Raw genomic sequence first — 68,317 nt, forward strand, 5'->3', positions numbered from 1 at the left:
GTCTCTTAGGAGCTATAGGCAGCTAATGGTTACCTGGAGCGGGGGAACCAGTCCTCAGTGGTAGAGCTACTGGTTAGCTGCCCCTGCTCAGGTAAATAAGCCTTCCAATGCGCGTTTATACATGCAACCCTCACTAAACCTCTGGGTCACCAAGAAAATAAAAGGCAGGAAAGTAAGACTGGCTTGTTGGCAAGAAAGGGCTCAGCTCAGGAGAGGGAGAGGGGTAAGAGCATAGTGGAGGTTGTGTATACAACCAAAGTGTGTGTGTGTGTGTGTGTGTGTATGCACATACAGATACAGATATGTGTCAAACTGAGAAGACAAAATTGGGGCTGAAGTAATAGCTCAGCAGTTAAGAGCACTAACTGGTCTTCCAAAAGATTGTTGTTTGATTCCCAACACCCACATGGTAGCTCACACCAACCTGTGGCTCTAGATTGAGGATGCAATGCCCTCTTCTGGCTTCCATGGGCACCAGGCACCAAGTGGTGCACAAACATACACGCAGGCTAAACACCCATATACCGAATCTCTTTACATGTTTTTAAAAATCTAGATTTTAAAAAAAGTTCAAGATTAGCCAGCTATGGTTGTGCACACCTTTAATCTCAGCACCAGAGAGGCAGAGAGGCAGGTGGATTTCTGTAAATTCAAGACCAGCCTAGTCCACAGAGAATTCCTGGAGAGCCAAGGGTTACATAGACAGACCATGTCTCAAAAATGGGGAAAAGTCAAGCCTATCTTTACCTACAAAGCAAGTCCATAGCTAGCCTAGACTACATGAGACCATCTCCAGTTAAGTCTGCAGACTGTGTTAAGTTCCTCAGGTATGCTCTCCCAGCCTACTGGAGTGTGAATGTCATGTCCGATCAATTCATCAGTCTCCCTAGCGCCCAGGTCAGGGCTTGGCAGACAGAAGGCTTCCGGTGTTTCCATGGTGGCTGAGAGCATCATGGAAGGGAGTCTCGGGGTCTCAAATCAGTTCCTGAGAGGGCGACTTCCCTGTTTCACTCAGGCTAATGCCTGGGACATGGCAAATCCTCACTCAACCTAGGTGAAAAGAGAGTGATGTGAGGTGATGTGTCCAGCCAGTCAGTGGAACCCCCTAGGAACAGCAAGGACAGACCCCAGCGGCCCTGTTGATACCATTTATTGTTCTCTGCTCTGTACAAGCCGCGTCTGTCCCCTCCCCACCCCACCCCCAATCCAAGAGCACCCAGACCCCCACCTGTGCCCTCCCAACCCTTCATAGTCCACTGTCCAGCCAGATCCCAGAGGATGTGGAGAGGGTGAGTAGTTCAAACCCATCTCCACCACAGAGTTCACTGGAGCCAGGATGCTGCTGGGTGGCAGATGAGGTTTACAAAAGAGGATCCTACTGGACAGAGGATCAAGTCCAGTGTCTGACAGATGAAGAAGGAAGGGCCAGAATGGCCTGGGATTGGAGCAATTTAATCTTCAGTTTGTAGGGCATGGGGCTGGAAGGAAGCTAGACCACCTGGGATTCTTTAGAATGAGTGACAGTAAGAAGGGGTGGGGAGAGTCTGACCAGCAGCCCCAGAAGGGAAGAGTCCAGAAGGGAGTATCTGATTGGAGTGGCACACTGAAACACCCTGGTCAGGGATCCTTTCCGGCCAAGGCGCTTCCCCCTGTTCCGGGCATCCCAAGACCCTCAGCCTTGTGTATCAGGCGGTGTTTCTTCAGACCATAGGTGTTGGCGAAGCCCTCACCGCAGGAGGAGCAGCGGAAGGGCCTGCCGCCCTGATGGGCAGCCAGGTGCTTCCGGAAGTAGCCAGGATCCTTGAAGGCTTTGAGACAGGCAGGACAGCGCAGCTCGGGCCGCGGGGGCTCGTGGGCACGCTGATGGCGTAACACGGAGCTCAGGTAGAAGAAGCCCTTGCCGCAGTGCTCACAGCGGTAGGCGCGCTCGCCCAGGTGCAGCCGCTGATGCTCCAGCAGGTTGGAGCGGTAGCGGAAGGTCTTGCCGCAGGCACCGCAGCGCTGAGGCCGAGCCACAGCGTGCAGTCGCCGGTGCTCCGCTAGGCTAGAAGACTGAGCGAAGTGCTTGGCGCACACGCCGCACTTGAAGGCGCGCTCGCCCGTGTGCACCACGCGGTGCTGCCGCAGGTACCAGGAGCGCAGGAAGCCTCTACCGCACACGCCGCACCGGTAGGGCCGCTGCTCTGTGTGACAGCGCTGGTGGCGCATCAGTAGGGCCGCCTCCCAGAAGCGCTTCCCACACACTGGGCAGCGGAAACCCCGTTTCTGCCGGTGGCTTCGGCGGTGCAGGAGCAGATCGTACGCGCCCGCAAAGCTCTGACCGCAGAGGCCGCAACCAAGGGTCCGGCGCACCAGGTGCACATACTTATGAGTCACCAGGCCCAGGAAATGCTTGAAGCTTTGGCCGCATGTGGCACAGCTGAAGCGCTCAGCGCCTGAACTGGTCCCGCCACCCGATCCGGCCACCGTCGCCCCACCCGCATCCTCGCTGCCCCCAGACACCCCAGCCAGCGCTGCCACAGCCGTCCCCACCTCTCCGGCCAGTCCGTTGTCCAGCACGCTGGATGCATCGGTGCCGCCGCCGCTGCTGCCGCCATCAGAAGACTGGGGGCCACTGGATGTTGGCGCTAGAAGGCGCTCCGGGGCAGCCTGGTGAACCAGCTTGTGCCACATGAGGTTCTCGATGAAACCGAACGTCTTGCCGCAGGCGTCACAGCCATACGGCTTCTCTGACATGTGAGCTTCCTTGTGACTCATGACGTGGAAGAGATCCGGGAAGTGCTCCCCGCAGTCTGAGCAGGCATAGCTCAGGTCGGCCGGCCCACCTGAAGTGCCTGCAGCTCCCGGTCCACAGGCCCCGGCGGTCCCCTGGCCGGTGGCGAGGCCTGTGGCTCCGGCCAGGGCGCAGGGCAATTGGAGCCGATGCACCTGGCGGTGGCGTGTGAGGCTCTGCGGGTAGCCGAAGACCTTGCCGCACAACTCACACTTGTAGGGCCGCTCTCGGGTGTGCACCACGTGGTGCTTGCTCAGGTGGAAGGACTCCCGGAAACGCTTCCCGCACACCGGGCATTGGTGGGGCTTCTCGCCGGTGTGGATGCGCTCGTGGCGCTTCAGGGTCTCGCGGCGCCCAAACGCGCGCCCACAGATGCCACAGCAGAACGTCTTGCTGGGGCCGCCCGCGCCCGGGCCTCCAGCACCACCATTCCCCGCACCGCCGAGCAGCAGCGGATGCGCGCTGAGAAGTGGGACAGGCACCGCACCATACACCACAGCCGCTGCGGCCGCAGTGGCTTTCTCGTCGGTAGTGGATGGGTCCGCGGGCAGGAGGTAAGGACCTGGGGGGAAGGGAGGTGGTGGCTGTGGGACCGAGGCGGCCCCGTCCTTGGCCGGTTCCGTGGCCACAGGTGGTGCGTGGGCAGCCTTGTGGCGCAGCAGGCTCTGTGGCGCGGAGTATGTTTTCCCGCACAGGTCGCAGGGGTACACCGGCCGCGGGGTCCCGGCCGCTGCGTGGGCTGCCTGGTGCTTGAGGAGGTAGGAAGCATCGCGGAAGACCTTGCCACAGATGCCACAGGGCAGGCGCAGCAGGTCGGCCGAGTGCGTTTTCACGTGACGTTTGAGGCTCTCCCTCCGGTTGAAGCTTTTGCTGCACACGGAGCAGGAGAAGGGTTTCTCACCCGTGTGGATGATCTGGTGCTGGTGGAGGTGGCTAGGCTTCTTGAAGACCTTCCAGCAGAGGGAGCAGGCAAATGGGCCATCACCGCCAGTAGTGGCAGAGGGAGGCATGGCCACCCCGGGTGGGGCAGCAGGGGTGGTGTTCCCATCAGTGGAGGTGGCAGGCGTTGCAGGGGTGGCTGAGGGGCCAGAGGACACTGCGGCGGGGTCAGAGCTGGATGTGGCATTGGCTGTGGATACCGGGAGGCCCAGTGATGGAAGTGCGGGCCCAGGCTGTGGAGTACCTCCAGTTGGTGTTGGTGGCACATCCTTGTGGCAGCGTCGGTGGCGAATGAGACTGGAGACATGGTTGTAGGTGCGGCCACAGATGCCGCATTCGTATGGTCGTTCCCCGGAGTGCACTAACATGTGCTGGACCAGATGTGAGGACTGTTTGAAGGACTTCTGGCAAACACCACACGGGAAGCGTCTCTCCATCAGGTACTTCAGCCTTCGGAAATAGCCCTTGTCGTCCTTGGTTGGGTCGCAGGCTGCCCCTACTGCGGGCCCAGGCGGGGTCTGCGAGGGTGTGGTAAGTGGCCCTGGGGTCCCAGTGGGAGTGCCCAGTCCTGATGCTACTCCAGGCCCAGGGGTGGGCCCACCACGTTTCAGGTTCCCGAACAGGTGCTGGTGTCCAGAGAGGTCGACTATTCCCCATTGCGGAGCAGGGAAGGCAGCATCAAAGAGTGGAGGGGGAGGTGCCCCGAAGGTGGGTGGCAAAGGCGGATCCATCTTCTTGGCTTGGGAAGAGGATGAGGAAGACGAAGATGAGGAAGATGAGGATGAAGATGATGATGAAGATGAGGAAGGAGCCTCCGCCTTGGGTTTGAAACTGGACTGGGGTGGGTAGTCATATTGGGGTGGAGGAGGCTGGGGCGGGGGCTGGGGCGGGGGCCCCGGGGTACAGGGCAGGGCTGCCACTGCCTTGGCGTGTTCCCCGTATAGCTCCATGGGCTCAAAGCGCTGGTGGTTGAGGAATTCCAGGAAGTCAAATGGGTAACTCTGGAAGTGGACCCCGTCCTCGCCCCCGATGCCGCTGCTCCCGCCACCCCCGGCACCGCTGCCTGCCTGGTTTGCCTCCATCTCTGGCCGGTGGAAAGAAGGGAGACCCTGTGAAGAAGAGGATGGGGACTGAGCAAAGAGAGCCCGTGAGTAGCAAGCAAAGGGAACTAGATCCATGCCTCTGCACCAACTGCATTCTCTTAGCTCGCCTATCATTCCCATACATCTGCTTTCCTCTAGCCTGTAATGACTCAGGGTCATTGCTAGCCTCCTCCCAACCTTACCTCCATCTTTTCTGGATCCTCACACACCTCCCTATTCATCCTCAGACTGTCTTTATGCACCTGCTTTCTCTTCCAGGACTAATTCCCCAAGGACCTGGAAGGTGGGGTGGTGCTCAAACTCTCCTATAAATTGATTCCCTCTACTCCACTCCCCATACCTTCCTCTGGTCTCAGTCCTCTGGTTTTGCCACTGCAAAATGAGGATAAGAACAGCTCCCATCTGAGTGGTTTAGACAGCAGCTTCAGGAACCAAAACGCCAGCTTGAAACCTAAGCCTCCACCCCCAGCCCCCTTTTTTCTTCTTTGTTTTTAGACAGTGTTTCTCTGTGTAGCCCAGGCTATCCTAGAATTCACTCTGTAGACCAAGCTGGCCTTGAACTCACAGAGATCCACTTGCCTCTGCCTCCTGAGTACTGGGATTCAAGGTGTGTGCCACCATCAACCAGTGTGTGTGTTGTGTGTGTGTGTATGCGCTTGCAGTCGTTTTCTAGCTGTGTGACCATGGGTAAATGACTGAACCTCTGTGCCACACAACCATTGTAAGTGAGGGCAATCCAAGCACTCAGGAGGCTGAGATTGCTCCAAGTTTGAGGCAACCTTATGGTAGTTGGGGCAGAAGGAACAAGGGCTAAGACAATCAGGATCTACCAAGCATAGGGCTGTTGTGAAGATTCAACACTTTAACATTAACAGGTGGAAGGCTCCTCCTGGCACCCTGTAAACACCCATGGTAATATATGGTAATACCTTCTATTAATTGTTAGTATCATTTCCAGGATCAAAAATAGGAAAGCCAATACTGTGGGGAGAGGGAATATTCCTTGAATGCAAAGTTGGAAGGGAAATCTACTTGCCTAGGACAAGCTGATTACAGCAAGAGTGCCTGCATTCGTAGAAGACAGCTCAAAGACGTGCCATACACAAATAGGCCTGGGTTCTGAACTGATCTCTGCATGGGCATTTGAGGGAGAAATGCAGAATTCATCAACAGTGTGCATTCCATCCCGTGCTGTGTGTGCTATTAGTGATTACATCATATGCCTGGGCTGACCTGAATTCCTGTCCTTGGATGAGGAGGGCTTCCCTGAACACCCCCGGCAGGCAGGCAGGCAGGCAGGCAGGCACTTTCTTGTACCATCTTTATGGTGCATTTTCCATCCCTGCCGTGTGTCTGTCCTTCCCTCTGTACTAGAAGCTAACTCCTGGAGTTCATTCCTGTATTCTCAGACCCAGTAGTCCCAATGAGTCTTTGAAGAGTCAATATGAGAAAGAGTCCACTTTTTGCCCATCATTCCTCGCTCCTGCAGTCCTGTCTCTGTGTATAGCTCTCATCTTCCTTACATACTATACTAAAAAGCTAAGAAGCCATGGGGGAGAGGATGTCTTCCCCTCACCCCTCAAAGCCCAGGATCTTTTATTTTATTCAGTCTGTCTGGATGGCTCTATGCACCCACAGGTGAAAGGTGTTTCCACCCTACCACTACTCAGAATTAGATATTTTCTTTCTTTCTTTTTCTTTTCTTTCTTTCTTTTTTTTTTTTTTTTTTCTCGAGACAGGGTTTCTCTGTATAGCCCTGGCTGTCCTGGAACTCACTTTTGTAGACCAGGCTGGCCTTGAACTCAGAAATCCGCCTGCCTCTGCCTCCCAAGTGCTGGGGTTAAAGGCGTGCATGCGCCACCACGCGAGGCGAGCATTAGCTATTTTCCGTATCCAGTTCTGAGTGTTCTGGGACCAGATTCAGCATCCCATGCTCTTCACACGCCCTCTGATCTCATCTCCAGAAGAACCAAAGGTGCAGCAACCAGGAGATTGCATACAGAACCTAAGTGAGGGACTCAGCTGCCAAGGAGGAAAAGATGTAGTGTAAGGATGCAGGAAGTGCTGTGGAAGAGGCAGGGACAAAGGTACCAGTTTTGCTTGCTTCCATTAGCACCTTTCCAATGTGTTTCCACTTCTCATCAGGTCCCCTTTACAACTCTAAAAGACATTTATTCTCTCCACTGGACAGATGAGAACACTGAAGCTCAGAGAGATCTGGTAAATTCTTCAAAGTCCCCATAGCAAGGCTGCAGTAGAGCAATTGGCTTGATAGCCAGGAGAGAATCCCAACCTGTAAGGAAGCGCTATCCCTCACCCCCAAACGGAGGGAGTATAGGTTAGAATTATAGAAGAATTAGGGGTGCTCTCTGGGCTATGTATATGAGGGATCGAGTGGGAGGTGTGAGAGTTACTAGTCAAGAGATTCTGCCAGACATGGTGAGGCACATCTATAATCCCACCATTTGGGAACCTGAGGCAGGATTCAAGGCTAGCTTCATCTACATAGTGAGTTTGAGGCTAGGTTGGGATACATGAGACTCTAACTCATAAAACAACAAACTCTGTGGACTCCTTGTCTGCCCTGGGACATCGTTCCCCAGAAGTCAAAGATACCTCCCTGAGTCCCATCTAGGTTTCTGTCCTCTTGCTGTCACATGTAGCCTACAATCCAGTTACTTTTACCACGGTTTGTGCCACCAACATACTTTTGCCATGTGTTTACTAAGGCGGCAAGGACTAAAGTAGCCTGTTCAGTTTGCCATTATGCCCCAGCACCTACCACAGTGCATATGTGGACAGGGTGTGGGTACTTGACAATATTTATTGACATGTTGAGCTTAAGCAACATCTAGCTTGCTCCCTCTCCTCCAGGAGATCTATGAAGAGACCATGAGGGAAACTAGAGAATGTTTTGCATGAATGAAAATGAAAACACAGCAGGGTGTGGTGGTACAGGCTTGTAATCCCAGCATTTACAAGAAAAGCAGTAGGAAGACCAGGAGTTCAAGAGTAGCCTCAGCTACACAGAGAATTTCAAGGCCAGCCTGAGCTATAGAGGACTCAGTCTCATAAATAAGTAAAAAATAAATAAGAAAATGAAAACACAACATACCAACATAGAAGAGACACAGCTAAAGCAGTGCTCAAAGGGAAATTTATTGCTGTAGATGTCTATATTGATAAATATTTGCTGAATAATAAATGAGGCCAGCAGGTTGAGTTCAATCCCCTGAATGTGCATTTAAAGTGGGGAAGAATATAGTGGTGCACATTTGCAATCCTAACACCTGCACAGCAAGATGGCAGGCAGAGGCAGAAGAAATGCTTAGAACCAATTAGCCCAGTGTGCCCCTCAGCAAGCAGGAAGGTGAGAGCTGACTACTAAAAGTTGTCCTCTGACTTCCAATACACATACTGGCAAGGACACATCCGTGCTGACACGCAAAGTCAAACAGATGAGACCAAACTGTCTACAGCCTCCCTAGAGAGGGGGGTATTTAACACAATGGAGTTCGTATGTCTCCCAGAGAAGGAATTCTATGGTCAGCAGTATTCCACAAGCAGTAGGAGTTGCCACAAGGAAACTACACACTAATGAACAGAACTTATTAGGTTCAGGATAATCCCAACTGGGTAATAAGACATTTTCTCCTTTAGTGGACTTTAAAAAAATATATATGTATGTGTATGAGTACACTGTAGCTGTTTTCAGACGCCAGAAGAAGGCATTGTATCCCATTACAGATGGCTGTGAGCCACTATGTGACTGCTGGAACTTGAACTCAGGACCTCTGGAAGAGCACCTAAGTGCTCTTAACCACTAAGCCATCTCTCAAATCTGACTGAAGTCTTCTAAACCATTTACTACGGATGTGACGTGTGTGAGGGAGGGCACATGCGAAGTCAGAGGACAGCTCTGAAGCTGCTTCTCTCCTACCATTAATTGGGTTCCAGGGATTGAACTTGGGTCACCAGTCTTGCATGGCAAGCACTTTACCTACTGAGCCATCTTGACAGTCCAGTACCCAAGTCTTAAATTGCTCCTTTTAGAAATATTTATTTTGTGTGTGTTCTCCCTGCATGCCTGTCTATGCACTGCCTGCAAGCCTGGGTGGAAGCCAGAAGAGGCTGTTGGATCCCCAGAATTTGAGTTACAGGTGGTTGTGAGCCAGCATGTGGATGGATTCTGGGTCCTCTGCAAGAGCCACAAGTGCTTAATTTCAGACCAGTCTCTCTTCAGCTCCAAATGCCTATTTTCTGAGGTCGCATGTGTCAGGGAAGGGTTTATGAAATTATAATGGATGAGACTCCCTTACCACATATACCAAAGCAAAGTTCCACCTAAACAAAGCAAGTTTTAACAGGACTGAGGGAATGGCCCAGCAGGTAGCGCATATGCCATACAAGCCAGAAAGAAGATCAGAGTTTGCATCCCTAGACCCCATGTAAATGTTAGGCAGGCAGAGCTGCTCTCTGCAATCCAGCACTTACGGCAAAGGTCCAGTTAGTTAGCTACACTAGCCCAACCTGTGTGCTTCAGATTCAATGAGAACCCTTGCTTCAATAAAGTGGAGAGGAATCAGGGGAGACATTCATGGTCCTCCTCTGGCACCTACACAAGTATGCACACATGCGCATGCCACGCACAGGGGGGGAGAAAAGAGTTTTAACGGGTCATATCTATTGTTTGGACTCTTCTAAATCCCCCTCCCAACAATGAGAAAGGATGGGTAGAATTACTGACTCAGAAACACCAACTTCAGCCAGGCAGAGGCGGCACATGCCTTTAATCCCTGCACTTGGGAGGCAGAGGCAGGCAGAGATCTGTCAGTTCAAGGCCAGCCTAGTCTATAAAGCAAGTTCCAGGACAGCTGGGGATACACAGAGAAAACTGCCTCAAAATAAGTAAATAACAACAAAAGCCACTGAGGAAGAGACTGGAGGTCACTGAACTAAATGGAGGTGAAGGGAGATGGTAAAATTCCAGATGCTGCACTCTTTTCTTGTGATGTGTTGCCTTTCAGTATTTCACTTTCCAAAGTAGAAGGAAGGAGGATCCTCAAAGCACTGTGTGGCGGAGACAAGACCTGTCTCATCCTCTCCTGCCTCCTCCTCACATCTGAGTTTGGCCCAAGTCCAGCACCAGCCACTGGCATTCACTGAATTCTAGAGTATGGAGCTTGGTGCATTATATAGTATGTCCCATTCAAAACTTCCAACACTGTCAATAGTGTATCTATCACGCTTAGCTATACCGGACCCTGATGCTCCTGTTGAAAGCCTAGTGACCCCATCTCACTCAGTAAAACCCAAAGTCTTTCCAATGACCTACACAGGCCCCCACAAGCTTGCAGCTGTTCCTCCAATATGCTGGCTCCATTTCTGTTCCGTGGCCTGTGTTTCAGAATTATAGCTTCTGCTGGCAAACTTAACACCCCCATACTCTCCTCCTCTTATCTCCTTCCTGTCTCTGTTTGATTGTTGCCTTCTCACTGGGGCTCTGAGCAACCGCTGCCACCTGTCACCCAGACCTATAATCCCTAGCTAGTTTCCCACTAGATCCCTTGCTGTCATAGAGTGTACCTGTATATATCCTGCCTTTCTGATCATATTTTTACTGGCCTCCCTCTCTGATGCCACGATATTTTTCCCCCTTTTCATTTCTCACATGTATACGCACATGTATGCATGTTGCAGACTCAACGCTGACGCTAGGAATGATCCTCACTCTCTCTTCCACAGTATGCATTGAGCGGGGTCTCTCAATCAAACTCAGAGCTCACAGATATGGCTAGTCTCGTTAGCCAGAGTGTTCTGGGGATCCTGTGTCTGCCCTCAGAGACTAGAACAACAGGTGGACCTCCTAACTGGCTGGCACTCAGCTGGGTTCTGGGAATCTGAACTCTGATCCCATATTTTCATAGCAGATGCTTTTAGTCACTAAGCCATCTCCACAGCCCCGGCCGGGGGTTACTCTGAACTGTCCTCAGGACCTAGGACAGTACCTAGCTTGCTAATCACTATCTTTTCTTTTTCCAAAATAAAAATTACATTTATTTATTGTGTACATATTTATTGTGTGTGTACATATGTAGAGGTGAGAGGACAACTTACAAGAGTGAGTTCTCTCCTTCCACCACCATGGGTTTTGGAGACTGAGCTCAGGTCATCAGGCTTGAGAGTGTTTTACCTGCTCAGCCATCTCACTGGCTGCTTGGTAATTATTCCTGAATAAGTAAAGCAATGAGGCTGGGCAAGCGGGGTGAAAAAAGGCATGAGGCTAGTAAAGTCCACAGCTCCTATTCTTCTTCACTCCACCCGCAAGGCGAGGAAGCTGTCAGAGCAGCTCCCATGGTGGGCCACAGCAGTCTAAGACCAAACTTTCTGCTCTGTGCTTTACCTGAGGAACAAGATGGCATGAGACAGTCCACACGTGGTATTTTCGATATCCTAGCCCCTATAACTGTCCTCAGGTGTTCTGATTTTGTGTGTGGTGTATGATTGCATGTGAGGGTGTGAAGGACAGAGGCAGTGTCATGTGGCCTCAACTGTTTTCTCCTTTCCTCCTTTCTTTGAGACAGTCTTTCACTGAATCTGGAGCTAGGCAGTGAGCTCCAGGAATCCTCCTGTCTGTCTTCCCAGTGCTGGCATTACAGGCTTACAGACATGTGCCAGCATGCCCAGGGTTGTTTGTTTGTTTGTTTGTTTAAGTGCTGAGAATATGAATTCAAGACAACACTTTCTTGACTGAACTATGTCCCCCACCCCCACATTGCTTCATTTCTAATGTCTGCCTCTTCAACATAGCACTCGATGTGAATTTTTGCCCATTTTATTCTCTGTATGAAGTAGATGCTTATTAAACAGGTGTTGAAAGTGTGAACAAGGAACAAGTGAATGCGGGAAGAATCTTATGAGTTTGGTAGCTCTGACCAAAAGCCAGGCAATTTATGCCAAGGCTTTTTTGGATCAAGCCTTCTCCGATTCTGCTCCAAACTCACTGCTACTCTCCCACACCACATCACCATGACCTCTGCACCTCTGTCTCAGTTGTTCCCCAGATCTGCGAATGGCAAGAGTAAATCTTGTGTTTAAGCATTCACCTCTTAGCTCGCCAGACTCTCAGAAAACCCACAGAGCAGCACTGTTTCTGATCTGCCTCTCAACTACGCTGTAAGCACCCTGTAAAATGAGGGCTCGTTACATCTCTCTCCTCTCTGAAACTGCAAGGCTTGGGTATAGAATGGCGGTGTTCATTCAGCGAAGAATAAAACCTATGGGAAAAGATGTAAGCAGAGCCAGGTCTTTCCTAGGAAGTTTGGGGACAATGTCAAGAGACTTGGCCAAAGATGGGGTCAAGAGCCGCTGATACTCCGGGTAGGAACATTCTCTGCTAACTTGCACTGTCCTGGGATTGCAGAGGCCAGGATGAGGGGAGGGGGGAAGTGGGCCAGGAGTGTTTCACGAGAACCTGATGCTAACCAGGCATTTGTTTCTCCCTAAACAAATACCATGGTAAAAGGCCATGGCATTAAAAAACTCTGGAGGGAGCTGTCCCCTGGGTGGGTGGGTTGGGGGGGGGCGGTGAATTTAAAGAGGTCTTTTTGGGGCAGTTGCAGGAAGGGGTCCTTAAAATGCACTTTTAGCATGGGCCAGAATAGAAAATATTTTTGCACCCACAAAGAGGGCATGGGGAGTGGGTTGTGTGTGGTCAGACATAGTAGGGGGCAACTCTAGTCACAAAGTACTAATGCTACACCCCCTGGAAGCAATCCTACAGTAGATAGGAACAGAGGGTTCAGAAGCAGCCACCCTGTAAGCACAGAAAAGCCGGTGGCAAGCGGAGGATCTCGTGGAGGAAGCTGATGAGGCGGTAGGGAAAAGATTCGTGGGGGGCCCTGGCACTTGAGAGGTTCTTTACTAATGAACTGGTAGCCATCCCACGATATTAGGGGGCATCTATGGGTAAGATATCTGGAGTGATCTTGTAGGGGACTAGTGGTTGGGGATCCCCTGCCTCAGGCCCGGCAGTGAAGCACTGACATCCTTGGGGGGGGGGTTGCGTTCTGGGGACTGCGGCAGGGCAGGGCGAGGCCCCCCGCCCCCGAGGAACCCGGGTCCCCGGGCCGCACACCCAGTCACTCACCGGCGCTGGGGTCTCCGCCGGGAGGAGGCTGAGGAGGCGGAGGAGGTGCCGCCGCTCCGGGGAGACCCGAGGGCCCAACCGGAAGTGCCGCCCCTTCCCCCCCAACTCCCCACCAGCCCCGCGCCTCCTGCCCGGAAGCGGAAGTCGCGCCCGTTCCCCCAAGCGCCGGCGTGGAGGATGGTGGCGGAGGAACGGGGAAGGGAAATTACGCCGGCACTAGACACGGGAGGGGAACAGCCAAGGCTGCTTCCGGTGGGCGAACGGGGCCAAGTGCGCATGCGCCCATTGCGCCCGCTTCTTCTTAGGCACCACCCACAGGCTCCAGGCTTCCGGTTAGGACGCACCCAAGACTCGGGTCTCAAGCCTTAGCTTCGCCTCCTAGGCTGGACCACGCCCATCTCTGAACGTCCCGTTATAGGCCGGTCGGATACCTTTTTCTGCACCTCCCGATTAGTTTGTTCTATTCTTCCTTAGCTCCAAATCTCTACTTTTGGAACTCCATCCTCTCAGATGGGTCACACCTACAAGCCACGCCCCCTTCTAAATCCTGCCCCTTACACACACACACAAAAAAAGCTTTGTACAGCCTGTTGCATATAAGGGACATCGGTTTTCTTTTTTGTTGTTCTTGTTTTAAACCTTTTGATTTCTTCTTTTGAGACATAGCCCTACACAGTGGTCAGGGTGGCCTTGAACTCTTTTTGTTGTTGTTTTTTCGAGACAGGTTCTCTGTATAGCCCTGGCTATCCTGGAACTCACTTTGTAGGCAAGGCTGTCCTTGAACTCAGAAATCCGCCTGCCTCTACCTACCAAGTGCTGGGATTAAAGGCATGCGCCACCACGCCCGGCTTCAGGGTGGCCTTGAACTCTTGTATAGGCCATAATGGCTTCAAATTTGCAGCAATACTACCAGAGCCTTCAGGAATTCTGGGATTATAGTGATGACTCTTTAATAACTTGTATGTAGTCCTGCCTCGCACCTTGAAAGCATTCCTTTAAAGTTAGTTGTTAGCAACCATTGGCATCAATTAGCTCGATGCTCTTTAACTCTTAACCCAGATTTACTGAATAGAAAGCGTTGGGATGGATCTTAGGAATCCATTTGAATTGAAACACTTCTGATGCACTCTTAGATGAGAACCACAGCTTTGGCACACTTTACACTTAGCCACTCAGAGCTCTATAAATCTTTCTTAGCTCAGCCCCATTACACTACAGACAGCTAAGCCTAATTCTAGGCATCCAAGCTCTCCCTTGTTGGTACCTTTTTCTTCCCTCTCCATGGCCTGAATGACAGTCACGTCTAACAGTTAAGCCTTAGCCTCTATTTTGTTTTGTTTTGTTTTGTTTTGTTTTTTTGAGACAGGGTTTCTCTGTGTAGCCCTGGCTGTCCTGGAACTCACTTTGGGAACCAGGCTGGCCTCGAACTCAGAAATCTGCCTATCTCTGCCTCCCAAGTGCTAGGATTGAAGGCATGCGCCACCACGCCCGGCTTCGCAAGCCTCTATTAAAAGATCTCTTAACAACAATCTTGAGCTCTGCTTCATTTTGAAAGTACTTCCTTTAAGCCCCACTCTTCAGTCAAATACCATTCATTCCCTCTAAATTGCTTTCTGCCAGCCAAGCCTAAACTTCTTTAATCCTCAGCCAAATTTTCAGCCTCCTCTTAGGTTGGGCAGCTCCAACCTAAGTTTTTACTGCACAAGTTTTGAACCCCATCTCAGCCCTGCCTTCTCAAGCTCACACCCTTCTCTCTAAATGCTATTGAGATGGTCGGTGCTGTTCACACTCCTCAAATCACACCCTCCAGCTGGCCATTGACCCATACATCAAGCCCTGAACTTAGTTTTTCCTTCCAAATAAGAAGTTCTCTGGAAAAGAAATGGGAGCCAAAAGTGTCTATATAGAATTTGGAGGAATTTAACTAGGATGGAGCCTTGAGTCACGTTTGCATAGCAGGTCAGATTTTTTATAGTACTTGTCTGGTGGAGGTCAGGTTGGGCAAAGGCTTGTGCCAAGTCATTGGTTCTTTGGCACCAAGCTAGGGAGATGTGTGAGATGGGGTTCTCTCCAATCACGCACACATACCACTGTCAGGCAAGGTAATGGAGGAGCACTGAAAGGGACAGGCACCATGACTGAACACACAGTGGAAGTCAGTAGGCAGGGATTTATTTCCACAGCCCATGCCTCCCAGAGCTTCTCAGTCCACAGGAGGGTGCCCGATGGCACCAGGACCCAGAGGTTTAGGTCCCTGCTTTTGATCCCCTTCCATGGTGGGAATACCACCAGAAACAAGGGTGTCTTGGCCTTCTTGCCCGTGCCCAGCACCAGCTGAACCCCCCGCTGTAAACCCAGACAGGGGAGAAGTGGTGGAGGATATGGGCCAAGTAGGCTCCTTTCCTTCAGGACACTCCTCCTGTACCCCTTCTTGAACAGGGATGCCCTCGTCGTCGTCCCACAGCAGTTGGGTTCTTGGGTTTGGGGGGCACAGGCGCACAGGCATCCCCACAAGCTCTGGGTGTTTGCGTTTGTAATGGCGCCGGAGAGTATTGGCCTCGGTGAAGCGCACCCTACATGAGGGACATTGGTAAGGTCGCTCACCAGAGTGGATGCGGTGGTGATGTGCAAGCTCCCCTGCCTCTCGGAAGCGGCGAGGGCAGAGCACACAACGGAAGGGCCGAAGGCCAGCATGGATGTTACAATGGCGCCGCAAGTGGCTGGACCGTTTGAAGGTCTTGCCGCAATCTTTGCACACGTGTGGCTTCAATTCTGAGTGTGAGATGCTGTGGCGCTCCAGGTCAGAGAGGTAGGGGAAGGCTCTCAGACACACGGGACAGAAGTGCGGAGCCCTCTTGGAACCAGAGCCCTGGGGCCCATCTGCTGCTGACCCTTCAGGAACTGTATAAGGAACACCCTGATCATCGATCAACAGAAGATCGCTGCTGCCACCGCTGTCCACTGGTGCTGTCAACGGGGTTTCCTGCTCTGATCTGGGGGGACGGCCCCTCTTTCGAGGGAGGGAGGACTTGAGAGTCCGATTGGAGGTGGTGGCTCCCCCTGGAGGTCGGCCTCGGCGCCCCCGGGGAACAGGAGGCAATAAGGCTGGAGGTTTTTCTTCCTCCCCAGACAAAGTTGAAGGCAACGGGTCTGAGCTGGGGTTGTCCATTGAGAAGTGGGGAGCTTGAGTCTGGGTACTGGAGCCGGCTAAGAGAAGAGAGGGGGCGGTGTCAGTGTGGTGAGGGTCTAAGCCCCCGTGTACCCCAGCATCTCACCTATTCCTTCTAAAGACTTTTGAGATCCATATAAGAAGACAATTCTGTATACGTTGGTAAGACATACTGACTGCCCTCCACCAAAGGGTGTCCCATAACTTCTTAACCCTTCCTTTGGATCTAGTCTTTCTTCCGTGGAGGTTTGAGTAAGAATCCCCTCTCCCACTAGGGTTCTATGTTTGAGTGTTTGGATCCATTAGTGGAACTGTTTGGGAAGGATTAGGAGGTGTGGCCTTGATGTGGTGGGTGTGGCCTTATGGAGTAGGTGTTTCACTAGGAGTGAACTTTGAGGTTTCGAAATCCCACACCAAGCCAGTCTCCTCCTCCCTCGAACCTATGGATCAGATGTCAGCTCTTAGCTACTGTTCCAGCACCACGTCAGCCTGTTGGTCACCATTCTCCCAACCAAGATAGATAGATGATCACGGACTAACCCTCTGAAAAATATAAGCAAGCCTCCAATTAAAACAGTCTTTATAAGTTGCTATGGTCATAGTTTTCACCACAGCAACATAACTACAAAAAAGCCTTTAAAGTCAAAACAAGCCAAAAATAAATACATTTTTGAAAAAATCCAGCTAAGAATGTGGGCCTTGAAACAGCCCATCAAATTCTGGGTCACAAAGGACTCAAAAGGCTCCTGCTCCCCACAGAGATGGGGAGGCATGAAGAGAGACAGGTCCTAGCCAAAATCTATTGATTTGTGAAAGATATATATGAAAGTTGCTAAGAGTCTGGGCTTTGAAGTCATATACCCAGAAATCAAATGCTGAATCTGTCCCTTCCTTTGTGTGACCTTAGCCAAGATCCTTACTTCTCTGAGCTTATTTGTGTCTTTTGTAAGATGGAAATCAGGGATTTTTGTTTATTGGTTTGTTTGACTGGTTTTACCTACTAACCCAGACATGCTGTGAACATAATACACAAAAGAGCCAGCACTGCAGCACTGGTCGTTGAGCCTCACAGCAGTCCTCTGAGGGAACATTTTCAAAGGGTTTCATTTGGATCCAGTTTGGCCAACAATTAGCATGTGATTCTACAAGTGGCTTTGCCTCTGAGTCTGTTTCCTTTTCTGTAAACTCAATATACCAAGGTTGTAGGGAGAATCGACAGGAATGAGGAAGCTTCAAAAATGTCCTTAGTGCACAGTCTAGAAAACAGAAAGCTCCAGGATTTTCCCCAGTGCCCACAAGATCCCAGGATAGTAGGAATTGAGTGTACTTGGGGTCAAAGGTTAAAGGTGCAGCTAGCAGCAGATGCTGTCGGGGGACCCTGCACCCCTCTTTTTATTATTTTATTGTTTGGTTGGTTTAAAGTTTTGTGTGTGGTGTTGGCTATCCTAATCAGGGCCTCACACATACTGGGCCTGAGCTACACCCCCAAAACTTGCACCCCCTTTTAATATGCACATAGCATGAGGTACACACAGAAGCAACTTGTCCAGGATCACATGGTTCGCACGATGAGGAAGCCTGGACAAGAAGCTGAGTTTCTGAAACATACCTATGAAGTGACAGAGTGGCTCTTCGACCCTCTCCCACCCACAAGTCCGGTACGACGCGTGCCTGTCAGGCGCGAGTGGCCCAGCCCGCAAGCGGGGCGGGCCCTCAGGGTACGGTGGCCAATGAGCGGCGCGGGGACATTGGTGGCAGGGGCTGCCAGGAGGGGGTCTGCGCGCGCGAGCCCAGACCGCTCGGCGGGGCGCGAGGTCGACGTGCGCAGGAGAGAGCAAAGAAGCTGGGAACAGGTGCCGGGTGCGCGCTCGTGCGCGCGCGCCGGGACCACCCCCTTTCCCCCATCCCCCCCACCCGGGCCCCCCGCCTCTGGGTACCTCATTTGCATGCTGCCTGGGCTCGCGTGTGTACGCGCGCGCGCGCCGGGGGCCACGGGCCGAAGCGTGGGAAGGGGCGGGAGAGAGGGGGCCCAGCCCCTAGGCGGCGGCGGGGCGGGGGTGTGGGAGGTGGCAGAGCGAGAGCTGGACCCCGCCCCTCGGCACGGAAGCCGGGGGCCCCTCCCTCCCTCCCCCGCCGCCAGCGCCCGCGGGGAACAAAGAGGATGCCCTGGGTCCCAAGGCCCCGACACGCTAGCAACAAACGCGCCTGCGTATCAGTCGCCTTCGTGTGCCCAGTGACAACGCACAAAAATCCCCAGCCACCTGCAAAAAATGCCTTTCCTCCCACGAAGCCTTCCCAACCCGGTGACCCAATCAAATACAGGTACCGGATAGATGAGAAACGGGAAATGGCTGCTAAGTGCCCCTAATTAATATGGCGCTCATCAGCTTCAAAGAGCCATGGAGTGAAAGTAGTAAAATGGTGCTTGGTGTTTCCTAACTCTGAACAAGTTTGACCACTTGGATTTTTCTCCCTCTTCCGGCGTCCTTCCCAGCAGAAGTCAAAGACTAGAAAACAAGGAATCTTATCCGAACACATCTATGTTAACTCTCTGTAACCGCGCCGTGGGGCTACAAAATGCTGCACGCTGAGGGTATTGCCCTTAGTCTATATAGCACCGCGGGTAACTTAGGCCCCACCCCTGCCCTCAACAAAGATGGCGCTAGCCTAGCTTCTTTAACCTCCGCGGCTGGAAATAGGAAAGGAAAAAACAGAAGGGCGGGGCGGGGGCGGGATTGAGAAGCCAAAAAGGAGGGGGAAAGGGGGGTTGAGGGGCGTAGAAGAGAGCTGAGGCGGAAGTCGAGGGGCCCCTCAGGTGGAAGTGACGCTGACCCCGCTACCCAAAATGTCGGCGCCCAGAGGGAGGTGTAAGTAATTAAACAGGAAAGCGGACAGACTTTCCCGGCCTCCCGGAGGCCTGCCTGGTCTCCAGGACCTCCGCAACGCAAAAGCAAGGTGGTCTTGCCTAGTTAGTCCTGGGCCGCTTGACCTGCCCCCGACTCGGGCGCCCGAGACTGCACCTTGTAGGGGCAGGGCGAGGGGTACAAAGGGCCAGCTTTCCGGGCCTTGTTCGCAAGATCGAGCAGGGGTGGGGGTGGGGGCCGGCTGCACCAGACACCGTGGGGTGCTGGAGGGGCGGAGCTTAAGGTGCTCGGGGCGGGGCAGAACTGGAGGAGTAACTTGTTGAGGCGTGGCTTATAGTCGGAGAGGAGGGGTTTCAAGAAAGTGTGGAGACTGGTTAGAAAATGGGAGAGGTTTATATAAAGTGGGGCCTAGCAAAGAGGCGTGAATCTCATGAAATGGGGAAAAAGGCCTTGGTTGAAAAATTGAAGAAATTTCGTAAGATGAGTGGAAAACTGGGGTCCAGTAAGACAACAGAGGCCCAGAGTATGTTGTGTGAAGTTTGCCTGAGGTGTGACTTTAAGAAAAGCTTACCTTGACAAGTGGGTGGGGGGTGGGGGGGCGTTAGCCGGGCGGTGGTGGCGCATGCCTTTAATCCCAGCACTTGGGAGGCAGAGGCAGGCGGATTTCTGAGTTCAAGGCCAGCCTGGTCTACAAAGTGAGTTCCAGGACATCCAGGGCTATACAGAGAAACCCTGTCTCGAAAAACAAAACAAACAAACAAAAAAACAACGAGACAAGACAAGGGGGGGGGGGACGATCTAGGTGTGCAATTTGGAAAGTTTTAGTGGAACTATCAGGTTTTTATCACGAAGGTAAAAAATGTTCTCGGGGGGCGGGGCTTGGCGGCAAGCTAAGAATATAATAGCGAAGTTGAGGTAATTATAGAAAAATGTGACTTATTTGAAGAAGTTAGGCGGGATTTGGAAGCAAGTCTCAGTGAAGATTTAACTTAGAAAAGTCAAATTAACTAAGAAGCATATGAGAATAAAGGAACTAAGAGGAACTTGGTCAAACTGCTCAGTTACGTCTTTTCTGTGCCTCGGCTTGCCTAAATGCGTTGTACACCTTGCTACAGTTTTACTTAGCTCACACCATCACTGTATGAAGAAGCATTGGCATACCCATTTCATTCGTAAAAAGGTTTTGTTTCTGAAACTACAGAACTAGTGTGAACTCCCTAGAAGCACGAGGCGAAGGCACTTGTCTAAAAGAATCAAGAGCTTAGGGAAGAGAGGGAGGGGCTTGAAAGAGGCAGCCCACGCCCAAGCAAGAGTAGGAGGGCCTTAATCTGTAGTGCGCAGGCTTGGACCGGATTGAGGGAGAGCTTGAGAACACCGTTTGAAGAAAATAACGTGCACGTGGCTAGGAAGGTTAGAGAACTAGGAGGCTTTGTAAAGAGTGGAAACATTTTAAAGGGTAGTGGTTGCAGCTCGGTGGTGGGGGTGGCTAAGCGCTTTGAGAGTCTACCTGAGCCAAGAGAGCCAAGGGAAGGGATGGCCAGTGGAGAGGTGACTCTTACTGGTGTCTCTTCTGTACTCCAGAGAAAGCCCCAAGCCACCTCCGGACCTTCAGTCATGGAAGACTCCTCACTGCCTGTGGTTCCTGCCCCCATCGCTGCTCCAGGACCAGCACCATCTGCCACTGCGCCTCGGGTCCCCTTTCACTGTAGTGAATGTGGCAAGAGCTTCCGTTACCGATCAGACCTGAGGCGCCACTTTGCTCGACACACGGCTCTCAAGCCCCACGCATGTCCTCGATGCGGTAAGGGCTTCAAGCATAGCTTCAACTTGGCTAACCATCTGCGCTCACACACTGGTGAACGACCCTACCGATGCTCTGCCTGCCCTAAGGGATTCCGAGACTCCACTGGCCTGCTGCACCACCAGGTGAGTCCGGGAAGGCCACATGTGGCTCAGAGACTGGGACTCCACTCCACTCAGGGAAAGGCAGCTAGAGATGGCCCTGGCTAGTAAATTTGCCCCGCAGCCTTGTTTTTACGCCATCTTGAAAATAGGTTAGTGTATTCCCAATAGGTCCATGTACACCCACCTCCTTTATTCTACAACGATCAATTTCCCCTACATGGAACACAGGCCTTCAAGGGAACTCAACGAGGCCTACAAATGATCAGGCACCAGGTAGAGGTTAAAGAAAGCAGTTTCTGCCAGGCAGTGGTGGGTCTCGCCTTTAATCCCAGGCAGAGGCAGGCGGATTTCTGAGTTCAAGGCCAGCCTGGTTTACAGAGTGAGTTCCAGGACAGCCAGGGCTATACAGAGAAACCCTATCTCAGAAAAAAAAAAGAAAGAAAGAAAGAAAAGAAAAGAAAGAAAAAGAGAGAGAAAGAAAGGAGAAAGCAAGTAAGCGGTTTCTGAGAAAAGAGTTCTCTAAGGGAGAGGTTTGGGAAGCAAATTTAAAAAAAAAAAAAAAGAAAAAATCAGAGCATGGTGATACATTCTTCTAATCCTAGCACTGGGAGGCAGAGGCAGGAGAATCAGGAGTTCAAGGTCAGCTTCGGCTACAGAGTTTGAGGCCAGCTTGGACTATATGACCCTGTCCCAGACAACAAAATAGAAATTAATGTATAGGAGAACATTAGATTGTTATAGACCAGAGGGCACAATGTGTCTGATTGAGACTTGACGTGTAAGACGTCCTCTTGGGAAAAGCATTGTAGGTCAAAGGACCAGCAAGTGCAAAAGCCGGGAGGTGGGAAGGCCCCGATGTGCTCACAGGTGTGACACAACTGTTCCTGGGAGAGACCACTCACATTCACCCCAGGTAGGGCGCCACCAGCAGACCAGAGTCCAGTTGCACCGAAGGTCTGTCTGTCAGAGGGTTTAACTGCGTTCTCCCGGAGAGCACAGGTGAGGAGGAGTTACTGCAGTATGTGAAACACCCCGCCCCCAGGCCTGAGCAGGCACATCAGCACGAAGCCCCATGCATGCCACCAGGGTGGAACGAGCACCTCGTGGAAGCTGCATGATGGGATCCCACCGTTAGTTACTGTCCACTTCCTAACACTGACAAGATCTCACCAGGTCACTTGCAACGGGGGGGATGATAGCTCGACTCCTGGTAGCTGCCCTGGCTTCCCAGCTTAGGTTGGCTCAAGGAAAGGAAACAGACAGAACCAAGCAGTGTCTTCACACACAGGCTGCTGGAGAGCCACCTGGTTGGAGCCTCATGCAGTGAGGGCACTGTGAAGTGGGAAAAAGCAGGAGTGTTTATGGAGGAGAGATGGCCTTTGAGCTGAAGCCTGAGGATGCCTAGAGCCCTGGCCGTAGCTGTGTTCTGTGGGAATCAGTTGCTAGATGAGGTCAGCATGGAGAACATGCCAGCTGGCCCATAGCAGGGCTGGGAATGGGGAGATGGAGTCCCCTTTTGTAGGTTCCTAGAGTCTTGGACAAGAAAAATTTAAAGCAGACTTAGAAACTTGAGAATCATCTTACTAGAATTTAAGGGGTGGGGAAGCAGTAAGAGGAGAGAAAGACCACCATTTTAAGTTAGTTCAAGAAAGATGGCGTGCTCACGGGTGACGTTCTGTAAGCGGCTACATGGGAGGTGTCTCTTCAGAGAGGCAGAAAGTTCGGAGTGTGGCGGCAAGCACACTGAGGGCTTGAGTCAGTATCCAAAGAAGAGGCAGAAAGTAGAAAGGGAGCCTGCAGTGGTGCACACACCTTTAATCTCAACACTCGGGGACTGGGGGCAGAGGCCGTGGCTCTCGGAGCTGTAGGCCAGCCAGGGCTACACAGAGAAACCCTGTCTCAAAAAAGACAAATAGCCAGGTGGTGGTGGTACACACACACCTTTAATCCCAGTCCTTGGGAGGCAGAAGCAGACCAGTCTCTGACTTGGAGGCCAGCAGTGAGTTCTAGGACAGTCAAGACTATACAGAGAAACCCGGTCTCAGGGGGAAAAAAAATGGAGACAAGGAGGCTGGTAGAGAAAGACGAGATGGGCCTTTCGAGTTAAGAGCTCATATTGCACGCAGACTCAGGAAAGAGCCATAAGCAGCTGCATCAGGAGAGAGCTGTGAGGACTGAGTTAAGAACTCAAAGGGCACGGAGACTCGGGGAAGAGCTGTGAGCAGCTGCATCGGGGAAGAGCTCTGAGGACTGCAAGGGTTTCCTCACTAATGAGATGACCATTCCGCCCGTCCCTCAGCTGCCTCCTGGCCAGGTCGTTGACAGGACTGGATTAACTCTTCTTGTTGTTGTTTGTTTGGTTGGTTGGTTTTTGTTTTGAGACAGGTTTCTGTGCAGCCCTGGCTGTCCTGGAACTAGTTCTGTAGACCAGGCTGGCCTCAAACTTGGAGATCCACCTGCCTCTGCCTCCTGAGTTCTGAGATGAAAGGTGAACACCACCACCTAGTTTGGATTAAGTATTAGGGAGATGACAACAGTATGCTGTGTGCAGCTTAGAATGCTGTGTCTCAACCCAGAGTCCAAAATAGAATTCAGATCTTTTTGAGATTTATTTAGTTATTTATGTGGGTGTTTTTCTGGCCTGTATGTCTGTACTTCATTTCACTGCAGGTGCCCCAGGGGGTAGGAAGAGGGCACTGGATCCCCTGGAACTGCAGCTACTGGCTGCTGTTAGCTGCCATGTGGGTGCTGGGGATAGAACCCTGACCCTCTTTAAAATATTCTTTCTTTAAAATATTTTTTTTCAAGATTTATTTATTTATTATATGTAAGTACACTGTAGCTGTCTTCAGACACCCTGGCAGAGGGCATCAGATCTCATTACAGATGGTTGTGAGCCACCATGTGGTTGTTGGGATTTGAACTCAGGACCTTCGGAAAAGCAGTCAGTGCTCTTAACCATTGAGCCGTCTCTCCAGCCCCAAATATTCTTATTCCATGTTTTGTTCTTGTTTGGTTCATTGGTTGTTTTGGGACAGGGTTTCACCATGTAGCCCTGACTGGCCTCCAGCTCACAGGATTGGAGTGCTGGGATTAAAGTCTTGCACTAGTCCAGCTCCATAAGGTAAGATGGGCCACACACAGCTCATCTTACAGGAATTAGTTCTCTCCTTCCACATATGGGTCCCAGGGATCAAATTCGTGTCACCAGACTTAAGCTGCAAGTACCTTTATCGGCTGAGCCATGCCGCTAACCCAGACTCAATTCTTTTGGCAAGGGGGAAGTAGCTTTCTTTTAGCAGGTCTCGATAAAGCCCTACTACTTTTTCATTATGGTATTTTAGCTTTTCATGAGGGGCACTTGGGAAACTTGCCTTGACAAGGAGGTAGGGTTCCTTCTCAATGGCCCCCACAATGCCTGTCTAGTAACCTAACAGGAGAGCCAGCAGCTGGATTCCAGAGCTTGGGTTCATTTTCTGGGCATCTCCTGTTGAGCCTAGATCGTCAGCCCTTCCTCTGCTCTCGTTCGCAGGTGGTCCACACTGGTGAAAAGCCCTACTGCTGTTTGGTCTGTGAGCTCCGCTTCTCCTCTCGCTCCAGCCTGGGCCGCCATCTCAAGCGGCAGCACCGGGGCACACTTCCCTCTCCCCTGCAGCCTAGCCCCGGCCTGCCTCCCCTGAGCTCCCCCTGCTCAGTATGTTGCAACGTGGGTCCCTGCTCGGTTTGTGGAGGTGGAGGGTCCAGTGGAGGAGAGGGCCTGGAGGGAGCAGGAGCAACCAGCTGGGGACTGGCAGAGGCTGCAGCAGCCGCGGCAGCCTCGCTGCCCCCATTTGCATGCGGTGCCTGTGCCAGGCGTTTTGACCATGGCCGGGAGCTTGCAGCCCACTGGGCCGCACACACCGATGTGAAGCCATTCAAGTGCCCGCGCTGTGAGCGCGACTTCAACGCACCTGCGCTGCTAGAACGCCACAAGCTCACTCATGACCTGCAGGGGAGCAATGCACCTCCAACGCAGGTTTGGGCCTCGGGTGGGGGTCCAGAGGTGGCAGGAGAGGGCGATGCCTCGGAGGTGGGGGCCGACCCCCAGACTTGGGACGCCGGGCTGCTCCTGAGCCCTACTGGGGCAGGCGTGCCCAAGCTGGAGGCACTGCTCCCGGGGGACGAGGGCTCTGGGAATGCTCAGGCTCCTGCTGCAGCAGCCGAAGCATCTTCGGAAGACACACTGTACCAGTGCGACTGCGGGACCTTCTTCGCATCTGCCCCGGCTTTGGCCAGCCATCTAGAGGCTCACTCAGGCCCAGCCACGTACGGCTGTGGCCACTGCGGAGCGCTGTACGCGGCGCTGGCTGCCCTGGAGGAGCATCGGCGTGCAAGCCATGGTGAGGGTAGCGGGGAGGCAGCCCCCGATGGTGAGGGCAATCAGGCAGCTGGCGGGCCGAGACCCGGCTCCTCCAGCCGTAGCAAGAAAATCTTTGGCTGTTCTGAATGTGAGAAGCTGTTCCGTTCACCTCGAGACCTGGAAAGGCATGTGTTGGTCCATACGGGGGAAAAGCCGTTCCCGTGCCTGGAGTGTGGCAAGTTCTTCCGCCATGAGTGCTACCTCAAGCGTCACCGGCTGCTGCATGGCACAGAGCGGCCCTTCCCCTGCCACATCTGTGGCAAGGGCTTCATCACGCTTAGCAACCTCTCCAGGCACCTGAAGCTACACAGGGGCATGGACTGAATAACCAGGACACCCCTGCCCACTAAGTCCAGAGCCAGACCATAAGACGAGCCAGGCCCCTGCCTGGAAAAATGGTGCCACTCAGAACCCACAGTGAAGCATCCTTCAGCAAAGGGGGTCCAAGAACATAATTGTTGGAGAATTTCTCTCTGAAACCTACAGAGACTATTCACTTTGAGACCCCTGGAATGTGGCATGTTCAAATCAACTGGCCTCCAAGACTGGGTACATAGTAATGAAAAACGGGTCTCCACTAACATCTCTCAGAAGGTAACATGTAGGCACCCCCATGATTTTAACCACCCTGTGAGCCAGCATTCCAGATCCTTCATCTAGAGAATGGGGGTGGGGCAATATCTTAGACTCTTCCAGGAACCTCTCCAAATGACACCTCTCAGCCACTGGTGACCCCAGAAAAATGAGTATAACCGAAATCTGCCTTCCGCCAATTTTGCTTCCTGTACTGAAAAATCAGGGTAGATGCCCCCCACCTTCAGTTAACCCACTCTCAGATTAGGTCTCCCTTACTGCAGAATGGTCTGTCCCTACTGATCTTCCCCCATCCTGAACACTAGATTAGACTAGCCCTTTAGGTTGGACTAACCCAGATGCACATCCACTTGGAATGGGCTGGTGTCTGGAATGGTTGTGGCCTAATCCCACTCTCCTTAGAGTACTAGGGCAGACATTCCCTTATGCTGTAGAGCACAGTCCTTTGACCACGATTTCCCAATCCTGTGACCTGGTGGAGGTGGTAGATGTTGAGGCTTTCCCTACCCTTTGACTTGTAGTACTTTGGTCTTTCCATCACTACAACTTGACTCTTTGTTCCAACGTCCCAAGGGGATATGGGAACTTGGCCAGGGGGTTCTCCCCTGTGAGCCTCAACCTGACCCCTGACCCCTCTCCCCAATGTCTCTGGGACTCCAATAAACCTCATTCAGTCATTACTGTCTTGTTTTCTGATCCTGGACTCCAGGGAGGTGGGGCTCTCTCCCTCTTGGACTTAGATTATGTCCCCTAGGGCCTAGAGAGATGGCTCAGCAGTTAAAATGAATACTCTCCTTTCAGAGGACCAGAGTTCAGCTCTTAGCACCCACACCAGGCTGTTCATAACCATCTGTAACTCAAGCTCCAGTATTTTCATGTTTTCTCCATGAGCTTATATGTACAAAGCCACATACATATACACGTTTCTTTTTAATCTTCAAAAACAGAATAGAGTTACTAAATGAATATAGGTCCTTGAGGGAGAGGCTTAAGAGGCCCTGCCCCTACTTGTGTATTTATAAGCAGCTAATGGCCTGGGGGGCAGGTGATGACTCACAGGGTCCCACCCCTCCCTGAGTATAGAGATTTAATGACTAGTAGGACATCATTGTACTCCTCCTCACCAGTGTAGCTACTGCTAAGTTGCCCAGAAACACCCCATAGGACATGTCCCTTGGAGACCAGGCAGTCTCCTGAAGAGGCTCCATTCCTTCAACTGTGGCTTCTGCAGATGAGTGTGTTAGACCCCCTCACAAAACCGTATGGAACAAGAACCAGCCCCTCAGAGGAGAGGAGAGGACCACTCACACATGTTCTACGGTATTCCTGTGCTGTGCCTGCATACTCCACACTAAGCATTCTAAATGCTGCATAGGCCCTACAGTGAGCAATGCAGAAAATACTGCGCCCCACCCCCACCCCCAGAGCTGATACTCCAGTGTGTGGGCAGTGAGTACAGACGGAGGGGAGAGTCAAATGGAGATGGTAACTTTGATAATGAACAAGAGCTCTGTACCAATAAGGAAGAGTGCTGAGAAGTGGGAGCAGCTGCCTTAGGTGCAGGCCTGTTATCCCAGCTACTTAGGAAGTTCAAGGCTAGCCTGGGCAACTTAGACCTGATCCTTAAAAGGGGATGGCTGGCAACACCTAGATACATACAGGAGGAGACTAAGTCTAAGGAAGGAGGGAAGGGGGAGTTGGCTCCTAGACTTTTGAAACAGTGTTTCACTATATAGCTTTGGTTAGCCTGGAACTCACCATGTAGAGCAGGCTGGATTTGAACTCATAGGGTGTCTTAGTCAGGGTTTCTATTCCTGGACAAAACATCATGACCAAGAAGCAAGTTGGTGAGGGAAGGGTTTATTCAATTTTCACCTCCAAACCACTATTCATCATGAGGAGTCAGGGCCAGAACTCAAGCAGGTCAAGAAGCAGGAGCTGATACAGAAGCCATGGAGGGATGTTTCTTACTGGCTTGCTTCCCCTGGCTTGCTCAGCTTGCTTTCTTATAGAACCAACAACTACCAACCCAGGGATGGTATCACTCACAAGGGGCCCTCCCTGCTTGATCACTAATTGAGAAAATGCCTTACAGCTGAGTCTCATGGAGGCACTTCCTCAACTGAAGCTCCTTTCTCTGTGATAACTCCAGCCTGTGTCAAGTTGACACACAAAACCGGCCAGTACATAGGGATACACCTCCCCACACCACCTGAATGCTGGGATTAAATGTTCAAAGGTGTGGATAACCACAAATATGCAGAACTAGTCCTCTACACGATACCCTCAGCATCCATCTTAAATGCAGTCACAGGTTTCTATTTATGCCCTCGCCTGGGCTCTCACAGCCTTCTCCTGACAGACTGGAGTAGCCTGCACGGGCTCCTTGACTCTCCTTGCTCCATTCAACAGTCAGAAGGCAGAGAAATGGCATGTGTTGTCTTACCCTCTGCTCTTAAAGCCTTACTTTGCATCTTTGCCTTGTCCATGACCACACCCAAATACCCATTTTGAGGTACCTAGCTCTCTATGTAACTCTGTCCTACTTCTTGACTCCCTCCCATTGCCCACACACTAGAATTTAAAGCCCATAATGGCTGGACATGATGATGGCACACGCCATCTCAAGGGCCCCAAAACATTTAAAAAGCCATTTGTGTGTGTGTGTGTGCGCGCACACACACACACGCGTGCCTGTGGAAACCAGAGGTGTCTTTCTCAATTACTCTTCACCTTGTTTCATTTTTTTTTTAGTACAGTTGTGTGTGTGTCTGTGTGTGTGCTTGTGTGTGCACTTGTGCATGTGCCATAGCATAAGTGTGGCAGACAGAAGAAGACAGAAGAAAGCAATTTCAGAAGTTCTCTCTTCCCAGGGACCAAACTTGGGTCGCTGGGCTAGCAGAAAGCCCCTTCACTTATTGTGCCATCTCACCAGCCCCCACATGCCCTGTCTTTCTCTGAATCTGAAACTTCTTTTTGGCTAAGCTAGCTGGCTGGCTAATGAACTTCAGGTGTCTGCCTGTCTTTGTAAAGCCCAACCAACTCTGTTTTTGAAGAAACTCCATTTTGTGCAAGACCAGGTGCTAAACTCCAATTCCAGGAAGAAAATCACAGTCCTCCTGAACAAGCACCCTATGGCAACCCACCCCCTACTTAGTAACAGCCAGTCAGGCTACAATAGCAGGGTCAAGGTGTAAGACCCCGACTTAGAGCGTTTCTCCCTGGAAGGTAAAGCCCCTGGACATTCCCCAAGCTTGTTTTCCCTGATCTCTAAAAATACAGCCAGAAAGAAGCTCTTTGTTCTCTATAGCCAGCAAAAAGCCTTTTTGTTTCTGTGCCTTACAGCCAGAGATGCGATAATTGTAGGAAGACCTACAAGGACACGGAGATAGACACCGGAGATGAGCTACAGCTCACTGCCCCCCACTCCCCCTCGCCAGAAAGGAGCTGTAACCAACTCTCCTCCTGACTCCTCCCAACTCCTCCCAACTCTCCTCCCAACTCCTCCCAATTCCTCACTTTCCTTTAAAAGCCCCCTACTATTACCGCTGTGGGTCGAACTCCCCTGCCTTGCATGGCGGCACGAGGACTTCGTCCTTAGCTAGCTGATAATAAAACATCTTGCAGTTTGCATCAGGTGTGGTTTTCTCTCGAGTCATTGGGGTGCTGGCCAGCTCATCCCGGGACTTGAGAGGAGGCCCAGCTTCAGGGGTCTTACAAAGGTAAGAAAACTTAAGACATCCTGCATAGAATAGATAACTTAGCCATCCTATTTGTCAGATGGTTTTGTCCCCATGTCCCATTCCTGCAGAGTGTGCCAGAAATACAGGGCTTTTTTTTCTAGAGCTGTAGCTCATTGCTAGAGTGTTTACCTAGCATGCAGGAATCCCTGGATTTAATCTCTGCACATCAAACAGGTGTGGAGATTACATATACCTGTAATCCCAGCACACTGGGAGCCTGAGGTCAAAAGATCAGTTCAAGACCATCCTTGGCTACATAGTGAGCTCAAAGCCAGCCTGAGCTACAAGAGATATTTTTTTTTAAGATCTATTTATCTATTATATGTAAGTACACTGTAGTTGTCTTCAGACACACCAGAAGAGGGAGTCAGATCTCATTATGGATGGTTATGAGCCACCATGTGGTTGCTGGGATTTGAACTCAGGACCTTCAGAAGAGCAGTCAGTGTACTCTTAACCACTGAGCCATCTCTCCAGCCCAGAAATACAGTTTTTAAAACATTAACTTGCTGACCTGTATGGAAATTCTCCCAAGCTTCCTATAACTACAATAAATACCTTGCACCCCTAGACTTGGGGCTCTCATCCTGACTTGCTGCAATGGGGGCAGTGGGAGACCTTGCTTGAGAGCTCGTAATAAAGACCCTTATGTGTTTACATTGGAATTTGCTCCTTGGTGGTTTTGGGGGTACCTGCTACTTGGGCATAACATCTTCACTCCCTACAGAATCGTACTGTGCCATTCTGCTTTTACCTGGGTGCCAGGGATCTGAGCCTCATTCTTGCAAAGCAGGTACTTTTCCTCATGAACCATTCCCCCAGCCATGGTTGTCTGTCTGTTTTCTTTGTATTCTACAGTGCTAAGTTGGAACCAGGGCCTTGTACAAGGCAAGTGTTCTCTCCCTGCTGGGGTTCCTTTAAAAACAGTTTTGCCCAGTTGTTCATTTATTCCATGCACTTTTTATCTGTGAGCCTTATGCATCACAAGGAAGAAAGTTGAGAGAGAGAGATTTGGGTGTGGGGAGAACTCTGACTCGCCAGCAAGAATGATGCTGCAACAGGATCCTTCTGCACACGTTTATTGGGAGAGCTTGATTGCAGAGGCGAAGAGACCCCAAACCCAGAACTGGTGCTGCTTATATAGGCCTAGGAGAGGCGTGTCTCACACTCAGATTGGTTGTGCTTGGGTTATGCTTACCACCTCATTTGCATGCCTACATCTGATTGGTTAACTTCTCTCTCATCTGATTGGTTAATTTTGGTTAATTCTCAAAACCTCATCTTGGCAAAAAAACTTTACTGCCTATGTATGTGTGGTGGCCAGCGGAAGCCAGCGCCACCCTGCAATGGCACATGTGGCTTCCCACAACCCACAGTTGCCAATCTGGAAAAGTTCCATCCCTTGGGAGCAAAGCCATTTCTCCAGAGATGCTAGACCTTATTGGTATTCTCAGTGTTGGGGCCAGAGAGATGGCTCAGTGGAAAAGGTGCTTGCTGCTAAACCCAACATCCTGAGTTCAATCCCTGTGACCCACATGGTAAAAAGAGAGAAAGGATTTTTGCAAGTTGCCCTTTGATTTCCGCAGGTGTACCATGATATATGCATGCTACCCCAATAGATAGATAGATAGATAGAATGTAAAAACCAAGAGGTATTTTGTAGGGTTTGGAGAGACAGCTTTGAGGTTAAGAACACTTGCTGCTTTTGCAGAGGGTCAGAGTTCAAGTACCAGCACACACAGGGTGGCTCACAACCCTCTGTTGTAATCAGTTCCAGGAGATATCACACCCTCTTCTGGCCTCCATGGGAAACAGGAACACAGATATCCATGCAGGCAAAGCATCTATATTGCATTAAATAAATAAGTTTTATATTTTATTTAATATATAATACAATACATACATACACACATACACATACACACACACACACACACATACACACAGTATTCTCCACTCAGCAATAGAGGTCCAGAGACAAGGCTTACTCTTTCTGAATAAAATACATGTTAAGGCACATGCTATTCCAAATCTATAATAGCAGCACTTGAGAGGCAGAGGCAGGAGAGTCTATCCAGAGTTCAAGTATGTCTGGGCTAAATGAGACCCTGCATAAAAAAAAAAAAAAAAAAAAAAAAAAGAACCAAATGTCTGAGTTGGAGAAACAAGGCCTGCCCCTGGATACAGGCACTGTCTCCCCCCAACCCCCAAGACAAAGCAGGTCTTGAGAGAAGGAGGCTGAGCAGAGTGAGCACCTGGAAAGGTGCCAGCGTTGTCACAGAGACAGAAACCACCTGTGGTTGGGGGATGAATGGGAGCCACCAACCTCACCTCCACCACAAAGTTTATTGCTCAGGGAAGACAGTGACGAAAGAGATTGATCCATTTCCTGAACGGTAGCACAGGCTTGTAATGCCAGCAGCACAGGAGAAGCTGAGGCAAGAGGATCATTGTGAGTTCTAGGCAGGCCCAGGATACATAGCAAGACTCTGTTTTAAAAAACAGACCAAAATCTAACCAACCAACAACACAACTCAAAAATCTGAAAGGAAGAAAAAAAAATCATGCAATTCTCAAGTACAGAGACATCCCAGAGCTGGTCACCAAACCTGCCTTACTGTGGCCGAGTTTTACAGCTATTGTGAAGGAGGAAAAGAAGCCCCTACCCCTTTAAAGCATTCATTACTATAGGGATGCTGGCAACTCCCAAGCCTCTCTTTGAGGCTGAGCTCTTGTTGGCTAACCTACAAGCTCGCCTGACTTCTGTCTCTCTCCCCCATCTGATTTCAGCACCCCACTCCTCACCATTCTAGGTCCCAAAGCCATAGTCCTCATTCTTCTGATAAGTTCCCAGGTTGTACTATTTCAGATCCTCCTGCCTCCACCTCCTGAGTGCTGGGTTTGGGTCACCAAGCTTGGTTTATGTTGGGACCAACCTGCAAGCTAGACAGGCACTCTACCAACTGAGTGAGCTACATCACCAACCCCTCTCATCTCCTTTTCTTTGCCCACAAATGTATGGTGCTCCAAGCAGAGCAGTGAAACTTGCCTTCTTGGAGTTTCTATAGTACCCAGAGGGAAATGGCCACCACGAATAATTCACCAATAGTCTAAGGTTATTTTTGAGGTAAGTGCAATGTTGAAAAACAAGACTCAGGTTGACCAGATGGCTCAGCAGGTAGAGGTGCCTGCAGTCAAGTTTGGTGACCTGAGTTCAATTCTTGGGACTAATATGGTTAAAAGGGAGAACTGATTCCTAAGAACAGTCCTCAGACTTCCACATGCATGCCTTAGCACAGATGCATGCCCTGCCCTCAACACAAATATAATTAATACATAAGAGGTAACAAAAGTATTTTCAAAGAAGAAAATTGGACAGTAGAGATGGCTGAGTAGTTAAGAGCTCTTACTGCACTAACATCTCCAGGGAGATCTGACACCCTCTTCTGGCCTCCTTGTGCACTGCACAAATGTGCCCACATGCCAATTCACACATAAATAAGATAAAATTAAAATAAAATAAAATATTTAAATAATAATAGTAGTAATCCTTTTATTTTTTTTAGATTTATTTTATGTTTGTGAGTACACTATAGCTGTCTTTAGACACACCAGAAGAGGGTATCAGATCTAATTACAGATGGTTGTGAGCCACCATGTGGTTGATGAGATTGAACTCTGAACCCCTGGAAGAGCAGCCAGTGCTCTTAACCGCTGAGCCATCTCTCCAGCCCCTTTATTTATTTATTTATTTATTTATTTATTTATTTATTTATTATTAAGAAAGAAAACTGAGGACCATTTTAGCTAGCATGCACCAGACATACATCTCTGGAGGTGACAGAGGCAAGGAGATCCTTATAGAAATAAGTCCAAAGGAAGGACATTACAGACAAAGGAAGCAGGAGGTGGAAATTAAGTGAGGAAATATTGGGCCTGGATGTGCTTTTGAAGCCCTAGCATTTTGGACGTTGAGGAAGGAGGATCACACATTTGAGGTCATTTTGGGCTATATAGTTAGACTCTGCTCCCCGTCGGCCCCTCTCATCACCAGAAAGGCAGTAGGCAAACAGAACTAGATAGGGTTTGAGGGATAAAGGGCTGGGGTTTTGTCTTCTTTTGCTGGTTTGTTTGTTTGTTTGTTTGTTTGTTTGTTTGTTTTTCTTCCTGAGCATGAAGAGAAATCGTGGGAAGTGTTCAGCTCAGAAATGAGGTGTGGCTGGGCCAACAAAACCTCTCAGAAATAAAGGTACTTGCTGCCAAGCAGAACGACCCTAGCTTCATCTCTGGAATCCACAGGGTGGAAGGAGAGAACTGACTCCCACAGGTTGTTCTCTCATCCCTGTGGGCACACACCAACGTTTTTGTTTGTCTGCTTTTATTTCATTTATTTAAGTTAGGAGCTGTAATAGGTGGGTCTGGATTTTAGGCTAGAAAGTGAGACGCCAATGAGTTGATTGTGTCCCTCAAGTAAGTAACCAGGCTGGGTCACAGTGGCCCAGCCACCTCTCACCTGGAGCAGAGCAGCCTTACAACCCTGGCCTACAGCGCCCCCCCACCCCCCCACACACACCTTCCCCGCATCCCGCCCTGCACCCCGCTCCGCATCCCGCCCCGCCCTGCCTCAGTGCAGGTTCCTCGGGAATGTTTCTAAACCCTAATCGGATCATATGACTCTGCTGCTTAAAACCTTCTCAATGGCTCCTCAGTGCTCTCCGAGTAATTGCGGGCTCAGCTGGCCACAGTCCTTGCACAGGGTTGAGGCTTCTCTCTGATAGTCTGGCCACCATGGATGCCCTAAGTAACAGCGTCCTTGTTCTGTTCTGTTTGAAATTCTTCCTGTTTACCCATTTCTACATTTGTTACTTTCCTCCCTCCCCCTTTTTGCTGTTGTTGCTCATTTGTTTATTTGAGACTAGGGCTTTCCTTGTATCATTATAGTATGGAATGTTGCCCTGCCTCCACCTCCTAAGTGAGGGGATCGCAGGTGCACACAACCATGCCTTGCCCCTCTTAAAAAAGAATTTATTACCTGTTTTTCCTGCCTGTATGTATGTGCGCCCCATGTATGCTTGGCTCCGGGAGACAGAGAGGTCCTCTTGGAACTGGAGTGTTATAAAGGAACTGTGAGTTGTTCTGTGGGTGCTGGTCCTCATCAAGAGCATTTAGTGTTTTTAACCGCAGAGCCATCTTGTCGGTCTCCAAGCTGCAGATAGGAGCACAGGCAGAGACTTAGCACGGGTGGCTTTTGTGTTGTTCTCTTTCTTGTGATCACTTGGGGAGTCTCCACATTTCCACACAGTAAGCTTCTTACTCCTTTTTTTTTTTTTTTTTTTTCAGAGCATACAAGATTTCTCTGGGCCATGATTTTATTCCTCTGATCTCTTACTGAGCCATTAATAGCGATTTCCAAGACTGCCGTAGTAGACTAGCCAGAAAGCTCAGTCAGTACAGGCACTTGTCCCCAAGGCTAATCACCTGAGTTTGATCCTAGGACAGGACCCGCATCATAGAGAGCTGACCTCTGACCTTCATATATGCACTGTGCTGTGTGTACACCCGACATACATAAATAATAAATGTAACAGAATCTAACTTCAATTTATTTTTATTTTTTGGCAATATGCCCCCCTGCGTGTATGTGTTCAAAAGACAAAAGGTGGTGGACTGAAGTTATACAGGGGGTGGGGCCTTGACTGGATGCTGGGAACCAAATTCTGGCCCTCTTGAACAGCAACAAACACTCTTAACCACTGAACTGCCTCTTCAGCCCTATACATTTGTATTTGTTTATTTAATGTGTATATGTACATTTGTGTCTGTGTGTTTATATGTGTGTATATGTGTATTGTATGTATGGGTGTGTGTGTTTGTACATATGTGAATGTGTGTTTATGTATATGTGTGTGCAGACACACAGGTGCGGAAGTCAGAGGCCCACCCACAGGAATCGGTTTGGTGATCTCTTTCTACTCTGTGGGTCCTGGATAGCTCAGGTCATCAGCCACGAGTCAGGTGCCTTTGCACTGAGCTATCTTGCCAGCCCAAAATACCTACACTGAAATGTTTTAAAAAGAAAAAGAAAGCAGCCACAATGGACTGGCACAAGTATAATACTGCATGTTTCTGGTTTTTCAAGGGTAAATTCCTGGAATTACTAGCATGTTAAAGCTTTCCAAACCTCTACTCACCCAGACACATACAAAAGGAACAGTTTACCCAGCCTCTTGCCAACTATGTTTGGCATGAAGTTAACCCTAAAGAAAACAACACTGTAATGCAGGCAGATTCCTGCAACGGCCCTTTTTCTCCATCATATATACTTTGAGATGTGGCCCATGTAGCAGACTGAAACATTAAAAGCTCCAAGTTCCAGAAACGTAGTTGCCAAGGAAGACTAGAGGAATGACATTCACTCCCATTGAAAGCCAGCTCACTGTCTCTTCCATCCCCTTCATTCCACAGAACTTTCCCTTGTCACACCATCTGTGACTGACTCTTGTCTGTCCCTTTTCATCATAGTATGAATTTTGCCTTTATCGATCCAGCACCAAGGACAGAGCCAGCCCACAGTAGGTGTTCTGATAAAACTGGTCGGGTTGTGATCCTGGGGCATACCATAAAGGGAGAAACTGAGGCTCGGAGAAGAGAGAATTGCTTGCCCAGGCAACCAAGGGACAGCGAGAATCAAGCTCTATCATAGAGGTGCACTCATTGTGTCACTGAGGTACACTCTCAAGCCTGTATCACTCACTGCTTCGTCCATCTCCATCTCTGTCTTCTTCAGACCCAGCAGCCAGCCAGCACAGTGCCTGGCACCGGCAGAGCTTGATAAATGCCTGTTTGTTGAAAGAATGAATGAATATGTGTTATCTGTTGGGAAATGGAGGAGGGGTGAAAAGCTGGATCCAGATTCCCAGGCTTGCAGCCTCCTCCTCCTCTGAGGGTCCAAAGGACAGGCCTTCAGCCCCTTCCCCTCCAGGGATCCTGGAGCCGCAGCTCCCTCCTCTGCCCCTCACCCCCACCCCCGAGGTCCCTGGCCCTCCGCTTCCGGCTTCTCAGCCAGTCTTTCCTCTTCTGGCCTCCGACCAAGCACCGGGTTTCCGGGGGGAAGGCTTAGGCTGTAACACCGAGCCCAGCCTCCTTCTCCACCCCCACCCCTCCCACTACGCTCAACCCCCTCCCTCTCCGCCACCACTGTCCGCGATCGCCCGGCCGCAGGGAAGGAAGAAAGGAGCGCAGGAGGTGGAGGTAAGACCGGCTCCCAGAGACTGGGGCGAGCCTCAGGCCCTGCGCAGAGCAATCTGCAAGGCCTCGACCTGCTGCCCTAGTTCTGCAGATCACACCTACCCGGAACAGATAGACCCCCTCTTGGACCTAGAGCCCCCGACAGCCGGCAGGTTCCACGCCCTCCCCCGACACCACGCCCGGCCAGGGGTCTGGCCACAGTTTTCTCGCTGAGGATTTTCTGCAGCCCAGCTCCGAGTCCACTCCTCCCCCTTGTCTTGTGAGTCAGGGCCCCTTACCCAGCTCCTTCCTTCACCCGGACTCAGAGGCTGCGTCTACCTGCAAGAGTCTAGTTCACCTATCTGGTTCTATCTGAGACCCAGGAGTCCTACCTTTCAGTCTTCTTGCCTGAGACCCAGGGATCCAGGAATCAGCCCTTCTTTAAACCCAGGAGTCCAGGTCCTCCTTCAGACCCAGGAGTGCAGACCCCGACCTTCTTCAGACCCAGGAATCCAGACCCCAGCCCTCCTCCTTCAGATCCAGGAATCCAGACCTCAGCCCTCCTCCCTCAGACCCAGGAATCCAGACCCCAGCTCTCCTCTCACAGACCCAGGGGCTTAAGCCCGGCTACCCCCTGGTCCCTCCCAGCCCCTGACTTATGGATTTTTTATTTCCAGGGCCTCTTGACTTTGAATCCCACCCTACTTGGGCCCCAAGGGTGGACTGGTTCCCAGCCCCTCCAGGAATGTTCAAGCCCCAGGGCACTAGAGCAAAATCAATTGGCTGACTTTGTCTCCCTGTGTCTCCTCTGTATGTCTTGTTCTGTCTTCCTGACCGTTCCCACCTCTGATATCTATGTTTTCTTTCTCTCTATCTCTCTCCTTTGTGTTTCTCCTGAACTTTGCCCCCCTTTCCTACGTCTCCACAACTCTCTCCTCTCCTTTCCTGTGTCTATCCCCTCTGCCTCCTCACCACCTTCCTCTCCCGACTCTCATCTGTCTCCTCTTCTGGACTGTGGATCTACCCGCCCTGTACCTCTGCTCTCCTCTTCACCTCACCCCACATCTTTCATCTCTTCTCCCCACCCCTGCCTCTCCTCCTTTTCCCCACAGGCATGGATCCACAGCCCCCTCCACCCGCCCAGGGCAGCCCACCTCACCGTGACCGTGGCCGAGGCCGAGGCCGTGGCCGTGGCCGTGGTCGAGGCCGTGGTCGTGGCAGAGGGGGTGCTGGAGCTCCTAGGGCGCCTCTGCCCTGCCCCACCTGTGGTCGCCTCTTCCGCTTCCCTTACTACCTGTCTCGACACCGGCTGAGCCACTCGGGCCTCCGGCCCCATGCCTGCCCCCTGTGCCCCAAAGCTTTCCGCAGGCCTGCCCACCTTTCCCGCCACCTTCGTGGCCACGGGCCCCAGCCCCCGCTGCGCTGCGCTGCCTGCCCACGCACCTTCCCGGAGCCAGCCCAGCTCAGGCGCCACCTGGCCCAGGAGCACGCAGGTAGCGAGGTGGATCTGTCCACGCAGAGGGCAGTGAAGGAGGAGCCTGAGGCCAGTTGGGGTCCGCAGGACGAGGGAGTGGAACAGCCCGCCACGGTGGTGGTGGCCGGGGCTGAGGAGGAGGCGACCGCACAGTGGCCCGCAGGGGACTCGGCTCCTGCGGCTGTCCCCACGAGTATGGATCCTCGGGAATCAGAGGCCGAGGAGGCCGAGGCCGGGGCGGCGGAGCTAAGGGCAGAGTTGGCACTGGCCGCGGGGCGACAGGAGGAGAAACAGGTCCTTCTCCAGGCCGACTGGACGCTGCTGTGTCTCCGCTGTCGCGAAGCCTTCGCCACCAAGGGGGAGCTCAAAGCCCACCCGTGTCTGCGCCCCGAAGGCGAACAGGAGGGCGAAGGAGGACCCCCGCCCCGCCCCAAGCGACACCAGTGTTCCATCTGCCTCAAGGCTTTCGCCAGGCCCTGGTCCCTATCGCGTCACCGGCTAGTCCACTCCACCGATCGACCTTTTGTGTGTCCAGACTGCGGCCTGGCCTTCCGCTTGGCCTCCTACCTCCGCCAGCACCGCCGCGTCCATGGTCCACTCAGCCTGCTGGCCCCGTTACCCGGGGCTGGCAAGAAGGACGACAAGGCCTCGGGCGGACGGAACTCAGGGAAAGGGCCCGAGGGGGGCGAAGGGGCAGAATGTGGGGGTGCATCGGAAGGGGGTGAAGGCGGGCATAATGGAGGAGATGCCACCCCAGCCCGGCCTCCGGCGGGGGAGCCACGTTTCTGGTGTCCTGAGTGTGGCAAAGGTTTCCGACGCCGGGCACACCTACGCCAGCATGGGGTCACCCACTCCGGGGCGCGCCCTTTTCAGTGCGTGCGCTGCCAGAGGGAATTCAAGCGACTGGCGGACCTGGCCCGCCATGCGCAAGTCCATGCTGGGGGCCCCGCCCCGCATCCGTGCCCGCGATGCCCACGCCGCTTCTCTCGCGCTTACAGCCTCCTGCGCCACCAACGCTGCCACCGCGCCGAGCTGGAACGGGCGGAGCTGGAGAGGGCTGCAGCGCTGCAGGAACTCCAGACCCAGACCTCACAGTCGCCCCAGCCTCCGCAGCCACTTAAGCAGGAGGCAGAAGGGCTCCCTCTGCCCATCGCGCACGTCAAGGAAGAGCCTCCCTCACCACCCCAGTCCCTGCCGGCTCCACCTGTCTTTCTCAGCGCCTCCTGTTTTGACAGCCAAGACCATTCAGCCTTCGAGATGGAGGATGAGGAGATGGACAGTAAGGCCCACCTATGCGGATTGGGAGGCCTGGCCTCCTGACCCTCACATCCACCCTCCGCCCTTCCAATTGAGCTCCCGGTTTGCAGTAAGGAAGAGGGAAACTGAAGAAGAGGAACCTCCCCTGCCTACCCCTGAACCCTGGATCATTCATCTTCTCCTTTACCCACCCCTAGACCCCTGATGCTGGTTAGGAACTTCTCACCCCAACACGTGTCTTAAGTAAGGCAGGGCAAGGCGGAGGACATTTGGCCAGAAGGATAGAGACTGCTGGGTTCGTCCCAGCCTGCCCATCCCTATGACAAACACTGGACACCATCACCTCTTTGGAACTGCCAGACCCTGGGAGTTCCCAGTGCAAAAGGTCTGCCCCCGTTCCTCTGTCTCTGTGAATAAATGTGAGTTCGTGCAACCCCCGAGTGAGGCTGTCTGTGGGGATTGGGTGAGTCAGGATTTACCCACACTTGGGTTCAGAACAAGGTCGTTCATACACCAGATCCCAGAGGGATGACTGGCATCAATAACGCCAAGAAGTCTGTGGGCCCTGGATTGAGAAGAAAGACTATACTAAGACGGGGTGCCATGATGGCTGTCCTCGGGAATCCCTATGGGCACTGTATGCACTGTTTGCACTTGTAGGGCAGATTTCTAGGCACAGAAAGTATTACTCTGTGTGGGAAGTCTGCAACTCCCTTTCTGAGAAAGCACTAGATGTTCCCAAAATTCCCATTGCAATCATGAAGGTACCAATAGGCTCCATTTTCCTGAGGGAAGCCCAAGTACCAGATATGATCTATATTGGGTGTGGGAATCCATAACTGTAATCCCAGCACTTAGGGAATGGAGTCAAAACAAAAGCAACAGGTGGCACAGCCAGATGTGGCTCGGGACACTGTGGCTCCATAGCCTGTGCTCCTAGCCCTTATTCTGTGAGCTATCCTTATCTTCTTTCTTCCTTCCTTCATGCTGGGATGCATCCTGGAGCCTCTACATTGTGCAGGGCTTTGTCCTGGGTGCTTTTCATTTTTTTGTCAAGGAAACACAATTCTTTCTCAATCTGTGACTTTCACTCTAGTGAGAGGACATAGACAAGGAGATGGAGAAAGAGAGTAACCCTAGAAGCTCCTTAGGGACCAGTGTGGTGGTTCAGTGGGTAAAGGCACCTGAAGCTGAGTTTGAGGAACTGAGTTCAATACCAGAGACCTGAATGGTGGAAGGAGGAAACCGACTCCTACAAGTTGTCTTCTGACCTCCACATGCTAACAGTGATGTGTGTGCATGCATGCACATATACACTTTCACATACATACATGCACACAAAATAAATGTAAGAAAGCATTTTATTAGGGGGTAGATGAATAAAGATGGTACAGGACAAGGTGGGTAGGAAGCACAGACCCATAGAAGCAGGGCCACTGGGAATGTGATACCAGTACACCACCCACCGAGCTTTCCAGATATCCATCATCTATCTGTTATCCAGCCAGTGTCTGTTACCTATCCATTTGTGATGGCTAGTCTTGTGTTCATCATCCATCCATCCATCCATCCATCCATCCATCCATCCATCCATCATCCTTCATCCTCTGTCATCTATTGACAGCCAGCCATTACCCACTTGTCTATTTTCCATCCATCAATCTATCTATCCACCCACCATTCATCTATCCATTTGTGATGGCTGTTCTTCCATTCATCATTCAACCATCTCTCTACCATTCTTCATCCCTCTGTCATCTATTGACATCTTGTGGAACCGTGAAAGGCAGCCTGTTTTCTGGTTAAGCTAGGTTAAACCCTGGAGACCCAGCAGATAACTCTGCAAGGGACTTTGCAAGGGACAGAAGGTTTGCCACACTCCCAGACACTAGGCTCCTGACAAGAGGCCTCAGATCCATAATTCTGTGGCTGTCAGTCACATAGGGCAACCCCAAGCCCCTGTCTGGACCCCACCCCTACAGTTACCTGGCAACAGCCAGGAGGCCCAGCCCACTATAAAAGGGGCTACTTGCCCCCTCCTCCTTCTCTTACCCTTACTTTCTTACTCTCTTACTCTTGCCTCTCTCTTGCCCTCTTGCTGAGCCTCTCTCCCCATTCCCCCCCCCGCCCCCTCCACGTGGCCATGGCCAGCTTCTACTTCTCTCTCTCTCTCTCTCTCTCTCTCTCTCTCCCACTCTCTGTCTTTCTCTGCCATTACTACTATCTTATCTCCCCTTCCCACCATGACAATAAACACCTTAAAACCATGGACTGCCTCCTCTCCTTGGGATCCGCTGTGCTGGAGCAGTGGAGCAGGTCTTCCTCTAAAGAGCCGTGTGTCTAACCTCCCACAGAAGGCCTCTCTGCGTTCTCAGCTATGGTCACCCCCAAGCTAAGCAAGTCACCTGATTAAGCCTAGGACTCTCCTCCTGCCCTTTTCCCTTTAGCCCCAGGCTAGAGCCAGCCCAAGGGCCTCACTTCATTTTCCCACTCTTCTGTGGCATCCAGCGGGGTCTGCAGTATCAGAGCCTGAAAACTTGTCGTCCTCAGCCTCTGTGCAGGCTTGGGAACCCCGAGCCAATTCTGGCAGGTCCTCAGGGACCTCAGACTGTGCTTCCCCACCCCCAGAGCAAATCCTGTGGCGTTTGGATACCATTTTAACACACAGCATCTCTCTACCATCCATCCATCCATTTATCCTAAACCCACCCATCATCTATTCATTATTCACCTATCTCATATCCATTTACTCACTCATCCCATATAATCCATTGACATCAATTCACTCTCCATTCATCTATCTACCATCATCCAACCACCGTATTTTTTAAAACTTAAAACCTTATATTCGAGAAATTTGAAATTGTAGTAATATGAATGAGAATGGTCCCCATAGTCACATAATTGAAATACTTGGTCTCCAGTTGGTGGAATTGTTTGGGAAGGATTGGGAGGTGTGGCCTTGTTGAAGGAGGTGTGTCACTGGGAGTGGGATTTGATGTCTTAAAAATCCTTGCCATTCCCAGTTGACTCTCTGCCTCAGGCCTGTAGATCAGGATGTGAGCTCTTAGCAACTGCTCCAGCCACATGCCTTCCTACTGCCATGCTCCCCTCCATGATAGTCATGGACTCTTAACTCCCTGAAACTGTAAGTCCCAAATATATGCTTCCTTTTATAAGTTATCTTGGTTATGATGTCTTATCACAGAAAAGTGACTAAGTTAACAGAGAAGTTATATTAAAAGAATAGCATTCTCATACATCTAGTTTTATAGAAAACTGCATTTAAAGCAATTTACAATTTACATTTATTTATTTACATATAATGTGTGTGTGTGTGTGTGTGTGTGTGTGTGTGTGTATGCAAGTATGCTCAAGTATGTGGACATATGTGCCCCAGCATGGTGTGGAGGTCAGAGGACATCTTGTGAGACCAGTTCTCTTTCTCCCTTTCACCTATTGGAGTCTCTGAGGCTGGAGACAAATCGTCAAGCTGGCTGCAAGTGCCTTTATTTCCTGAGCCATCTCACTGACCCCAAACTCCACTCTATTAAACATAGAGCCACACCTCCAGCCCTCCTTTGCTGGTGGGTTCTATGGATGAGCAGTATTCCCAATTCTCTCACTTTAAAACAGATTTGTTTGGTGTGTATGTGGCCCTCTGTGTGTGAGTACGTGGGTATAGGTGGCCAAGGGGGCCAGGAGAGGGCACTAGATTCCCTGAGGCTGGAATGACAAGGAGTTGTTCTCTCTCTCTCTCTGTCTCTCTCTCTCTCTGTCTCTCTCTCTCTCTGTCTCTCTCTCTCTCTGTCTCTCTCCCTCCCTCCCTTCCTCCCTCCCTTCCTCCCTCCCTGCCCCTCTCTCTCTCTCTCTCTCTCAGATTTATTTATTATTGTACATAAGTACACTGTAGCTGTCTTCAGATCTCATTACAGATGGTTGTGAGCCACCATTCCCTTTCTCTTTGTTTCTCTATCTCTGTTTCTCTTTCCTGTTTCCTTACCCCTGTTTCTTCTTCGCATCTTCAGCAAGAGCAACAATTGCTCTTAACTGCTAAGCCATCTCTATAGTCTCTCTTTTCACCTTTTATTCTGAGACAGGATCTCTAATTTCCCCCACACTGTCCTTGAACATTGGACCATGTCTTCCCCACCTGTATTCGTTGTTTTGTTGTGTTAGATGACAAAGTCACATGTAGACCAGGCTAGTCTTGAATTTCCCACCCTCAGCCTCTATTGACCAAGTTAGGATTACAGGCACTTGCCCTCTCAGCTGAATTTTGTTTTGATTTTGTTCTGTTTTATGTTTCAGACAAGGTCTTCCTACGTAGCCCAGGTTGGTCTTCAAGTCTGTCTTCCTACTTCAGCCTCCTGAACACTAGGATCATACATAGCCCCAACCATGGTGGCCTAGCTGCTATTCCTCTTAAATAAGTCAATAAACATGTACACATGGGGAAGAAAGACATGGTAATGAAACTCCTAGTAGAGATGGAAGTTTCTAGAACAATCCTTTGTCTTACTACAAGGAAGTTTTGTCCATTCTCCCACATTCTGGTTTACTTATTCATCCAGTCATTTCTGTGCATCAAGTTGATCTCAGGGGCATTGGTGTATAGGTTGGGCAGTATGCTTTATAGGTCAGACGATGTGTTCTAAGATGAGTGACATTAGTCTGCCTCCAAGTTATTTATTTCCTTGGACCTACTTTACCTATTTTGATACAGGTGCAGACAGAAAAACAGAGACCACAGTGATCTTGACTTCTCTCCCAGGGAACAGAGACTGTAGGAACAATAATTTGCTAGGTTTCCATCATGAGAGCTTCAGCTCTTCCAGTCTGCCTCTGGAATGCAACTGGGCAGAGCCCCTAGCCTCCTCAAACCTTATCTGCAACTGCCCACACAGTGCCAGGCAGGGAACCGACCAGACAAATACTCAGCCGCCACCCTTGGCTCCTACTCCACCCTGTGTAGAGAAGGGAAGTCAGGGAGAGAGGAGGAGGGCATGGGAGGAGAACAGGGATGAGATGGTGGGGTGCAGAGACTCAAAGCTCCAGAGATAAGGAGTGAGGGAGAGACAGAGAGAGAGAGACCAGAAACATGGAGAGATGGAGAGATAAGAAAAAAAGCTAGAAAGAGACAGAAGTGGAGAGAGAGAGAGAGAGAGAGATGGGGAAATATGGAAAGAGATAGAACAGGAGGAGAAAGAAGAAAGAAGAGAGAGATGGGGAGAGAGTGACTCTGTGTCAGGACCCATAAACCCAGCCGCTCTCCTGGCTCCCTCCCATGTAAGCTTCTAGGGACAGGCACTTCACCTTGGCTGTCTCCCTACATCTCTCCAGTCCCGGTACAGGCCAGTTCTCACCTCTTATAGATTGAATGGGCAGTTCTCTGCCTGAGGCAACCCTTCCCTTCCCTTCAGGTCTCCCTGTAAATGCTCCCACCCCAATCTGCGGTCCAGCCCTGCCATCCACTCTTCCCCCATGTGACATAACGTACGCTAACCTCCAGGATATCAAAATCCATTCATTCCACCTGGTGCTTTCCAAGCTGCAGTGGTAAAGGGAGATGACAGGTAATGCCAACCAGCTGCCCTGAAACCTAGGGAGATGGACCCAGCCTCATCATATGAAATCCTAAGAGGAACCAGGCTTTTCCTGAGGCCAGAGGACAACTCCACGCGGAGGAGGCTCTTTGTACTGACCTTGGAGGTGCACATGCTACACTGCACAGCAAATCCCAGCAACCACACGGTGGCTCACAACCATCTGTAACAAGACCTGATCCCTCTTCTGGTGTCTGAAGACAGCTACAGTGTACTTACATATAATAAATAAAATAAACCTTTTTTAAAAAGTAAAGAAATACAGATGCCTCGGAAACCGAGGGCAGTTCCAGCTCATAGCCAGCAAGGTACCAAGAAACTAAAACCTTGGTCCTAGGGACACACAGACTTGGGTACCACCACAGTCTGAATGAGCCTGGAGCAGGAACCAGCCCAGCCCACATCTTGAGTTCAGTCTTGTGAAACCTGCAGCCATCCTGGACCCTTGGCCCACAGATGCAGCAGGCTCCCTCATGGGTGTCACTTTAGGGTGCAAAGTAGAAAATGAATGCAGTCTCTTGTCTTGTTCCTTTTGTCAAGTAAGCAAGTTAGCCCTGCCTTTTTGTGCATCTCACATCCCTGTTGCTGTCTCTCCCTGCCAGCTTCTGCTTCTGTCTCTCTCTGCCTCTATCTGTATCTCTTTATGTCTCTCCTCATCTGTCTCTTTTTGCATCTTTCTGTCCATCTCTATGTCTCTCTTCCTGTTTATCTCTGTGTCTCTCCACTTCTCTCTGTTTTTTTTTCTATGTCTCTCTCTCTCAGTCGCTGAGCCTACATCAGTTACCATTATGCCCATCACAGCCTCTCGGGGTCTAGATATCATCCGTGGCCACCATATTAACTGTGTCATCTAGCAGAGGAATTTTCTCTTTGCTTGCAGTCTACCCACCTGTTCCTTTTCTAAAGCGGTCTCAACAAAGCACAAACAAGGTCTTAAAACTGTAGAGATTAAGCATTGCGCTGTTGCACTGTCCTGGAGGGTGCAGAGGTCTGAGCTCCCAAGTCAGTTAAACACACACAGAGGTCTTTTCTATTGCCTTTCCCTGGAAACAAACCTTCAGGGTCCCACAGCCTCACAGCCTCTGTTCCAGGCACACACAGCATCTCTCTATACCTCCTTGTCTACACATGAGCATCTTCCTAAATGGACAGTTGTCATTTTGACTTAGGGTCTGGCTTAGCTTTATTTCCTGATGCTGTGATTAAAAACACCCTGGGGTGGGGGAAGCAACTTCATGGAGAAAGGATGTGTTTGGCTCACAATTCTAGGTTATAGTCCATCACTGCAAGGGAATCCAAGGAGCACAACCTGCAGCAGCTAGTCACAGCACATCCAGAGTCAAGAACAGAGATCGGTGAATTAATGCATATATGCTTGTATTCAACTTACTCTCTCTGTTCTAATGTAGTGCCAGTCCCTGCCCAGGAAATGGCACCACTCACAATGGGCAGGTCGTCCCACCTTAATGAATACAATCAAGATAATCTTCCATAGAAATGCCCATACAACAGTGTAATTTTCCCAGAAGACTCTAGACCATTCAAGTTGACAGAACTACACAGGAGTCCACCCTTCTGGGATGGGAGTCCATCTGACACTAGAGTACACTCCAATGGTACTCTAGTAAAAGTGAAGGAGTCTGCCGCAGTCTTATTTGTAAATAACATCATGTTCTGAGATGCCAAGAGTGAGGACTTTAATGCTTTTCTTTTCTCTCTTGTATATGTCTATGTATGCATGTTGCTCATGCATGTGTGTTCATGTGTGTTTGGAAGCCAGAGGACAGCCTCAAGTGTTTTTCCTCATGTGCTAACCACTTTTTTTTCCTCCAGAGAAGGTCTCTCTCCTGCTGGCTGGGCCTGAGCTAATCTGTAACTGAGGATGACCTTGAACTCTGAATCCTCCTACCTCCCCCTCCCAAGCACTGGGATTGCAGTCAAACATCACTACATCCACAATATGCAGTGCAGAAAGGGTCCAGGCTGGCCTTCAACTCCTGGTCCTTCATCTTTCACCTCCCTTGGATTGTGGGTATCATCATTCTAAGCTGTAGCAAGTCTTTATCGGAAACATTTCAAGCCACTGCGTCCCTCCACCCACGTGGAGTACATGCCAGCTTGCCAACTTCAGCCAGGTTTAATCACTGATACCCAAGTAGAAGTGTTTCTGCTAGGCCTGTGAGAGGGCTCGAGGGTAGAGGCACTTGCCACCTATCCTGATGGTGTGAGCTTAATCCCCAGGGACCCAGAAGGTGGGAGGAAAGAAAAAACGACTGCAAGCTGTCCTCTGACCTCCACACACAGGCTGTGCCACGCACAAATATTAAATAAATAAATAAATAAATAAATAAATAAATAAATAAATTTATTTTTAAAGAATGTGTCTGGAATAGAGCAGGAACAGAATAATCTGAACAATTAGTTCTCTGGGCTTCTTTCCTCATCTGTTGAATGGAGTTAAAGCCACTGTCCCTCCTGTATACTCCTCACTGGCTCATTGGTCATTCACCCCTTCTCACTGGAGCATAGAGATCATGGGGTTCACCACAACCTCAGCACTGGATGCACAGTAACCACACAGCAAACCAGCAAGGTGAGAATTATATACTAGCCTACTCCCTGCTTTATAGGGGAAGCAAGTGAGGCTCAGACAGACCAGGGGATAGCTGCACATGGTGACATATATACCTGTAAATCTCAGTACCGGAGAGGCAGAAACAAGAAGATTGTGAGTTTAAGGCTAAGATGGCTTTATAGTGAGATCCTGGCTCGAAAGAGCAAGATTTAAGAGCAGAGCTGGGGGCGTAGCTCAGTGGTAGAGCCTCTGCCTAGAATCCCGCAGTGAGGGGCTGGGGGCATGGCTCAGTGGTAGAGCCCCTGCCTAGAATCCCCCAGTGAGGGGCTGGGGGCGTAGCTCAGTGGTAGAGCCTCTGCCTAGAATCCCCCAGTGAGGAGCTGGGGGCGTGGCTCAGTGGTAGAGCCCCTGCCTAGAATCCCCCAGTGATGGGGATGAGGTGTGGCTCAGTGGTTAGAGCACTTACCTAGAGTATGGAAGTCCCTTGCTTCTACATTTAATATTGTAAAACTACATGCATACATGCATACAGTCTGAATTTAAAAGAAAAGAAAACCACGGGTCAAGGATAAAGACAAATGGAATTGATCATCACTGAAAGTAATTTTTCTTTCTTTTTTCTTTTTAGTTCTTCAAGACGGGATTTCTCTGTGTAGCCTTGGCTGACCTCAAACTCACTCTGTAGACTAGGCTGCTTCTGCCTTCCAATTGAGCACGCACCACCTGGCTTACTAAAAGTAATTTTTATGAATTTTATGTATTTATGTATGTATGTATGTATGTATGTATTTATTTATTTATTTATTTATTGTGTGTAGGTGTGTGTGTCATGGTGCATGTAGAAGTCAAAGGATGATTTGCAAGAGTCAGGGGTGGGGGGCAGTGTTCCACCCATCACATAGAACCTGGGGTTGAACTCAGGTCATTAGGCTTGATAGCAGGCGCTTTTACCACTGACCCATCCTGTTAGTCCTGAAGATAATACTTTTATATATGGAAGTGGGGCTAAATCTTTGAAACGAGGCTGGAAGCCATGGCTCAGTTGACAGAGTACTAGTCTAACAAGCTTGAAAGGTCTAGGAGTGAGGATCCCAGCACTCAGGAGGCAGAGAGAAGAGGATCCGAAATCCAAGCTTATCCTTGGCTACTTAGTGCTTTTAGAGGCCAGCCTGGCCAACATGAGACTGTGTCTCAAAAACAAATAAAGCTGGCAAGATGACTGCCCTGCATGGATTTTTGTCAACTCGTTACATGCTGGAATCGATAGGGCATTTTCTTGATTCAACTGGGGGTGGGTGGTGCCACTCCAAGGCAAGTGATCCTGGGCTATATATGAAAGCAGGCTAACCAAATCAGTAAACAATATTCCTTCATGGCCTCTGCTTCAGGTCCTTCCTCCAAGCTCCTGTGTTGAGTTCCTACCTTTGGCTTCCTTTAGAGGACTGTGACTCAGGATATCTAAGCCAAATAAAGACTTTCCTCTCCAAGCTATTTTTGGTCAGAGTCTTTATCACAGCAATAGAAAACAAACCAAGGAAATGGCTGAGCTGTTAAAGGGGCTGGCTGAGCAAGCCTGGGGACCGGAGTTCAAGTTCTGGGATTCGCATGGTGGAAGGAGAGAATGGACCCCCTTTGACTAACACATACAGCCCCTACCCAACGCATGCGCACAGTAAATAAATAAAATGTATCAAAACCAATCAATTAATTAAAGAATAAGTGTTTAATATGATCTGGGGTTTTCCACAGGCCATTTTCATTATAGTCTGTCATTACAGAGTGGGCTCAACCAATGACCGTTGCTGCAATCAATTTTAGAATGTTCTCATTACCTGCATACATACACACACACACACACACACACGCACACGCACACGCACACGTCTTCAGCAACCAGGGATGTGTGTCCTGTCTATTGTGTTATTGTTGGCTGGCTTTGAATGTGCTGTGTGGCTGAGGATGGCCTTGAACCTCTGCTCCTCCTGCTTCTACCTCCCAAGTGCTGGGATTACAGGTAAGCATCACTATGCCTCGCTGTTTTGCTTTGGTTTTCATTTTTAAAGATTTGTTGTTGTTGTTTTTTAATGAGTATGACTGTTTTGCATGTGTGTATGACATGTATTCAGCACCACCTGCATGCCTGAACCTACGGAGTTCAGAAGACAGCAACAGAGTCTTTGGACTGGAGTTATGACCATAGTGGGTGACCACGTAGGAACCAAATCCAGGCCCAGGTCCTCTACAAGACCAACAAGTGTCCTTAACTGCTGGGCCATCTCTTTGGCTCCCACCCCCATGTCTTTTTGCTTTGCTTTGTTTTATTTTGTCTTTTTGAGACAGGGTTTCTTTGTGTAGCCCTGGATGTCCTGAAACTCACATTGTAAGCCAAGCTGACCTTGAATTCATAGATCTGCCTGCCTCTTGTTCCCTGGTGCTGGGATTAAAGACTGCCCAGCTTACCTCATTTTTTAAAAGATTTATTGTTTATTATACATAAGTACACTGTAGCTGACTTCAGATGCAAAAGAAGAGGGCATCAGATCTCATTAGGGGTGTTTGTGAGCCACCATGTGGTTGCTGGGATTTGAACCCAAGACCTTTGGAAGAGCAGTCAGTGCTCTTAACCACTGAGCCATCTCGCCAGCCCACCTACCTCAATTTTTTTTTAAATGTGGGATTGAACCCAGAGCTTCATGCATGCCAAACAAGCACTCTACTGACTATGCTACATTCCCAGCTCCGTCTGTATCTTTGTTACAGTTTGTTTGTTTGTTTGTGGTCTTGCCTTGTAGCTCAGATTGGCCTTAAACACTGTGTATCCCAGGCTGGCCTTGAGCTGCAGATCTTGTCCCAACCTCCTGAATGCTGAGGGTATAGATGTGGGCCGGCACACAGGCTTGGTTTCCTCGCTCTGTAGCTCACCTGTGGGTAGACTCTGTGCGAGCTGTTTGCTGGTTTTGTCTCTGCTGTACCCCCAAGCCCCCCATACCACTTGATACACAGCAGCCAGGTGGGCATTCCATAGCTATTTCATCTCCTTGTTCTGATAAGAATTCAGTCCCTATGTCAGTGACCTTAGCTCCTACTCTTGTCACATGGTCTCTGCTCAAACACCTCTTCGTACCTCACCCTCAGACTGTTGAGAGCTACTCTTGGGCTTGACTCTGTCACCTCTGTTAGATCAGGTTCACCCGGTTTCAAAATCATTGACAGGCCTGTCCAAATCCTTTGCAGATGCCCATGGGAGCAAGGATGAACTCTACCTGCTTTCAGCTGGGGCCAGCCCCCTACCCCTGACTTAACTTATGCAAGGTCCGAGGAAGTGTGCATTGAGATTAAATGCAATTGAAAGAGAAGACGGTAACCTTGCCTGACATGTATCTGCCCATAGTCCTTGATTCACAGACTTCTGCAAAGGGTATGAAATGCAGCGGGTTTGCATGGGAGATCCCAGCTCTGCGACTGACCCCCCAGTGGGACAAGGAGCAGGAGGCTTAATCTCTGCAAGTCTCTCTTTCCTCAACTATGAAACACAGCTAAGAATAGGACCGACCTCCCTGGGGCTGCTGTGAGGATTAGCACAGGGGCTGGTAAGACGCAGAGTTCAGTAAATACCAGCTAGAATTATTGCTAATCGCACAGGATTTATGCAACCATTAGACCCACTGTTTTTGGCCATCAGTCTGGCTCTTCATTCCCCACACATTTTCTGAGACAAGGGAGAGAGAACCCAGCATGCCTTGGGCACTCTGAAACCTTCCGTGTAACTGGAGTGTTGGGTGAGACGGGGTGAGACTAGTGATAAGATGGAGTAGGTGCCAGCCACTAAGAGATCTGGGGCCAGGGTGGGGAGCTTTGGACTCTTCCAAGAGCAATGTGGGGCCAAGAGAGGCTATGGACAAGAAGAAGGGCCAGGTCAGAGTTGAGCATTAAAAAAGATGTTCTTTGAGGGTTATGGTAGGCCATCCCAGGAAACAGCTGGAGATGGGAAAAGGCTGAGGTGATGGTCCATTTAGGAGACAAGCTCTCTGGGTTGAAGAAGGCGATAGTTCTTAGCCTGTGGTTTCCAGCGCTCTTGAGAGAGCCAGAGCAGGCTCCAGTGGGGCTTCCAGTCCCAGATGTTCCCTGTCAAGCTGTAAGTGTTGTACGTAAACTAAAACTAGCATGGCATAGCTCATCTGGTACAGTGTGTCTAACATGCACAAAGCCTTGAATTTGATCCCTGGTACCACATTTAAAAACCAGCCCACAGGTGTACGGGGCTAGAGAGATGGCTTGGGGCTTAAGAGCACTTGCTGTTCTTGGAGAGGATCGGGGTTCTCTTTCCACCACTCACATGGAGCTCACAACTGTCCCTAACTCCTGTGGGATTCCGCACCCTCTCCTGGCCTTCAAAGGTGCTAGGCATGCACACAGTGCACACATATACACTCAGGCAAAACACTCATACAAATATAATAAAAATAAATAAATTTTAAAAAAAATCTAGGTGTAGTGGTGAACATCTGTCATCCCAGCACTCAGGATCTGGAGGCAGGCGGATCAAAAGCTAAGGGTCATTCTTGGAGGCTAGCCTGGGCTTTAGGAGAGAGGCTAGCCTGGGCTTTGGGAGACCTTGTCTTAAAAAATATGTGTTGAGGGAAGGTTCTTCCAATACTAAGTATTAAAGGTAAGGTCTCACTCATGCTGGGAAAGTACACTGAGCTACAGCCCCAGCTCCCCCCACACCATGTGGGGTGTGTGTGTGTGTGTGTGTGTGTGCATCTCTGTGTGTCTCTGTGTGTGTGCATGTGTGTGCATGTGTATCTGTCTGCATGTGTGTCTGCATGTGTGAGTGTATGTGTGTCTCTGTGTGTATCTCTGTCTCTGAAGGTGAGTGGATCTTTATGTGTCTGCATGTGTGTGTCCGCGTGTCTTTCTGTGTGTATATGTTTTTTTTTCTCTCTCTGTCTCTGTGTGTCTCTGTCCCTCTCAGTGTATGTCTGTATGTGTGTGCATGTGTGTGTCTGTGTCTCTGTGTAGCTGTCTGCATGTGTGTGTCTGTGTGTCTGTGTGTGTGTGTGTGTCTGTGTGTCTGCATATGTGTTTATGTCTGCACATGTGCACTTGGGGCAGTCTTGGGGCCTTGCACAGGTGCTTCATCATTGAGATACAATCTGAGCCCTGTTTTTATTATTGCTGTTGTTTTTGACTTTTCATTTTGAAACAAGGTCTCAAAAAGTGACCTTGAACTTTGTGAACTTTGTAATCCTCCTCCCCTCCCATCCTGAGTGCTTGGATTAGAGACCTGTACCATCACCCCTGTGGCTGTTGTGGTCTATAAAGTTGCCCAGAATATAAAATGAGCCATTATTGAACCATTGCCCTGGGGGAAGGCAAGAGTCAAGTTCCCAAAAGACTGCTCAGATTTTCACCAGCTGGTCAGTACATAACTTTCCTTATTTGGGGGTCTTTGTTCAAATATATATTGTGGAAGCTGGTAAGATTGTATATCCCATAAAGGTGCTTGCCACCTAGCCTGACAACCTGAGTTTGATCCCTAGGACCCCACAGAGTAGAATGGGAGAACTGACTCCCTGTATGCATCCTGAGGCAGATATAGGCTGTGCGCGCGCACACACACACACACACACACACACACACAAATAAATAAATAAATAAATAAATAAATAAATGTAAGTACACATTTTTCTCTCTTCAATGTTATTGCATTTATTTATTTATTTATTTATTTATTTATTTATTTATTTATTCTGTGTGCATGTGTAAATATGTGGGCACTGGCGTACCACAATGCATGTGTGGAGGTCAGAGGATAACTTGTGGGAGTCAGAGTCAGTTCAACACTTTGTTGTTGTTGTTTTGTTTTGTTTTCCGAGGTGGGGTTTCTCTGTATAGCCCTGGCTGTCCTTGAACTCACTTTGTAGACCAGGCTGGCCTCGAACTCAGAAATCTGCCTGCCTCTTCCTCCCAAGTGCTGGGATTAAAGGCATGTGCCACCACCAACCGGCAGAAGAGGGCATCAGGTATCATTACAGGTGGTTGTGAGCCACCATGTGGTTGCTGAGATTTGAACTCAGGACCTTCGGAAGAGCAGTCAGTGCTCTTACCCACTGAGCCACCTCAGTGCTCTTCAGTACTACTCTTTAACCACGTGGGTCCCAGGGATTGAACTCAGGTCATCAGGTTTGCTCAGCTAGGTCACTGGCCCCATAAATATATACTGTTGGTTCAATGACATTGAACTCAACACAACAGCATCCAGCTCATGTCTGATTGGACTCGCCTTACACAGATTTGCTGTTGTTGTTTGTTTTGTTTTTGATTCAGGAGGATCATGTGAGGTAGCCTGGGCTACAGAATAAGACTCTGTCTCAAACAAACAAACCAATAAGTACTGTGACAGGTTTTCGTTATTCTTTCTTCCTATTTCCCTTCCTGTCCTTTCTTTTTATTACTGGTGCTGGGGATGAAATCCAGGGTCTCACACTTGCTAAACAAGCACTCGCGCTTGCGCGCGGATGCATGTGCATGTGTGTGTGTGCGTGTGTGCATGTGAGTAAAAGTGCAGTCCCTGCAGAGGCCAGAAGAGGGTGTCAGATCCCGGAGCTGGAGTTAACAGGCATTTATTTGTAAGTCAGTCACCTACCATGTAGAGAACTGAGCCAGATCCTCTTCCAGAGCATCAAGTGTCCTTAACCACTGGCCTATCTCTCAAGATCCTCAAAGGTGGGTCTTTGGTCTTGGAATATAGATTGAGAATCTATTTGCCATTGTTCTCAAGTTGGACGAGTGATGTGTCAACACTGGCCTATCTCTCAAGATCCTCAAAGGTGGGTCTTTGGTCTTGGAATATAGATTGAGAATCTATTTGCCATTGTTCTCAAGTTGGACGAGTGATGTGTCAAGTCCCAAAGGGCTATCTGTGGTTATCAGCTCTTCATTAGATAATGCAACAATCTTCAGCTTTCCTCAGGTTGTCAGACAGGTCTGTGACCTCAATAATACATACATACATACATACATATATACATACATACATACACACACACATAGCCTAAAGTCAGGTGGGAGGGCTGTGTGGCACTGCCTAAGGAAGCTCACATTCTTTCTCCTCCTACTGAGGAATTCTTCAAGGCCAAGGCTAGTGCAAATGTGTCACTTCTTGCAAGTGGGGGAAGACATTAACAGGCAGCAACATGTTCAAGCAGTCCTTGCCATGCCTGGGTATGAGAGCACAGGGCTGGCCAGAACCTCCCCTGTGCATCCTCCGATCAGACACGGTGCATCGCATGCCAGACCGCGAGACTCGCTCACAAGGGGAGAAACTGAGCTCATCAATGTTTTGTTGCGCTGCTGAGGGTCAGAGCAAGTCACAGAAGGTCAAACGGGATGCTATTTATACAAAACTGAAAAACAGGCAACATGACACCCTATGGCAGTGATGGATTTATACACACAGGGAGCAAAATGTAGCAAAATCTTTCCCGTTTTAAATCAAGCAGTAGCAGATGCCTCATTAAAGCTAGTGGCTGCTTCTGGGAAGAAAGGCCAAGATTTAAAGAGGAAAAAAGGGTACAAAAGGCTTCAGTTACCTGGGAAGTTTTGTTTCTTATTACGTTTATGTATTTAGTGTGAGGGGTGTGCCTTTGTGACACAGCCCACATGTGGAGGTTCCAGAGCCAGTTCTCTGCTTCCACCAGAACCAAACCCCACCTATCCACTGAGCCATCTTGCCAGCCCTTAAAGTGTCCCTTTCATAATGTTCTTAATAGGAACTGCAAGCACCCTACATCACATGGGAAGAAACCGAGGCACAGAGGCACTGGGACATCCACCAGAAATCCCAAGATCAGCCAGGAAGTTACAAAGTCAGGAAAGGGTCACAGGAGAAGCCCTTGGGGCTGGCATGCAGGAGCACTGAAGGAGGAAGGCTTGGTGCCCAGAGCTTAACTTTAAAGAGGGGAGTGGTGTGTGTATGCATGCACACTCTAGGGCCAGGCCAGGACTGTCCCCTGCCACACCTGTGTGCTGAGGTCACTCTGGGTGACCCCGTGAAGCAGTCGTTGCTAAATGGGGAGGTGCAAAGCTCTCTGGATCATCAGTGAGCTTTGGGGGAGGGCTGTGACAGGCTGGAGGCCTGATGGGGCCCCTCACAGTCTCCTCTCAGTGGCCCAGGCGGCCACCTCTCCAGCCTGACCTTTCTGTTCTGACAGAGCCTCTGTTATACCATCCCTGCAGGCCAGGTTTACACCACTGACCCTAAATCCCCTGAGCCAGGGAGTATGGGTAAGCCTGGAGCTCAGTCCACAGAAACCCTCTGGATGGGAGACAAAGAGTAGCCTGGCATCTGCAGACAAGATGGGATACTGGCACTTGGTGTCCATGACCAACGACTGCTGCTTCGTGCCTCAGTTTCCCTGCCAGTAACCTGAGAATTATCATTCTGATCAGTAGGGCATGTTGGACTTCAGAAACTCTTGAATAAATGAATTAAGAAAAAAAAAAGTGTAGTGCCCAGGACCTGTCATAAAGTACATAACGGTATCACCATATTGTCTTGTTATTTTGGATTTTATTTTTGCATAGGGAACACATACTCATGAGATTTAAAAATAAATAAATAGTGCAAATGAAACAGCTATTTAGAAGTTTCCTGAAAGACATGCATGGATATTTATCTGTTTATAGAGATGCGTATGTGTGTGTTTGCTACATGCATGAGACTATCTGCCAAAGGCGGAAGAAGAAATTAGACTTCCTCTTTCTGTGGATTCCCCGAAGCTGGATTTTTTTATATGTGGATGCTGGGAACTGAACCCAGGTCCTTCGCAACAGCAGCGAGTGTCTTCACAGCTGAACTTTCTCCACCACATAAATTCCTGGGTTTGTTTTTTGTTGTTGTTATTGTCTTTTTAAATTTTATTTTATTTTTCTTTTTGAGATAGGATCTCCCTGTGTAACCCTGGCTGGCCTGAAACTCACTGAGATCTTCCCAACCCTGCCTCCTGACTTCTGGGTAGACTCATGAGCCACCATACCTGCATACGTGCTCCATATGCAGTCAGACGATAACTTGGGGGAGTCAGTTCTCTCCCTCCACAGGTAGGATGAACCCAAAGTGCTCTGGCTGGGCACGCCATCTCTCCAGCCCCACCCCTTGCACACTCCTGCCTTACCTAGATTATTTAAAGGATTTGTGGAGGGTTGTGGGTTGAATCCACACAGGTTGTTGTGGATTCAGAGATGGTGCAGAGACATATACACACAGGCAAAATACCAATACTTATTTCTTAAGAAATTTAATATATAAATGATAATAAAGTTGTAGTTCACCTGTATTTTGTTCTATTACTTTTATTATTTTATATTTTTAAAAAAACGAGCCTATTTACCACACACATACATATATATATAATTTTCATTTCTCAAGAGAGTTGTTTGTTTGTTTGTTTGTTTTTGAGACAGCATTTCTCTGTGTAGCTCTTGCTGTCCTGAAACTCACTCTGTAGACCAGGCTGGCCTTGAACTCAGAGACCTTCCTGCCTCTGCTTCCCAATTGCTGGGATTAAAGGCATGCACCACCACTGCCAGGCTTGGTTTTTGCTTTTCTTTTAACATAGTCTTGCTAAGTTGTTCATTTTGCCCTCAAATTTATACTCCTGCCTTGGCCTCTTAAGTGCTGTGGGTATAGGCAGTCACCACTATACCTGGCTTTCTTAATTAATTAATTAATTAATTAATTAATTAATTAAATTCTCCTGGGACAGTGTTTCCATTTGTCCAGGCTGGCTTACAACAGTCCATGTAGCTCAGGCATTCTTGAACTTAGGACACTCCTGCCTCAGTCCCCCACCCTCACCCCAGGAGCTGAGATTAAAAGTCTACAACACTATACCTGGCCACATTTGTTTATTTGTTTGTGTCAGGTTTTACCATGAATCCCAGGTTAGCCTGGAACTCATTAGCTCTGGACAGCCTCCAGCTCAAGATCCTCCTGCCTCAGGCTCCTGAGTGCTAGGATTATAGGCATGTACCACAATGCCTGGCTTTGCTGGAGTATTTTTGTTTTATTAATTTTATGACATTTGTTTATTCTCTCTCTCTCTCTCTCTCTCTCTCTCTCTCTCTCTCTCTCTCTCTCTCTCTCTCTCTCTCTCTCTCTCTCTCTCGTGTGTGTGTATCTACACACATTCCATAGCTCACATTTTGGGGTCAGAGGCCACCATGTGGGAGCCAGTTCTCTCCTTCTACCATATTGGTTCCAGGTTTTGAACTCAGGTCGCCAGGCTTGCTGTGAAACTCCTTTACCGGCTGAGCCATCTAGCCAGCCCTGTGTCAACCTTTCCGTGCCTTTGTTACTCTCCAAAATGGAACACGAAAAAGACAAAGATCAAGGGAAATTGTACTTCAGCCCAGTCAGGCTCTTCAGCGGCAACCACCACAGCCAGTTTCCTGGGGATCATTCCAGAGCCTCTGAGAGCTGTGTTGTGTCTTTATTAATAGCCGGCTGTAGTAGTAGTGGAAACTCGAGCGGTGCCGACGTCAGGGCTGTGAGTCACCCAGCCCTGGCACGGACCTGGCTCCCTCTGGCCCCGTGTAAGACGATGCTGTTCTCGGAACCTCAGTTTCCTGCTCCACGAGGCTGGAGATAAAGCCTGACACTGTGGGCAGCTGGAAGCCGGCGTGAAGCCCCCTGCTCTGGCTAGGGTCAGGGCACATTGTAGAGCACAGAGCGAAGCATCTGTGACCCAGTGTCCCCAGCAACTTCTGCTCCCAAGTCCCATGGTGGAATGGCTCTTGGGTCTAGGAAGGAGGGCTGGAGTATGAGGGAGGAGAGCTAGGGTCTGAGAGAGGAGGGTTGGACCCTTTGAGGAAGAGAAGCTGAGGCCTGAATTCCTGAGTATGTGGGAGTCTAGACCCCTAGATCTGAGAGAGAAGGGGTTGATGTGGAACCCCAGGTCTGGTTGTGGAAGACTGAGATCTAGACTCCTGGGTCTGAGGCAGAAGGCTGAAGTCAGGGTTGGCCTCCGTGAAGGAGGAATGCTGAGGGTCTAGATCCCTGGGTCTAGGAGATGAGGGCTGAAGATCTGGACTCCTAGCTTTAGGGAAGCGGGGTTAACGCCTGGACTCCTATATTTAAGGCAGGCTGGGCTTAGGCTTGTTATTAAGGGGCAAGGCTGTGGAAACAGTCCTGGATTCTGGCCTTCAGCACTTCCAGTCCCTGGAGGAAGTTCTGAACCCCGGACCAATTATCCCCGATGGCTTTAAAAGAGCCTCCCCTCCTTTTTCCTCTGCTCTCAGGACTGGCTCTTGGGGGTTCACAATATGTTTCGTCCCCTCTGTCCTGGGACCAGCGCCCAGAGTTCAAGCCGGTCTAAGTTTGGAAGAGGGAGGGAGGGGACATCGGGTTAGGGAGGTGAGGGAGGCGTGTAGGGGGGACAGGATGTCTCTGTCTCTGAGCTGTCACACACACCTCTGCCCAGAGAAAGGGAGGGACAAAAGGCTCCGAGAGACAGAACAAAGAGAGAACAGAGACAACCCACGAGAGTCAGAGAGAAGGAAGTCAGAGAAGAGAGCCTGGGGGTATCCCATGGGCAGCCTGGGTGGATAAGCAGGGGAGAGTGTATAGGGAAGTCCGAGGTCCCAGCAAACAGAGGCAGGGTAGAGAGAGCAAGAGTACCCTGGGAAGAGACAGAGAGAGGGATAGGGTGGTGGAAAAAGAGACAGACAGATGAAAAGAAAAAGAGTCAAAGTTACATACAGAGAGTAAAGAAAGAGAAAGTGAGAAAAATAGAAAAGAAAGATAGAGAGGAACACAGACATTAAAGGGAGAAGGAGAGAGTGAGAGAGAGAGGGGGAGAGAGGGAGAGAAGGAGAGAGAGTGAGAGAGAGGGGGGGAGAGAGGGAGAGGAGAGAGAGGGGGAGAGAGAGAGAGAGAGAGAGAGAGAGAGAGAGAGAGAGAGAGAGAGAGAGAGAGAGAGAGATTGATTGATTCAGGAGAGACTACCAGAGGTTGTAGAGAAGGGATTGAAGGCTGAGAAGACACAAAAGAAAGAAATAAGGCAATACAAAAGGGGACACACCCCCCAGAAGGTGACAGGGAGCAGGGAGGGAGTCTGGGGAGTCTTGGGGGACTGGGAAGACTGTTTCAGACAGACAGAGACCAAGGCGACTCTTATCAGCTTCACCAACCTCTCTGGGCAAGGACCCATCGGGGTGCAAAGGGTGCCTCAGGCTGCTTCCTTTTTGGGGAGTCAAAATAAGGGGTGCCTATAAGGGCCAGCTGATACCAGGCAACTCCGAGATGGAGCGCAGGGTCCTCGAGACCACCGAGGATGGGGACACAGAGGTGAGAGGCGGGATAAAAGGGAGGCAGAGAGACTGAGAGAGCAGGAGACAGAGGGAGTGGGGAGGGAGAGGGAGAGAAGGCAGGGAGGGAAGGAGGGAGGGAGAGAGAGACTAAAGGCCCAGATTCAAGGAGGGACAATAGTGCAGACCCAAAGAGTCCCCCAGTGAACAAAGACCAGATCACATGGGAGAGGGTGAGGGGGTCCAGTGGACTAATCACTGAAGCCATAGTAACATGGGTTGAGAACATCTGGCTGCCTCCCTCAAGTGGGGAGCAGACAAAGACCCCTAATTCTGCTAGGACACACAAAAAAACAGGTGTCCCCAGGCAGGGTGACTCACTGTGACTCATACTTCTCTCTAGAGACAGTGACCCCTGTCCCTTGCATCCTAAGCTTGGTTCTGGGCTTGGCCTCTGATCTCTCCCGTTGTTCCAAGAGGCCCCAGACTCACCCCTCAACCACCCAACTCCTTCTCCCCACAGGAGGACACAGCCATGGCCCTGCAGCGGCTAGTGGAGCTAACAGCCAGTCGAGTGACATCAGTGAGAAGCCTGTGTGTACAGTACCGTCTCATCCGAAAACTAGGTTCCGGCTCCTATGGCCGCGTGCTCCTAGCCCAGCCGCGCCAAGGAGGTGAGTTCAGCCACCAAGGGGTGGACTTCAAATTCTCTCAGCATGAGACATCTCAGAGATAAGTCAGACCTGGTGGGAACTCTGAAAATGTAGAACTCTGTGATCTTCTGAGAGATATAGGTCCCCCAGAGAGGGCAAATGGCAGACTCCAAGTCTCACATCACACAGCAAGGCAAGAGAACAATTTCAACTGGAATTCATGTCACTATCATGTCCCTTTATCTTATAGGAAATGGAAGACCAGAGAGGGTAAGTTAGTTATACAAGGCAGCACAGCAGGCTAATATAGAATAGCAGAGCAAATAAGGAAAGATCTGTTTCAATCCACTCTTCACAGATGGAGAAACTTGACTTTCATGAAAATTCTCAGGTTCAGAGAGGTCAAGTGGCTTCCCTAAGGTCCCATAGCAGGACCATGATGTCCCAGGTTCTTATCTGACACCATCTTCCCGACAGGTCAAACTGTGGCCCTTAAGCTCCTCCGAAGGGACTCGGTCCTGAGAACAACGTTCCTGAGAGAATTCTGTGTGGGCCGCTGCGTCTCTTCACATCCAGGCCTACTACAGACCCTGGGAAGGCCCCTACAGACACCTCGATATTTTGCCTTTGCTCAGGAGTTTGCACCCTGTGGGGATCTCAGTGGAATGCTCCAGGAGAAGGCAAGGCTGGAAAAGACTGCTCAGACCCACCTCATCCCTGCCCCCAATTCACTGCCCCATCTAGATCCACCCTGAGACTCCAAATGACCTCCCCATTCCTAATCATCAACACAGATCCCTGCCTAACCCCAGAACTGATCCATATGATGGTCCAAACACAAGCTAGGAGGGGAAGGGCGGTGTTGCCATTAGGGTTGGGAGTGGGTTAGAGCTATTGAGGGGTTGGAGGCTCCAGTTGATGCTGGGGTTGGGAAGTAGGAATAGCTGGAGTGAGGTGAGAGGGTTTATGGTTGATCCCATAGGTGGGCTGTGGTTGGACAAGGGCAGGTTAGCACAGGCAGCGTCTGCTGGACATTTGGGTAGAGCTGAAATGGAGCTTTCTCTAGAAAGGATTCTAGGTCAGAACCGAACCCAGGAGAGTCTAAGCCTCTCTTGCTTTGAGATCAGGTGCATGGAGATATTACAGGGGGGTGCTTGGCTTTGAGATAGAATTAGGGAGTAGAAATAGGGTAAGTGAAAGCAAGGAAGAGAGGGAGGGAGGGAAGATAAGTGGATGGATGCCTGGATGAAAGGATACTGAGTGGAGGACAGATGTATGGGTGGATGGATGCAAGCATGAATGGATGGGTGGGTGGATGAATACATACAGGTATGGATAGCTGGATGATTAGTCTGGTGTACAGATTGATCAATTCCTGGGTGGGTGGACAGATGTGAGGATACATGGATGAATAAATAGATGACTGCATGGATGGCTACCTTGATAGCTGTATGGATGCATAATGCACGGTTAGGTAGGTATGGATGGACAAATGGATGCATGCTTGAATAGTTGCACGGTTGGCTGGTTGTATGACTAACTGAGTGGATAGTTGATGGGTGGATGATAGATGGAGGGATGATGGGTGGGTAGATGATGGATGGATGGGTGCGTGATGGATGGATGAATGGGTGGGTGGGTGATGGATGGATGAATGACTGAATGCATGGATGAATGGATGGATGGATGGATGGGTGGGTGATGGATGGATGATGGATGGATGGGTGGGTGAATAGATGGATGGATGACTGAATGCATGGATGGATGGATGGATGGATGGATGATGGATGGATGGGTGGGTGAATAGATGGATGGATGACTGAATGCATGGATGGATGGATGGATGGATGGATGGATGATGAATGGATGGGTGGGTGAATAGATGGATGGATGACTGAATGCATGGATGGATGGATGGATGGGTGGGTGGGTAAGAGGATAAAAAGAACAAGAAGGAAACCAAGAAGGATGAGAGGTGGGTGTTAGATATGAAAATAGCAGAGTTGCATTTCTGCCTGGATGCAAAGTGGATGTGAAGTGGATGCATTGTTTAATATTGTTGGATAGAGGCCTGGCTGGACAGTAGGACAGACTGATGTGAGGACAGTCTGAGTTAGAGACAAGTTCTACATCAATATGTGGCTAAGATCAGGGTTAACTAGAGGGTTTAGATTCTTACTAAGACATTTAATACCAGCGCTTGGGAGGCAGAAGCAGGTGGATCTCTATGAGTTCAAGGCCAACCTGGACTACATAGTGAGACCCTATCTTCAAAAAAAAAAAAAAAAAAACCACAAACCCCCATAAAAACAGAGAGGAGGGGGAGGGAAGGAGAGACAGAGAGGGTCAGAGACAGACTCACCGAAAGTGGTAGAGACAGGGAGGCACACAGAAAGACACAGACAGAGAAATAAGTTCTGATTTAAAGGAGGTTCTGTTGGGAGTCACTGGGTCTCCAGACAGAGTGGCTAATCTGAAGAACTTTGAGTGTTTGTGGATATATCAGTTGTCTTTCTGGGGGCTCTGGGTTCTAGACACTCAGACCTTGAGTGTCAGAGTCTTTCAGAATTAAGAGCTGTGTCCAAGATGAGGAAGAGAGCTTGACTTGTTCCCTTTCTCCCCAACTTTAGGGCCTCCCAGAGCTGATGGTGAAGCGGATAGTGGCCCAGCTGGCTGGAGCCCTGGACTTCCTCCACGGCCGGGGGCTCGTGCACGCAGATGTCAAGCCGGACAATGTGCTAGTCTTCGACCCTGACTGCAGCAGAGTAGCCCTGGGTGACCTGGGTTTGACTCGACCTGAAGGCAGCCCAACCCCTGCTCCCCCAGTGCCTCTGCCCACTGCACCACCTGAACTCTGCCTCCTGCTGCCACCAAACACACTGCCCCTGAGGCCCGCTGTGGACTCCTGGGCACTGGGTGTGCTTCTCTTCTGTGCTGCCACGGCCTGCTTCCCTTGGGATGTAGCATTGGCTCCTGATCCTGAGTTTGAGGCCTTTGCTGGTTGGATGACCACTAAGCCCCAGCCCCCTCGGCCACCAGCACCCTGGGACCAGTTTGCACCCCCAGCTCTGACCTTACTCCAGGGACTTCTGGACCTGGATCCCGAGACTAGGAGTCCTCCACTAGCTGTCCTTGATGTTTTAGGGGACAACTGGGGGCTCCAGGGTAGTGGAGAGGGATCCAGAAGCTTGGGGGGTACATCCTACAAAGATGGGGAGGAAGAAGAGGGAGGATCAAGTTTGGAGGAGTGGACCGACGAGGAGGAAGATGAAATCAAAGACAGTGGGGGGATGGAGGCAGATAACAGAGCTTCATGACCAGGTGACTGAGACAGTGGTCAGAACCGGAGCTCTTGAGGCCACCTGGGAAAGGCAGCAGCTGTTCTGGGAGAAGGGGGAACACACTGGATTTGGATGTGCATACATCTCCCTTCCCTGAAGTGCACACACACACAACTGAGGACTAAGGGGTCACAACTGTGTGCTGCTGCAGCCTCATCCCCTTCTCCCCTTTCCATCTTCCTTTTGTCTTCTTTCTTTTTCCTCTTCTTCTTCATCTTCCTCTCCCTTCCTCCATCTCCTCCTCTTTCTCCTCTTCTTCTCCTTCTTCCTCCTCTTCTTATCATCTTTCCTTCTCCTCCCTCCTCTTTCTCACTTTGATTTTCCTTTACTGCTCTCAACTGACTAAGTAGCTAACCTAGAACTTTGGATCCTCCTGCCTCCACCTCCCCAGTGCTGGCATGTACTTCCCCAGTGCTGGCATGTACTTCCCCAGTGCTGGTATGTACCCCCACTATTTTCGAGGTGCTGGGTATTTTTGAGGAACCTGGGGCTTCCTGTGTGCTAGGAAGGCCCTCTATCAACTTAACCTCTTCCCCAACCCCTGAGCATCTTCACAGCCCAAGTTTCCGTTTCTCCTACAGATATATTTCTGTGCTCTGAAATGTTGAATGCTTATCATGAATTCTGATGGGACCACTCTTCTGCAAGAGCAGTGGTTCTCAGCCTGTGGGCTGTGGCCCCTTTGGGGGAGTTGAACAACCTTTTCACAGGGGTTGCGTATCAGATCTCCTCCTTATTAGACATTTACATTATTATTCATAGCAGTAACAACATTACAGTTACGAAGTAGCAATGAAACAGTTTTATCATTGGGGAATTATATTAAAGGGTCACAGCATTAGGAGGGTTGAGAACCACTGTCTAAGACCATGGTGAGGGGGAGCTCCCACCATTTGAGGCACAAAATCCAAACTTGCAGGATCCGATATTATGTTGATCTGACAGTTTCTGGGCTCTGTGTTGGTGACATTGTAGGAATTGTCACACACACAGAGCAAGAGAAACATGTGTGTACACACACCACTACCACCACCACCACCACCCACACGCCACCACACCACTGCCGACAGACACCCACACACCTTATATCCACCTAGTACCTTTGACTTCCATCTTGTCCTACAGAAATGTTCCCATCCCTGGAGCCCTCCCAGATACCTATGTCTACTCTTCCTGTCCTTGTCACAAACATCTGGGATGTGCTTGGGTTTTATTACTTCTAGATCCTTCCATCTTCTGTTTCCACAAAGCCCCAAGTTCTCTGGTTATGAATATCCCAGCTCCATCTATATTCAGGGACCCATCAATCCTGAGAGCCAGGACTAGTTTCATGGCTCTTCCTTTTCCCAAACAGCACACGGACTCCAGTTCTGTGTGTCTGGAGTTCCCAGCTCCCAGCACGAACTAGAACCATCACAGGAATTTATACTTAAAATTTTTTTTCAAGTTTTTCTGTATCCCAGGATGTCCCCTCACTAGGTGGCAGAGGGTACCCTCGAACTTCTGATCATCTGTCGTCCACCTCTCAATGCTGGGATTACAGGCCTGTGTTATGATGGAGATTTACACAGTGGTGGATATGAGCTTCCAGGGGTTCGTGCAGGGAAAACAAAGACTGCAGCCAGAACTACAATCCCAACCAGAAACCCGCACTTTCTAGATTTAAGACTGAGTTTACCAAATGAGCCATGGTGCCCTGGACTGCACTTGGGGACAGGAAAAGGACCTTGAGGACAAAGATGTGGGTAGGATGGATGACTCTTGTCCAAAGCTTTGCTAATTTAGTGATGAATCTTGGGTAAGATGCTGACCTTGGGGCAAGCTGGGTGAAGGGTCCAAGGGACCTTGGCAACTGTGTGACCTTTGTGATTGTTTTTGTAAAACGAAAAATATTTACAAAATAAAAAGTGTATTTTGGACAATGAAGTGAACCCACGTGGTTCTCGGTGCTTTAAACCCAACAGCTGTCCCGCAAAAGGGGTACAGTCATCCTCGATCCCCAGCTGCTCCGCCACCTGTTTCTGGTCCCCAGTCTGAGGTCATTTCTCATGACATCATTTTAGAATCCTCTCTTATTTTGTTCCTAAACAGGACCCCAGTGCATGGCTCCTGGATACACCTCTCAAAAGATTTGTTTGTCAACAGGGCGCCAGAGTCAGGAGCTGGGGAACAGAGCAGATGGGATCAGATTAAATAAAGTCCGAGACCTTTTGAGGGAGGAGGCCAGGGGCTGCACCCCTAGATCTGAAAGAAGGCTAGGGTCAAGATCTCTGGGTCAGATGGAGGAGCGCTGGATTCCTGAGTTTGAGGAAAGCAGTTTCATTCCCGGGATTCCGGGCCTGAGGAAGATGGCTGGGGTCTAGATTCCTGGGCCTGAGAGAGGAAGGCTGCCCCGGACCCTTGAGTCTGAGGGAGGAGGGCTGGGGATCTTGTATATAAGGGAGAAAGGATGGTACCTAGACCCTCTCTAGTCTGAAATAGGAGGGATGCATCCTAGATTCTTCCATCTGAGGAATGAACACTGGAGTGTGGACTCTGAAAGAGAGGAAGCAGAGCTGGAGTTTGCACTTCTGGGTCTGATAGAAGGCTTCCTGGACCCTTGGGTCCGAGGGAGGAGAGCTAAGCCACACTGGTGTGGTCCAGCCACAGCCGGTACTAGGATTCAACACACGATGTCGCTCTGCCCCCAATGGGGGGCAGAAGGGGCGGGGCAGAGGGCGGAGCTTTACGAACCCCCAGAGTGAGGGCGGGACTTGCTCCTGAGCAGTCTGATGCTGGCAGGAACCCCCGAAGTGCAAGGCGCTAACTGCAGTAGTCAGAAAGGGATCAGACAAGCCTTGGAGAAGGCGAAGTCTGGAGCTCTGAGCCCAGGTCAGACGTAGGGCAAGGTTAACCGGCCTGAGGGAAGGCTGCAGTTGAACAGGAAAACAGGTGGCAAGAGTCCTGGCCCCTCGACAGCACAAGAGACACCTTGAAGCAATCGAGTGCTTTAGTGTTGGGGACAGAATCCAAGGCCCAAGTTGTGTGAGTTTTAGAAGTTCCTGGGACAGTAATAAGTTATGGTTTGAAGCCCTAGTCTGAGGGAGGAGGGCTGAGGGCTGGACCCCTGGGTCTAAGGGAGGAGGGCCGAAGTCTGGAAGCTTGGGTCTGAAGGAGGAGGGCCGAGGTCTGGGACCTTGGATCTGAGGGTAGATGAATGGGGCCTGGAGTCCTGGATCTGAGGAGGGAGGGCTGGGGTCTGAGACCTGAATTCGAAGGAGGAGGGTTGGAGTCTATTTCTCTGGGTGCTGGGGTCTCAAGCCCTGGGTCTAGGGATAAGCTGCTGAGCTGTGAGACTTGAACCACAAAATGATTGAGTGCTAAAGGCTGAGGTCCAAGTGACAGCTACAGGCAGGACCCCGGTGTCCCAAGCTGTGGAGAGCCCCACCCTTCCCTGGAGGCAGAGAGCACCTGTTTTCTCTTTGGAGAGAAACTGCTCATCCACTCTGGGCCCAAGTCTGTTTGCTTTGGAAACAAGATGGAGGGTGTCTCGATGACTTGGTTCATCTTTCACCCTCAGGCCACCAGGTGGCAGTGGGAATGGGGGGGGGGGGCATCTGACCTCTCAGTTGACCTCACCTCACACAAGCGACTCTTTTCCACTCCTCAGGGTCTCTTACTGAATGGAAATGAATCACAATGAGAAGTGGTGATGAGAAGGTCCAGGTCTAGACTTCCTCAGACCTAGAGTCCATACCCCAGCCCTCCTCCCTCAGACCCAGGAGTCCAGACTGCAGCCCTCCTCCCTTAGACCTTGAGGTCCAGACTGTGGTCCTCTTCCCTCAGGCTCTGGAGTCCAGACCCTGGCCCTCCTCCCTTGGACCCAGGAATCTAGACCCAGCCCTCACCCCTCAGGAGTCAGGTTTCCTTGCTCTTCCTCCCCTAGGCATAGGCTAGCGAGCTCTGAGTCCTGGGCCACAGTCCTTTTTGTCTGTCTTGCAGAAATGCCAGGCAAACAGTCAGAAGACAAGCCAATGGAAGTGCCAGCTGTGGAGGATGGAGGTGATGAAGGCCTGGGAGGCCTAACGGTAGAGGAGCTGCAGCAGGGTCAGGAGGCTGCTCTGGCCTTGGAGGACATGATGGCTCTGAGTGCCCAGACCCTGGTCCAAACTGAGGTGGAAGAGCTGTACGAGGAAGTGCGTCCCCTGGGCCAGGGCCGGTTCGGCCGTGTCCTGCTGGTTACTCACCGCCAGAA

The 68,317-nt window shown here is 50.3% G+C and overlaps 6 protein-coding genes and 1 long non-coding RNA gene across 15 annotated transcripts in view; 4 read left to right on the forward strand and 3 right to left on the reverse strand.

The window, feature by feature from the left end:
• Positions 1-1,225: 1,225 nt before the first annotated feature.
• On the reverse strand, positions 1,226-13,063 carry Znf865 (zinc finger protein 865). Of its 2 annotated transcripts, none has more exons than XM_021168618.3 (2): positions 12,965-13,063; positions 1,226-4,821 (listed from the first exon to the last, which is right to left on the reverse strand). In XM_021168618.3, the coding sequence occupies exon 2, from the start codon at positions 4,792-4,794 to the stop codon at positions 1,618-1,620; it is 3,177 nt and encodes a 1,058-aa protein (XP_021024277.1). In that variant the 5' UTR covers positions 4,795-4,821; positions 12,965-13,063; the 3' UTR covers positions 1,226-1,617. The 2 variants fall into 2 exon arrangements, with proteins under 2 accessions (XP_021024277.1, XP_085698516.1); XM_085842390.1 differs by lacking the exon at positions 12,965-13,063 and adding an exon at positions 11,922-12,954 and having other exon boundaries at positions 1,226-11,218.
• Positions 13,064-15,116: 2,053 nt separating this feature from the next.
• On the reverse strand, positions 15,117-18,196 carry Znf524 (zinc finger protein 524). Of its 3 annotated transcripts, none has more exons than XM_029479881.1 (3): positions 18,071-18,196; positions 16,574-16,676; positions 15,117-16,171 (listed from the first exon to the last, which is right to left on the reverse strand). In XM_029479881.1, the coding sequence occupies exon 3, from the start codon at positions 16,131-16,133 to the stop codon at positions 15,168-15,170; it is 966 nt and encodes a 321-aa protein (XP_029335741.1). In that variant the 5' UTR covers positions 16,134-16,171; positions 16,574-16,676; positions 18,071-18,196; the 3' UTR covers positions 15,117-15,167. The 3 variants fall into 3 exon arrangements, with proteins under 3 accessions (XP_029335741.1, XP_021023819.1, XP_021023818.1); XM_021168160.3 differs by lacking the exon at positions 18,071-18,196 and adding an exon at positions 17,743-17,971; XM_021168159.2 differs by lacking the exon at positions 16,574-16,676.
• A 93-nt stretch (positions 18,197-18,289) lies between these two features.
• Fiz1 (FLT3 interacting zinc finger 1) lies at positions 18,290-26,572 on the forward strand. 3 transcript variants are annotated; one of them, XM_029479880.2, is made up of 3 exons: positions 18,290-18,455; positions 20,579-20,923; positions 24,435-26,572. In XM_029479880.2, the coding sequence occupies exons 2-3, from the start codon at positions 20,612-20,614 to the stop codon at positions 25,623-25,625; spliced, it is 1,503 nt and encodes a 500-aa protein (XP_029335740.1). In that variant the 5' UTR covers positions 18,290-18,455; positions 20,579-20,611; the 3' UTR covers positions 25,626-26,572. The 3 variants fall into 3 exon arrangements, with proteins under 3 accessions (XP_029335740.1, XP_021022502.1, XP_021022501.1); XM_021166843.2 differs by lacking the exon at positions 18,290-18,455 and adding an exon at positions 18,896-19,088; XM_021166842.2 differs by lacking the exon at positions 18,290-18,455 and adding an exon at positions 18,896-19,000.
• Positions 26,573-27,677: 1,105 nt separating this feature from the next.
• On the reverse strand, positions 27,678-36,669 carry LOC147003746 (uncharacterized). The gene is made up of 3 exons (XR_015048038.1): positions 36,257-36,669; positions 34,671-34,844; positions 27,678-31,482 (listed from the first exon to the last, which is right to left on the reverse strand). It is a non-coding gene; the product is annotated as an uncharacterized LOC147003746 (long non-coding RNA).
• A 137-nt stretch (positions 36,670-36,806) lies between these two features.
• On the forward strand, positions 36,807-40,029 carry Znf579 (zinc finger protein 579). 3 transcript variants are annotated; one of them, XM_021167553.2, is made up of 2 exons: positions 36,807-36,889; positions 37,978-40,029. In XM_021167553.2, exon 2 carries the CDS (start codon positions 37,980-37,982, stop codon positions 39,657-39,659), a length of 1,680 nt encoding a protein of 559 aa, XP_021023212.1. In that variant the 5' UTR covers positions 36,807-36,889; positions 37,978-37,979; the 3' UTR covers positions 39,660-40,029. The 3 variants fall into 3 exon arrangements, with proteins under 3 accessions (XP_021023212.1, XP_021023210.1, XP_021023211.1); XM_021167551.3 differs by having other exon boundaries at positions 36,810-36,889; positions 36,970-40,029; XM_021167552.3 differs by having other exon boundaries at positions 36,810-36,889; positions 37,543-40,029.
• Positions 40,030-59,706: 19,677 nt separating this feature from the next.
• Positions 59,707-65,997, forward strand: Sbk3 (SH3 domain binding kinase family member 3). The gene is made up of 4 exons (XM_021166065.3): positions 59,707-60,129; positions 60,613-60,763; positions 61,220-61,422; positions 63,373-65,997. Exons 1-4 carry the CDS (start codon positions 60,085-60,087, stop codon positions 64,057-64,059), a joined length of 1,086 nt encoding a protein of 361 aa, XP_021021724.1. The 5' UTR covers positions 59,707-60,084; the 3' UTR covers positions 64,060-65,997.
• An 876-nt stretch (positions 65,998-66,873) lies between these two features.
• Positions 66,874-68,317, forward strand: part of Sbk2 (SH3 domain binding kinase family member 2) — an 8,557-nt gene continuing 7,113 nt past the window's right edge. The window contains exons 1-2 of one of the 2 annotated variants that reach the window (XM_029479911.2): positions 66,874-67,107; positions 68,065-68,317. The exon at positions 68,065-68,317 is cut by the window's right edge and continues 2 nt beyond it. In XM_029479911.2, coding sequence (XP_029335771.1) covers positions 68,067-68,317 — 251 coding nt within the window. In that variant the 5' untranslated portion in view covers positions 66,874-67,107; positions 68,065-68,066. The remainder of the gene's footprint in view (positions 67,108-68,064) is intronic. The other variant, XM_021165940.3, reaches the window with a different exon arrangement.

The sequence above is a fragment of the Mus caroli genome, unplaced genomic scaffold (genome assembly GCF_978045245.1).
Source record: "Mus caroli unplaced genomic scaffold, Mus_caroli_1 scaffold_8, whole genome shotgun sequence".
Lineage (NCBI taxonomy): Eukaryota > Metazoa > Chordata > Mammalia > Rodentia > Muridae > Mus > Mus caroli.

Coding starts and splice junctions, on each gene's coding strand:
- Znf865 (XM_085842390.1), bottom strand. CDS start 4,974: ATGACCCTGAGTCATTACAGGCTAGAGGAAAGCAGATGTATGGGAATG.
- Znf524 (XM_021168159.2), bottom strand. CDS start 16,133: ATGGACAACCCCAGCTCAGACCCGTTGCCTTCAACTTTGTCTGGGGAG.
- Znf579 (XM_021167553.2), top strand. CDS start 37,980: ATGGATCCACAGCCCCCTCCACCCGCCCAGGGCAGCCCACCTCACCGT.
- Sbk3 (XM_021166065.3), top strand. CDS start 60,085: ATGGAGCGCAGGGTCCTCGAGACCACCGAGGATGGGGACACAGAG. Junction 60,130..60,612: donor CCGAGGATGGGGACACAGAG/GTGAGAGGCGGG, acceptor TTCTCCCCACAG/GAGGACACAGCCATGGCCCT. Junction 61,423..63,372: donor GTGGAATGCTCCAGGAGAAG/GCAAGGCTGGAA, acceptor CCCCAACTTTAG/GGCCTCCCAGAGCTGATGGT.
- Fiz1 (XM_029479880.2), top strand. CDS start 20,612: ATGGAAGACTCCTCACTGCCTGTGGTTCCTGCCCCCATCGCTGCTCCA. Junction 20,924..24,434: donor CTGGCCTGCTGCACCACCAG/GTGAGTCCGGGA, acceptor TCTCGTTCGCAG/GTGGTCCACACTGGTGAAAA.